This window comes from Convolutriloba macropyga, chromosome 1 (genome assembly GCF_964194025.1).
Source record: "Convolutriloba macropyga chromosome 1, txConMacr16.3, whole genome shotgun sequence".
NCBI lineage: Eukaryota > Metazoa > Xenacoelomorpha > Acoela > Convolutidae > Convolutriloba > Convolutriloba macropyga.
Window position 1 is genome coordinate 51,240,589 of NC_134468.1, and position 66,091 is coordinate 51,306,679.

At 35.2% G+C, this 66,091-nt stretch overlaps 2 protein-coding genes across 2 annotated transcripts in view; both read right to left on the reverse strand.

Moving 5' to 3' along the window:
- LOC142340208 (uncharacterized) overlaps window positions 1–7,424 on the reverse strand; it is a 99,242-nt gene extending 91,818 nt beyond the window's left edge. The window contains exon 1 of the mRNA XM_075390727.1: window positions 6,611–7,424. Within this exon, the coding sequence (XP_075246842.1) occupies window positions 6,611–6,648 (38 nt within the window). The 5' untranslated portion in view covers window positions 6,649–7,424. The remainder of the gene's footprint in view (window positions 1–6,610) is intronic.
- Window positions 7,425–42,333: 34,909 nt separating this feature from the next.
- LOC142349730 (beta-galactosidase-like) lies at window positions 42,334–60,657 on the reverse strand. Its single transcript, XM_075401475.1, has 3 exons — window positions 59,823–60,657; window positions 49,964–50,714; window positions 42,334–42,820 (listed from the first exon to the last, which is right to left on the reverse strand). Exons 1-3 carry the CDS (start codon window positions 60,640–60,642, stop codon window positions 42,445–42,447), a joined length of 1,947 nt encoding a protein of 648 aa, XP_075257590.1. The 5' UTR covers window positions 60,643–60,657; the 3' UTR covers window positions 42,334–42,444.
- Between the last annotated feature and the right edge of the window lie 5,434 nt (window positions 60,658–66,091).

Consider the following 66,091-nt stretch of genomic DNA (forward strand, 5'->3'; position numbering starts at 1 on the left):
CAATATCGTTCTGTTGAGATCTATAGGGCCTTTTTCGGTGGGTTATAAAAAGAGCTATTACTGTTGGGTCAGGTTGGTTTAGTTTAATAGCTACCAGGGATTCTCGAAGTGCCTGTGAAAGGTGGCGAATATCTTCTTCAGTAAAGCTGACGTTGTTTGATATTGCCATCGGACGTCCTCTGTGTTTAGGTTTTTTCATTTCTTGAGTTTCTATTAGCCCTAACTATAATATATTGAGATAGGAACAGTTCTGAGCTCTTGATGTCACGCTTGTAAGCCATTTTTCGGTTAGTAGTAACAAATCAACTGAGTGTTTCAATACAAAATCAACTAGGTTCAGGCGCTTTTGTAGACTAAGTAAAATTCTAACATTCAGTAGGAGCATCTTGAGCGAGCCTCATAAACAGAAGCCGTCTTTTGCAAATTCAGGCTGAGGTATGTGTTTTCTTTTTCTACGCTGAAGTTCAAGTCTTGAGGCAGGTGTCCTAATGAAATACATGTGGCGCTCAGAATTTTGGCCGTCCTTTTCGCGTGCTTCCGAAAGTTTCATTTTTATGAGTTTTCTCGTTTCTTTAGAGTAGTCACGAGAGACGCCTATTCCTCTGTATGAGGGATCTGCATTTTTTTTAATTTTTAAGAGATTTAAAGATTTCTTTCTCAGTTCTGTCTCTCAAGACAATTTTCAGAGGTCTATTTCTTCTGATTAGATCTCTTGGCGAGGGAGGTTCGCCCAACCTTATAGCTTTCTGTATTTCAGGCAAATTGCAGCTTAGACCGTTTGTACAATAAATTCGGAAAAAACTCAATGTCGTCTTTTTGTCTATTTTACGGACTATCTCTTGTTCTTTCTGGTACTCTAAACAGTACGATGTTTTGTTCCCGTTTTTCAATCTCAATTTTTCTTTCTCTTGCTGCTCTAGAGTTTCTCGCACTATACTTCGATAATTTGGAGTGTGGAAAGTTGGTTTAGGCCATGCTGGCTTTTTTTGTTTCTCAATTAGCTGATCTAATTTTATTTTTCCTGGAAGTTACACTGGAGAAGTTTTAATTGGCTCTCTTTCTCCTTTTCAATTGTTTTCGGCAGACCTTGTATTGTAGCACTATTTTCACTCATTTTTTCTCAATTTGCGTTACTTTGAATGAATATCAAAGTTTTGATCAATCCCTTTCAATTCGCTGTTTGCACTCTCTTGGCAATTTTTGCATAACAAAATTAAACCACTTTGCTTTGTTAGCCTACCTAAAATACAGGCAACTATAGCAGAACACGTTCCAGAATAATATTAAGTGCCACACGGAAAACACGAAAGACATGAGACCGTACATTCGCTTTTACATTCCCCGCATGAATACTTGCTAGATTGATTTCTAGAGCGTGTGCCTTCAGGCATTGTTGCAAGTACAAATTCTCAAAACTCGCGTCCCCCCCCAAAAAGGACCTAGAAGGCTCAGTATGAATACAGAGTACTTTCTTAAGATGCCTGTTGTTTCTTTTTTGTCGTTGTTTTCTTGAGGGCTTGTCCTTTTTGGGTTTCTGTCTGAGCTTCTTGAATTGCTTGGGACCAAAATTGTCTAGTTCAGCTCTTTCCTTCCAAAACACAAACAGCAAACAAGTTTTGGTTTTGACTGACAGATGGAGTTGACTTATATCGTTAGTTAACGTGGCGCTCTTTCTATTTTGGTATGATATGAGTTGCTTGAATGCTTCGATAACTACAATTCCAGTTAACCTCAGCTGGCTGAGAGCCCGAGAAGCTCCAAAACCTTGAATTTATACTTCGATACGGGTTTTGTACTTTTGGAGAACTGATAATAATTCTGATATGGGTTAGCCTTCTGTTTTCTTGTGAGGTGCTAGCATGTTATTGATAACGTCGTGCCAAATTGCTAACATTATCTTTCTTTCAAGAGCACCTCCTGCGTCTAGGTAGGATTGAAAAACTTTGTTTTTTATTGGGTTTCTTGTATTGAAGCTCAAACCACCAAGATGCTAGAAGCTTCCGAACAGTGGCCTCTTCTGTTGATATGGGAGTCCTTGAATCGTATTTCTCAGTGAACTTGCACCAATTATATAAACCCTTTCATAAACATACAATTCCGGCTACTAAAACCCTCTCTGATAAGAGGCTACCCAATTCCAGTTTTCCAGACTTTCAATCAATTCAATCTTTAATAGGTTTCACTATTAACTATTCACTATCTGTATATATATATATATATATATATATATATATATATATATATATATATATATATATATTCCTTCTTGAACAGCAAACGTTTTTCGATGAGTCTGAGCTGTCAGAACGGATTAAAGAGGTAAAAACCAGTAGCCGTTAGGTTGCATTGTAGTCACTATGCAGGCTTCAATTGCCCTAAATCTTGCTTGTCGGATAGCGTTGTAATTTTTAGATATTGTTGTCGTTTCTGCCTCTGCAGCTCTTGACGCCCACAAAATAAGTGTGTACATTGGTAGTTTGCGGCGGGTTTTCATGTTTTTTTTTTCAAAATGAAGAGGATTTAAGCTTAGATAAAGGACATTTTTAAGAGATTTTTTGGGACAATTTGCGATTGGAAAATCCGAGCTCAAATTTATAGAAACAAATGTAAATTAATTTAAGAATTTAATATAGTTGCAATTTAATGTCAAATTTAAAAATTTTTACAAATTAACGTGAGAATTTGCAAAAATGTCCTCCATTAATGTCAAATTTGCAATAACTGTTTTCAATTAGTTGCATTTATAATATTTTATTTTACAAAGCTTTAAAATCCATTTGAGAATTTTTGCAATTTTGACCTTACATATCATCTAGGGTAGTTTTACATAATTTTGGCGACTTTTCTGCACTTTAGACATAGTTTTTTTTTGTTTCTCTGGCCTAGTTTATTCTTTGCACCTCTTTTTATTATGTTTTTTAGTAGCCTTTCAACAAAGCAATAAAAATGAATAGTGTCAGTTTCAAAAAGGGAAATAGAAAAAAGGAAAATGATAAATCCGCACAGAATCTTTTAGATAATCGTAATTTGAACTTTGTTCTAATTGGTTTTAGGTACCAAGTTCCATGTTTATTGGTATTAGCACTACTCTTTCTATCCTCTGAGATTAAAGAGTGTGCCAAGCTAAAGATAGGAAAACTGATCAATATAGCACGAACTTTTGTCATATTTTCAAAAAACATCATTGATTTTCTCCTCTTGTTTCGATCCCAATCAGTGTCATGGGAATCAATGGCTGCTAATTTCAACTTATGGAAAGGATTTTCCAAATTGATTTACGTTCAAATTAGTCTCAATTGTTGCACAAAACTATAAAGATTTGAATTAATAATAAATTTCAAAGGGTTCTCTTTTTCGAATTTTTAATTTGATAATGAAGATGTAGATTCTAATGTTTTGCTTTTTGTCTGCATTGCAATTGGGTATTAAGTTACAACATAATTATTTTGAAAAATATTATAATGTTAAATAAGAACAAAAAGTTAATTTTTCTGCATAAAACCAAGAGTTAATAAAAAAAGGTTGAAAAGTTTTGCTTTTCCTCCTCAGACCATTGATTTTCTCTTGACGTGATTAGATTAGAGCTCGTTTTTTTCCTAGTTAAAAAGCAATTTGCGGTTTAGTAAATATATAATGCATCCACAGGAAGAAACAGCCACGCAGTATAGGTTTGATTTCTTAGAACACTGAAATCTTGGAAGTACAAACAATAAAACCATCATGATAATTTCGGAAAAGGAATTCACTTGTTGCACTATGTATTTGCGAGTAAAATTTCTTCCAAAAACTCTTCATTCACTAGCAAATCTGAGCAGGAGGAAAATTTCTTATGGATTGAAAGTACTGTCGTTCAATTTCCTACTAAAGAAGCAGTCACTCTGTCACTACAAGTTTCAGCTGAAGATTGTAGATGAACGCCTATAATATCATATTACGCTTAAACATAAGGTCATAAAAATTTGTAGAATTTTGTATTTCTGCCGTCAGAAGGCTTCTAGCTGGGGACTAACTAGCGCCCAAAAATCTACAAAAATTATGAAATATTGGTTGGTGGTCGCCTACTTGTTAGGAGTGTACCGTGTTGTACACTGCTTGAAAACTTCACTTCAGATAATTGAACTAATAATCCAGAATGCAATACCAGCAACCAATAATGTTATAGCTAGAAACAAACAATTTAAAAACTTCAAGAGTCCAAAATTATTTTTTCCATCGAAGCTATTTAATGGCCCACGCTAATTCGAACCAGTTCAACCAATCTATCCACAAGTATCCAAAACTTGATTAGGCTCTGCTTCCTAGTATCTAATTTACTGGTCAGATATCTATAACCTTTGCAGTCAACATATGTAATCACCTTTGCAGTCTCACTCACTGCCATTAAGAAAATAAGTTCTTGCACAAAAAACTAACTAAATAACTACAATTTTCTGTCACTGTTATCCAACTGCTCCATTCGAGCCTTCTCTCTCTCTCACACTCTCTCGCTCTCTCTGATCTGATGGTTTGTCTTTTGCTTGAGGGTACTCAAGCTTATCGGTTTTTATGAGTAATATATAACGTGTCGTTTCGTACTAGATCATTCCGGCCTAACGAATCCGTCCAATAGTGGTCGCAGAAGGTCAGTCCTGAGATGCAACTAATCTAATGTAATTGATTTCTCAAGTTGACCGGAATTCCGTAGTTTAATTGGTTTGCTGAAATCAAGATCCAGAAAAACTCATCCTTCATGTTCCACAATCCCTATGTGAGCATGCTAGTTTTTCTCCTTTTTGAGTTCTGGGTAATAATCTGATTCATCTTGTTGGTACCTTTCCTTCCCCCTAGGATGTAGTATTCTTTGCTTTTTAAACGTTTTTCAAAATCTCTCCAGATGACTACAATAAAAGAAAAAATCGGTGAAAACTTAGGTATTCATACTCCTTTACTTAAGAGATAAATCGCCAACGTTATAGCTTTGGAATTTCAAGATATTGCTTTTGAAGTCCTTACGTTTGAGTAAAAATTCTGACACGAACTACGGCCCTTGTAAAAGTGGTGCTTCTGTCATTAAATTACAAATTAAAATAGTAATCTTATTTTGTGTCATAAAACGGCAATACCAAGAAAAATCTTGGATATCAAAAAAACTGAGTGTTTGTCTCAATACGTCTGCAATTGCTCAAGTAGTCACCAGATAGAAATTGAGACCAGTTGGGTGTGAGGAAGTTGGTTTTTAACGAATTGGAGGGCATGGTGAATATGTGGACGCCCATATTTTCATCAAACTGGTTTCTCTCTTGTGAAATTTTTCTTAACAACTCGTGCGTTCTTCAGTACATTTCAATCTAGTCTCAGGATGACGGCTAACTAATAATTTAACCTGTTGCATACATCGAACTTACTTCGAAACTAATTATTTCCACTCTAATTTCGGCTCTGGAACATTTGGTTTTTAGAAAAGTAAACCATTATAATGCTAAATTCTTTTGAGACAAATGGTTTTGTCAAGTGTAGGACTACAAAAGCTCTATTGAAGTTGAATTTGTCTTGCTTAGGGTACAATTAGAAACTTTGACCTCTCCAATTTTTACCTGACATATTTGACCTGACATAAAATTAATATAAGAATTGCAACAATTGTTCCCATCATTTCCTAAGATTTATACCGGATTTCTTCTGCCATGACAAAATACTGCTGTAACATCACTCAATGTATTTTCTCAACAATTGTTTCCCGTTTTTTGATCCAAAACCACTACCATAAAAGCAAACAAACATCTTTTCCATTTAGTTTCTTTTTATATTCAGTTTTAATGCTTGTCTTCTTTTTTGTTCTATGAAATCGTTTATCATTAATATGTAACCCTTCGCGCTTGGTTGTTATACATAGGAGCCAAATTCTTGCAAAATTACACCGTTGAAGCAGCAGGTTTTAGTGAACATATGTAATTGTTCCCACAATGTGCAAACAAACAATCGGTAAATCCCTTTATACGTACAGTTTGCTTTTTTCTTGAGGCTGCAAGAGAAGTCTTCAGGTATTGTTTCTTATTGGTTGTTTTAAGAGGGAAATTAACAACTTTCCGTTGACGAAAAGAGCTCGGAGTTTTCTCATTGCGCACATAATTGTTCGGTGCACAGTCTGTGAGTTTCATGCAAATCGGACTTTAGGAGATATATCCTTTTTTGAGGGGGTAGGGTTGGAGTAACACATTATTTTCAGGCATTTGTATTTGAAACAAATCGGCTTTCCTCTGCCAAAATCCGTTCGTCTTTCTGACCACTTAATTACTTTGCAAAGTAAGTTTCGCGTTTGTTTACATCACAAATAGAGCTGTAAAAAAATTCACTTCAACTTACACTTCTCAAGTCAGTTCTCTTTGTTTATTTAGTAAATATGTTCAAGATTAGCGCCAAAACTTAGCAAAGTAATTAACATTTCAATAAGTTCAATGTGATGTTTCGACTCCAACAATTTCCACACATATTGCTGTCTCAGAAAAGAACCCTGCAACACAAATATTAGAGCTGGCTGTTTTCAATCTAGGCTTTTGCATTTCAAGTAAACGTGGAACTTGTGTCAAAACTATAATCATTCGAATGAGAAACTGAGTGATGATAAACTTACCCGTTCATTCGGAGGCTACTTTTAGAAGGAGAGCTCATCTTGGTAAATTATAACTTTAATCTACTAATAAGTTCTAAATAAATGGGCAACTAGGTTCTATTTAACCCGTCAAATTCATCAGCTCAGTGGCGGAGAATTTCACAGCAGAGCATGATGTAAGTAAAGTGCCGTGCTAAAAGAACAATTGAGTGTGAATTTTATGTTGTTTATGTTGAAATTATTTAGAAGACAATAAGCTTGCGTTAAAAAGCAATTAGAGTGTGGACAATTGAGGAATGGCGTCTTAGACACTAGACAAAGGCATTAAGTAAAGATTAAAAAGGAAGGGAGGGGATCCATTGTGATAATGGTGGTCACAAAGTCGTATCAACAGAAATATCATACCCTCTACCATATTTTGTTTGCCTGCTTTTTCAAGAACCACACAACACACACACTGAAAAACAAGAGCATAATAAGCGACCAAAGTAAACTGATGTTGGCCTTGCATTTGTTTTGAGGTAAATGGAGCATAAATTCAACAAAATTTACTAACAGCGTTGCAAGGAAACTGAGTATTATAAGGTAAAAACGGGTAATGTATATTATTTCCATTTTGAAAGCTCCCATGCTTTAAACTTTTGGGATACGGTTCAAAGGAAACGATCGTGTGAAATGTAATTTGGTCTAATACAGTGATGAAAAGAACATCGGCAGCGACACGAATTTAAAAAGGGGGTGAAACAAGGTGGCAACAACATAACTATAGATAGTTAGTTAGTTATGAGATAAGATGTGAAAAAGGGTGCCGCATACTTGGTAGAAAAAAGGTGAAAAATTGATGCCCTCAACCGAATGATTAGATTAAATTTAATTCTGCATGCTCTGCGGGGAACCCAGCTCAATTGATTATATAAAAAGGAAACAGGCGTTTTTCGTCACGTAGAAGGTTTAATTAATTGCTTTTGTTCCAATCGTACAAATACATTATTGCAAAAGAAGAAAAGAAGTACGTCTTGGTAGTTGCTTTAACAGCGTGCAAAATATACCCCACTCGGGCAGAAATTGAGCAACAAAAATCTATAATTTGATGCGTATGTTAATTTTATGCGTCCAAACATGTTGATTACTCTGTAATGGTGGTTCTAATTGGGCTAAAACGGGCTTTAACAACCTGAAATTTGTGATTCCTCAATTAAAAATTCAACCAAATTTTTGTAAGTATACCGACACTGGGGTGGTAAGAAGAACGTGCAGAAAAGAAGAAATCTAGTTTAAAAAAAGCTGCTACAGCTTAGAAATTTTGCTTCAGCATTTAAAGCCTTGTTATCCTAAGGGTGCTCCGTAAGGAAATGAGAAAAGATAGAAATCGAGAAAACAAGAGCAAATTGTGGGCGGGTCTATTCTTTCTTTTATTGTTTTGAGGTTGAAATAAAATTGAAACTATACATTTTAGATCAAACTAAAAACAGTGTTTTCAGCTAATCACTCTTTATGTACCTAAAATACGTTTTGAGGCAAATTTCAATCAGGTAATGATTAATTTCTTGAAACAAGTTTGAACACAACAATTTCCGTATTTCTGTTATAACAATTTTTTTCGAAAAATGGCGTATGAAAAATATCCAAAACTTGAAAGGGGGACACTTTAAGTTTAAAAATTTGAAAAAAAAATGAACCGGAAAACATCACACGGTGGGAGGGGGGTTGGGGTTGGGGGTTGACAGATCACGTTGAAACTTAAGAAAACAGACGGCGAAATTTGAAGTAAACTTGTTAGGTTAAATGGAGTTTCGATTGTCAGGGGTAATTATTTACCGTTTAGAGCACAAACGTAACTATTGTTAAACCATTTGACCGAAAACTTTGAAAAAAAAACAATTATTTTGTTAATTTTCTCAATTTTATTTGAAAGAACTTTATCCATCTCTCTGTTTCCTGCTGTTTACAAATTCTTGCATTTTGCTAATAACAAATGTTTCTCTGTATCCATTAGATTTTTCTGGAAAAAGACAACTTCAGGAAACTTAGAGCTCTCAAAAAAACTTTGAGAGTTGATTATTCAGTATTCTGAAAACCACGGAGACGTAAAAAGTTTTTTTCATGGAACCAACATCGAATCAACCCAATTCGTTACTGAAAATTAAAGATGGATTTTTTCTTTCAATTTTATTTTAATTCCTTGTATTAACAGGGCAGATCGCTCAAACTAACCTCCTCTAGCATAAAAAACATAGAAGAATTTGAGAGTTCGAGAGATCGCCAGTTTGAAAAACTTTCTTTGGAATTTAGAAGAAAATAGTTTTTCACTTCTGTTTTTTGGAATTGCTCTTCGTATTGATCTTTCCGAGTCTGTGCGAGTTTCTGTATAAAGAAAAACTAAGTTATTCATTGATTGCTAAATTCTTAAAATTAATGAACTTTTTTGAAAGCTGGATAAAATTGTTTCCTTTTTCAAAGAGATTGTTTCCTTTTTCACATTTTGCTGGTTCACATAAAAATCATAAAACTATTTTTTAAAGTATGCTCGGGCGAATGAAAAGCAATTCGTAAAATTTACCGAGAGTCAATGTACCTCAATGCTGTTAAACAATAGCCAATTTATGGACAGCCATAAACCAAATCTCCATAAAAATTTTTGAATAAGTTTGTTTTATATTTTAGTGTCAGTTTTGCAATTACCTACAAAATTGCCTCAAAAAAATCCACATCAAGTGTCTTACTAAAATAAACAAGAATTAAATGAACGGTGACGAACCATTGGAAAAGATTAGTTACTAAAAACATTTGTTTGGTGTTCATATTTGTGTTTGCATGTGTAGGTGTGTCTGTGTTAGAAAATATGTGTGTCTGTGTGTTTGTGTAATTGTTTCATTATTCTCAAGCAACAGCCACAATGACAAATTTTATTAACATTTTACCGCTCTAAAATTACAATTACCGATATAAACGCTTCAAAATGTCCACACAAGATATTTAAAAAAAATAAACAAATCAGACCTAAGTGATCGGTGGGGAACTTTGATTAAAAACCCGTTGCAGAAGAGAAAATTAATTTGAAATTTTTTTTTGTTACTAGGGTTTGTATTTTTGTGTTTGTTTGTGAAATGTGCTTGGTTTTTTTATGTGTTTGTCTGTGTTTGTCAAATTGTACTATACTTAACTTCCTAGAATGTGTTCAGGCGTTTTTGTTTTTGTCTGTCGAAAAAAATGGCATACTTTTTGATTCAAACAGCGAAAGTAATTTTTGCCAATGCATGTAAGTTGCTTTCGGATACTCGCGTTTTCTGTTTTCTTTAACAGAAAAAAAGGTCGTTTTGCAAGCTTGATATGTATACTGGAGCATACTGTGCTACGCGAGTAAAATATGACTTCCAGAAAGAACTATTTGAAAGACTTTATTATTTAAATAAATAAAGACTGAAAATACTCTTCCCTGATTGGATAAAAAGGGAATAATATCTTTTCCTTTTTATCCTTTAGATGTTTACCCATTTACCCCTCTTCTCAGAAGAGAAAGTTATTTAGTCAGTACCAGTTCACCACCTGATATAATAATAAAGTATATTTCTCTCTCTCACTACTCCGCTCTTGTTTTGTATTGAGATATACGTTAGGCTTTAGCATTGGGGCCCGTGCACTGTCTACTGAAGCTCAGATAGAAGAGTAACAGACTAGAGATATAGAACTTTAGTTAGTCAGGTAAGCCTTAAGAGTACACCTTATTCTTGAGACAACCATAAGACAGTTCCAGAAGTAGCCTAATAAAGGTAAGCTCAGAAAACGTCTTATCTGGTGCCACCAGTGCTGAACTAAATTGGGTAAACAAACAGAAAAAACATCGAAAAAATAACAAAAGTATTGTTGGTAAACATAACAAATAAAAGGTACATTAAAATGGCTTACAAATACAATGAACAAACATATACTAGCAATTTTTTAATTCCGTTTACATTTGCTAACGATTGTCCACAAGAAAATCGTGAAATTATCTACAGAATAATAATAAACTTGGATAACAATCTCTTTAAAGAAACAAAACATATACAACAGACTAACATACATAGAAACCATCTAGTACATTACCAACCAGTAATACTACTGGATAGAGATCAACATAACAAACATTATGCATTCACACTAACAGATGAAAAAGGAGATAAAAGGATATTTTTTAATTTCCAAAATGAAACATCACTATCGGATATGTTTAAAATATTCTTGAAAAGACATGAGGAATCACAAGATAAAACAAAATTAACAGCTATAACATCCACTACGTACGAAACACTAAGGAATACAGCCGAATACCTGAACGAATATCGTCAACAAATACAGTCAGTGAACGATAAATTAAGTTTCGATATAAAAAATTATAACAATTGGCTAACAAAAATAATTGAATTAAAATCAGATTTTGAAACAACAACATTAGAATTAATAAAAATAGTATCTGAATTCACATTCCTATTTTGGTTAGATAACTTCGAACACATTAATGAAAAACGAATCCAATTCGGAGAAACATTTCAAGAGGAAATTAGTCATTTATGTGACGAACTACAAAACATTTGGAATAGCAAACATTATTCAGAACATTTTGAAAGCACATTAAAAAGATGCTCCGATAGCATAAACTTCATCGAAGGATTACACAGTCATGTAAAAATCACGGATCAAAGTCAAATAGGATCTTCTTCATTTAACTTATCAGGAAGTCTAACATCGACATCAACACCTAAAGACATCCAAACAAATAATAACTTACAAACAAAACAAAAATCAACACTAAAACCTGATAAACAATTAACATCGAATTTATTCGGAAATCAACAAAATATAGACGAAGATATAGATATCTCGGATTCCGAAGAAAGGGAGATCAGATTTGAAACTAAATTACCACCATCAGTGAACCAAAATACTCGACGGAAATATCCAATGAGAGATAATAGAAACAATACCTATATTAGTTCTCTAAATGACAACCAAGAGTATTACGAACAATATTGGAGACAACAAACAAATAATTACATAGAACTAAAAAATAAAATAACAGCTACAGTAACAAATCACACAAATAAACTAATAGATGATCTGGAAATGAAATATCAACAGATGAATAAAAGAATGGAAAAAAGACAAGAAGAAGCACTAGAAATGGTATTCAACAGACTAGATAAAACTCTGGATAACATAAATAGACAAACAAACTTCAGAACAGAAAATGAACAGTTATTCAATAACAAAAATACAGACAATATTGCGAACGAAAGTATACAAATTAATAATAGACAATACAATCGACAACAAGAAAATCGGAATAGAAGAACCAATTCTATCTTAACAGAAGAAAAAGAAACAACCGCAGTAGAACTTCCTCTACCCTTTTATAAACAATTGACATCAATGAGTATAAACGAAGAACCTCAAATAGAACAAAGCATCAGCAGTGGTTCAGTACCAACAACAATAAGACCTTTCGATGGTACAGACCCAGCATATACTGTTGAAGAATACTTAAACAGTATAGTTGCAGCTATGATATTTAGCAGCGGAATAGAACCAGTAAACAAACCTGGACATCATCAATGGAAAGTAAAACGAGCAGCTTTAATACTACATACCCTACAAGGACCTGCACAAAAATGGTATTCAACACTTCCAAGTGAAACAAAATTAGATTGGGAAACATTTTGCAAAGAATTTTCAGATATGTTTGATTCTGAAAAGTCAAAACAACAAGCAAAAATAATATTGCAACAACTACAAAAGCACACAAACGAATTACTAAGATCATTAGCTTTGAGAATAGAATCCCTCGTAAAAACTGCATATTCATTATATACAGAAGACTACAGAAATAGCGTAATGAACCAAACATTCATTAGATGTTTAGATAACGAACTAAAAACAGCAGCATTAAAAAAGCATGCGAATCATAAACAAACGCCAAGAGAACCGGAAATGCCATTCAAAGCATTGGTAGAAAAAATAGACCAGATGGATCTAACAAGAACTACAACAAATAATCACAAACGACTATATGAAGTTAATCAAAGTACAAGTAATATCAATGACGATCTAAAACAGATGAACATAGCCTGTAACAATATCAACGAACTTAACCAAAACGATCTAGAACAATTTGAAGGAACAATATGTAACGTCCTTAACGGAATTAATAATACATATGACAAAAAGAACTTTAAAGGTAGACCAAAATTTGCATTGTTTTGTAGCTATTGCAGCTCACACGGACATACTAAAGGTAGATGCTTCAAAAGACCACGTCGAGAAAGCATAGCACGACCAAAAGAAAGATCAGTCTATGGTCATATGAGAAATAATCAAAATTTACCAAACAGAAAGATTGATTCAAATAACATTAACGGAAGACAATTACCACCAACGTCACCGATATATAACAATTCACGAAGTCGAACCCCATACAGATCCCAATCAAGAAACAATTATAATAACAACGTAAATCCTAGAGATAATAGGAATTATCAAGGATATCGGAAATCACATAATTACAATAACAGAAGCACAAGTTATAATAGAAACAATTACAGTAGAAGCAGAGGAAACAGCTACAACAGAAATAACAATCATAACAGAAACAATAGTAGATCAAGTTCAAGATATACGGACAGAAACAACTCAAGACAACAATCACCATATAACAGAAATAATAATTACAATAACAGACAAAGATATAACAGCAGAGATTCAAACAGAAACGACAGATTTAGACAACGTTCAAGTAGTAACAATAGAAATTACTCAAACAACAATAACAGAGACGACAGGAGAAACTCATCACAAAGAGAACAAAATCAAAGAAATTACTCTACAGAACGACGAAATGAAGGAAATAAATATAACAATAATAATAACAAAAACAGAATAAATAACATTAAGTCAGAAAAACAAAACGATGACCCACCAGGAATTGACGAATACGAGTACATATCAGAGTCATCAGACGAAGATCAAGAGATATTAGATAAATTCTATAACGCAAACGAAGATACATGCAATACATTAATAAATACATTAGAAAGTAATCCAACATGGATATTACCGATGTATCAATGTAATAAATTTGAACAAGATTTCACTAAACAAAAACCAATTTTAGAAATTGATTTTCTACTGGATTCAGGAGCAACAATAAATTTGCTCAATGAAGATACTTGGAATGAGATAAAATATAATAACCCAGAAATACAATTGGTAAAAGCAAACAAAACATTAACTGCAGCGAACAATACCACAATAGAAACATACGGAACAGTCAAATTACCTCTAACGCCAGATAGAATCTCGAATAACAGAAATAAACCTCAAAACAATTTTTACATTCATTTTTATGCAACTCAATGCAATCATAACATCCTAGGCACCCCCTTCTTTAAATAATATATCGAAACGATAAATGTAAACACAAAAAGACTAACCTTAAATACAAATACAATCCTAGATAAAGATATTATATTCTATATGAATAGTACAAAAGGTTACCCGTATTACTCTCGATTATACCCAATATTTAACAGAGAAACAATTTACATCGAACAGAACCAAAATAAAAGCATAACATTTCCAATACCTATATTTAAGCAAATGAAAAAATCAAACGAAAAAACAATTCATAAATCACACTTCTATTTTGAACCGATAAACAAATATCACAATATATCTTTTACAGATATAAAAGACTTCACAGCAGATGAAGAGTATTTCATAGACATATTACTAGTTAACAAAAATAGACATAGAATAACCATAAATACAGGGTTAATTGGTTTCATGAATAGAAATATTACATTTAAAAAACAAGATAACGAAACATATCAAACAAATTCAATTGACTTATTCACAGCATTGTATCACCTAACATACGAAAGTGAATACGATATTAATGAAATACTAAACATACAAGAAAACGAAACAATCAAACAAGTAGCAACATTTGAAAGAAAACCAAACTTTAAATGCAAATTCAATATTAACAAATATTCAGAACAAGAAAAAGAATTTATAGAAATGTTTGATTTTCAACATTCACACTTAACACAAGAAGAGTTCGAAAAAGTAGTAACAATCATATTACAATACAAACAAGTATATGCAACAACAAAATTTGACGTCGGAAAAACAAAAGTAAAATTGAACCTACCGATGAAAAAAGAAGCAATTTTCAAAAAACAACGAATAAGCAAAGTACCGATACACCTTCGAGAAAGAATACAAAAACTATTAGATATATTAAAAAAATACGACATCATTGCACCCGTTAACAAAGAACAACTATCAACAGGGAACACATTTACAAATCCAGTAATAATACTACGAAAAGGCGAATCTCTAAAAATCGTGCTAGATGCAAGATATTTAAACAGCATGATAGATGAATCCAAATGTAACTGGCCAATCGAACCAGTTGATGTAGCCCTAACAAGGATTAATGGAACAATATTCACAACAGCAGATCTAAATAGCGCATATAACCAAATACCACTAGACGAAGAATCAATGCGATATACACATTTTACAATCGGAAATGAACAATACTGTTTTAAACGCTTATTCTACGGAATATCAATTGGACCAGCAGCATTGGCATCAATACTAACACATTTTCTATATCCTTTAATTAGAAAAGGAACAGTCATTACATACGTAGATGACATATTTATCCAAACAAATTCATATGAACAAATGTTCGAAACATTGATAGAATATCACAGAAAACTACTTAAAGAAAACCTCAAAGCAGCACCCGACAAAACATATTTTATGTTAAAGAAAGTAAAATTTTTGGGACATATAATTGAAGATAAAAAAGTGAAACCACTTACATCACGGATTGATGGATTCCAAAAACTGGAACCACCAACGAGTATGAAAGCTTTACAACGATACTTAGGAACAATAAATTTCCTAGCGAAATACGTATATGGTATGCAACCAATACTAAAACCACTATATAATCTCTTACACAAAGAGAACGACTTTAAATGGACAAAATAACATCAAACAATTTTTGAACAAATGAAACGAACAATAACACATAAACTTGAATTAACAATGCCAGACACTAAAAAACCATTTTACATCATAACAGATGCATCCAACACAGGCATTGGAGCAGCATTATTACAACAGCATCCAACTGAAAAGAAGATGAGATTAATATCAGCAAACTCTAGACTTTTTACACCAATTGAAATGCGATTATCTACATTAATTAGAGAATGCTCAGCGATCATATTCGCCCTAACGGAATATGAATTCCTACTAACAGGTTCAAATCATCCAATTATTCTATTTACAGACCACAAACCAATAATCTATCTATTTACGCAAAAGAATAAACCGAATCACAGAGTTTGCAGATTTCAACCTATACTAATGAAATTTCCAAATTTACACATTATTTGGACAGAAGCGAAAAACCTAGCCCTACCCGATCTTCTTAGCAGAACAATAGATGAAGAACATTTTATTAAAACACGAGACATTACAGTAGAAATACCGGAAAACTTAAAATTCTTTTTTGCGAAAACACCATTTGCAAATAACCTAGAATGTAAATACAGCATATGTAATAACACAGATGAAGACAATAAAGAAAACACACACTATTCAGTTCTAGCTAACATACATAACAACTATTTCGAAATCAACATTGATAAGAATGAATATCACCCAATTTCATACGAAAAGTACAACACAGAGACAAAAACAAATTTAATACCGAAATACAAACCAAAAACAAAAAATTGGCAATCACCAATTGTAGAAAAAGACGATTTGATTATTGAGAAAAACCAAAAAGGACCATACACTGTTCACCATGACGATGACTACCTTAGACTAATTAACAATGTTAAACAAGAAAATAACTAAGATAACGCAAAAATAACAGACGTTTTCTATGATGAAAAAACGAAAATCACAGAAGATCTCATTAGAGAAACACAAATAATAGATCCAGTAATTCACAAAGTAAAAATGTTGAAAAATCATAACAATAAACCACATTCAGTAACAATGGACATACGCGGAAACAAAGGACTTTTCGCATACTATAGAAAGTTTAAATCAATAGTAATTGACGAAAAAACTGGAATATTTAAAATCATAATAAGAATTCATAAAAGCACAATCCAAAGATTATGCTTACCGTTAACATTACTACTATGTGTTTTTTACGAAAATCATTGCACAGACACAGTTGCCCATACAGGTCTTGAAAAAACAAAAAGAAACATAATGGAGAAATATTATTTTCCAAATTTAACAACCTAGATAAAAATCTTAATAGCAGATTGCATACAATGCCAAACAAACAAAGTATTTGCAAACACAAAAACAAAAAGTAGAAAAGAACAATTAGCACCGACAAAATCATATTTTAATGAGATGATAATGATAGATACAAAAGGACCCATCCACCCATCATCCGAAGGGAATAATTTTATCTTTGTAATAGTAGATGCATTTTCACACTATGTAACAATTATGTGTGCACCCAAAAATAATGCACATTATGCATTTACGGCATTATTTGAACATTGGTTTATGAAATTTGGATTACCAGAAGAAATTCGTTCCAATAACGGATCAGAATACATTAACACAGAATTAACACTTTTATGTAACTACTTTGAAATCAAGTTTAAACCAAGTACAACATATGCACCTTGGACAAACGGACTAGTAGAAGGGACAAAAAAAATAATCGGACAATTTATCAGAACATTACTAGACGAGAAATATCACAATTGGTCAAGGAAAGCAAAGTTCTTTCCATATGCATACAATACTCAATACCAAACACGATTAGGTATGTCACCATACGAAGTAGTTTTCAACCAAAAGCCAAGAAAACCGACAAAAATAAAACTTGGAACAACAACAGACGAAATGGGAAATTGCAACCCAACGGAAAAAAGTGCATGTAACACACAACTAGCACATACTCATATGGAAAAACAATTCAGCCATCCAAAGATAGCAAAGTTGCAAAAAGGAACATTTGCTAAATGGTTCCTTGATAAAGAAAAGCACTACAATGATACATATCGAACAATTACAAAAATACTTCAAAACCGCAAAAAGTTAACAGATGAGATGAATCTACGATTTCGCACAGCAAAATCACTTGAGAAAAATACCTTTGTATTAGTAACAAATCATCAACAAATTGACGGCGTATCTAACAAATTACTACCACTAAAAACGGGACCATATCTTATCACAGATAAACCTACAGAAACAACATACATATTGAAGAATAACAATAAAGAATACATAACAATACACAGAAATCATATAGTACCGTATTATCCAAAAGAAAAACATATTAAACTAGAATTACAAAACTATTTACTAACGAACGAAATTCCATTATTAAAACAACCTACTATACAAACATCACACAAAAAAGAAATAGCACAAGATAACATTCAACAAACTCATAGTTGCAATCTTCGCAAGAAGAAAATACTATTAGCATAAATACTATACTAGAACAATAATAAATAATATTAATAATAATAATAATAATAATAATAATAATAATAATAATAATAATAATAATAATAATAATAATAATAATAATAATCAATTTCACACTAAAAACTAATAATCCGTACTAAATAAATAACCCATATTAATACAACGATATTCAGTGTATTTGTAACAGCCAACATTAACGAATTCACACATACGTACCGTAAAATAACTCACTATGGATTGGAGTCTCAACTTTTATACTCTCACTCTAAAACTATCACCACTAGTAAATATCATATTACACGAATACTCGAAATTCTCTAACATTATAAAATATTCATTTCATTTGACCGACTATACCAAAAGTCATTTTATGATTATCCGTGCATACAGCTACCATTAGTAAAACTACTAAACAGATTCCGTAACCGTTTACTGCTCTAATACTACCTAATATAATCAATTTTCAAAAATTATCCTCATAGAGTATTCGGAATATCCTCTATGAACCGCGTAAAATCTATCACATTACAACAATAAATCTATCTCTATGTACACTCCTATGTACATTCCTATGTACATTCACTATTTTCACGGGGACACAGACCTAACCCGAACCTTGTGTGCAAAGCCAAATACATATATTAGAAAAGAAACGATAAATATATCTAAATTAATACAGAGCATACTACGAACATAAATACACATGAATGGAACTAATAATAAATGGTACTAAAAGGTGCTCTTATTCAACTAACCACTAACCAACTATAACACATTAGATCATACCCCGAGATATATCGCCATAATTTTCATCATAATTTTCCCGATATAAATCCCGATATTAAAATTTCATAAATATCTTTGGGAACAACCATTACCAAATATTTTAACACCTTTTAGTGGATACTTCATCTAATTCAACAAAATATAAAAACACAAAGGAGATCTAACTGTCTTGTAACACTGGAAGTTTAAACATACATCCTCTGATAAACCATCAGTTAGCAAACGCCAACCCAGACACACAGCCACCATTGCCATCGATAACCATTGTCATTGATCACCATCGTCATCAATCACCATTGTCATCAATCTTGGTCAACGATAAAAAACAAATAACAAAGATTCAAACAACAAAAAACAAATAAAACATATACATACATGATATTCTAACACAAATAGGTTTTGATAGTAGCCCTTGAAACCTCAACTATGATTGTCACAAAGGGTAATTTCTCATATAAACAAAAATTCAAAAACACAAAAATCAAAACACAAAAGGTATATTTTATTTGATGTTCAAAAGCTTAAAACTGGAATAGACGTTTCGAGATAATTGATATTAACAGTAAATAATAATCAAAAAACAAATATTCAAATAACAAGTAATCAAAGAACAAATAGGCAAATCCTTTTCTGAAAAGACTATCCGCAGGATCGAGGATCTACCCACCTCACGGAATGGAATAGATATTTTGGAGTTATCAACATTCACGAACATTAATAAATATAAAAAAGGAAAGTTTAGAAAACAACAAAGAACAACGATAGGAAAGAGTAAAAAATGACAACAAATAATTAATAACAGAATAAATGGTAAATACTAGTAATAGAAACGGAAGCTAAAAATAATGAGTACAAACTAATAAAAAGAAACACATCTAAAAATAGAGTAACGTATCGAGTAGACGAATAAGTCCACCTGAACAAAAGAATAATTTCTGTTCAGAATGTAATGAGAATAACAGAATGTAATTTAATAACAATCCCCATAATAACACGCAGTAACAGTCCATCCAGTAATCTCCAACAATAGGATCTAAAACACACGTTAACCGTCATACACGTTATCTTTGAATACATATATCCACATAAATGGATAATACACCCATTCACAATCTTAACATATACGTCCTACATCCATAATTATACATTCGGCTATCAGACATTCGGCCAAATAGAACTTGAACTAAAATAGAAACATTCGGCTAAATAGACCTTCGATAATATGCATAGTCAATCCGCAGTGCACCTTTTTGCACAGAACAATATACGTCATACCAAATAATACGGACGTCATACATCTCATTAGCGAAAATACGGACGTTATTGAAAAGCGGACGCTAACAACTAACGTCATACAACTAACGTCATACACATCATTAGTCCTCTTAATTAGAGATAACTCAAACTATAAATCATTAGTGATAAACACTAAAACCCAACAAAGACATCATAAATAACAGACATCATTAACGGAAGAAAACTCACAAATTGACAACATCCATAAGAAGATGACAGGGATGTTAAACAATTGACTGAGACACACTGTCTCTTTGCAAACGCAATTAGTAACAAAAAGCAAAATGTCAGACCAATTAATATTTACCAACACCATAAACAGATGGTGATTAACAAGATTGGTCTTACCAAGACCATTAGTAATTGAAAGAACATTTCAATTACGTCAATGCTTCTTAAACAAAGCATTTTGTACCATTGGTACCAACTACAAATTTACATTGCAAAGTTGCAAAATTGCAGAAGATTGCAACAACGTATCCAATTACCACTAATACCTTTTCAGTAATTAGACATTTTTGCACCAAATTCTTTGGTACAAACTGACGCCGCGAACCATACCAATGATCAAAGAAATTACTTCAAAACAAAAGGCAATGACAAAGTTGGCACCAACATCAGACTAATTACCATACCATACCATGATGGAAACACGCCAACTACCATCAAATATAATTAACTTCATACCAATACACCAATTTCAAAGAATAAACAACATCTTGAGAACAAAAAGAATTGAAAAATTTCAGAAGTAAATCCAATTCAAGAAATCGGAAACTAACATTCTAATTAGACCTAGTAATTATTAAAATTGACAACTTAACAACCCAAATATAAAAAACGGAAGATATGTAAATGTCAGAAACATTGTAGAGAACCAGAAACGAGAAAGTAAAAATCACAATTCTGATTTTGCTTCGTACAATCCACAACTGCAAAACTGACTTAAAAAATTTGAAAAATTTGTGAAAAATTTCAGCTAAGCTGAGAAACCGAAATTGTATACTCAAAACTCAAAAATTTTTTTCAACATTCAAAAAATTTTCTTTATCACATTTTCTCTCATTCAAACATTTCTATCTCAAAAGAATTCTTTCCTTGTTTCTATAATATCACATTAGGAAAAGAAGATAAACTATTTTTCAATCTCATCTTTCAGAATACAAGTTTATCAACAACACTCAATTGCACGACAACACAACTTAACAGGTAAACTGAATTACTTTAATTTCATTTCAGAACGGTTAATTCACCACTATACATATCACTGTGATGAAAAACCACCAATGTTAGCAGCATCAGAGTTTATGCACTCTTTAAACAGAAACCAGCTTTGTATAAAAATAAAAGTACAAAGAGACAATTTTACTCAGCTTAAAGTTCCTTTAAATAGTCATATACATTTTGATAACGACAGCATCACAACAACTGATTGTAAAATTTCAACTAAAAATTATTTATTCATAATTGAAGGAATAACAGAATCCGGACAAGAGGTAAAACTCTTTTGGGGAGAAAAACATTTCGAATTGTTAAAAGACATAACGCCCTGTAACGAAACTATTACAGAATTCCAAACATTAGAACAACAAATACAAACGGATACATGTGTTGATATCAACAAACTAAACACAGTTTTCACAGTAGTTTGTAAAAAAGACGCTATTGAACTTGTAGACGATAAACTGAAAGCCTAACAAATAATATGATACCAATTATTGTTATTGTAGTGTACCAGTAAATTTAAATTTCATACAATTAGTGCGACAAGTGTCAGTTACACAAGAAAATAACTGTCATTTTCAAGTGCAGCATTAAAAAATCTTTTCCAAATACCAACACTTGTTTATAAGTTTCAACAATTGATTTCTCAGAAACATTAGTAACACTCTATTTAATATTAAATAAAATAACATATTTCTTACTATATTCTTAGTACCTTGCATAGTCGTAATATCCACGTATCTAGCGATTGTAACAATACATGAAGTAATTAGAAATCGCAGAGTAGTATATGCAAGCCCACCAGTACAATAATTCAATGCACGAAATACATCCTGATATATACCATATATGTAAAACAAACATAGATATCGTCGAACTGGAAATATTTAAATTTATTAAAATTGCAATAGTTATATAATTCCTAGTACGCATGTGCTTAAGTTTAATAGAAACCTTTGTAAATCCATAAAAATTGATACAAACCCAGATATAGAAGAATCTATATATCACACATTACATTCACAAAAAATTTTTTATCTAGAAATTGGATTTCCTGCAGAATCACCATTTTACGGAAACGTTGTAATATACCAGTTAAATTTAAGAATACAACATAACGAAATTTGGATATCAAATATAGGAGCACAAACACACCAACCACAACAAGAACTAATACCAGTACTGATATTAACACCACCATATATGCAAGTCCCACCACACGGACCTGTTTCCGGAACTTAAATAATTAAAAATCAGCAAAAATTGCGTCATCAAATAATAATAGTAACCGTAACAATAATCAAGAACAACCACATCACAACGAAGTAACAGATTTGACAAATATACCAAAATCGCCTGAGATAGACGATACAGACCCTAGAAACGAAAACCCGTATACAGTACGGCGTGAGAGAACAGAAACTAGACACCTATTAAGAGGCAGACGTAGAGCATCACTCACATTTCCCACACAAGATTCTACATTAGTCTCATACGACTCTACTGATATAGAATCAAATACAATAAGACCAATAGAAGCCGGACAATCAGAACCACCAAGTCGAACCGGAACACCAACCGGAACACCAACCCGAACACCAACCCTCCATAATTCTAATATCAGTTCACCTAGCGACCATTTAAGTGTTAATACTATCCCAACACCTACATCATCTGAATTAAGAGCAAATCCATTTCTACCACCCACATTTCAACAAAGACAAGACTTCAATTTCGTACAAGACAATTTTCGTGTACAACCAATACACTCACCACATAGTTCAATTTGGTCAGCAACTTTACCCCAAAATACGATAAGTACGAACACTACACCAAATAGATCACAACAATCTTCATCCTCGAACACCTCAATGAGCGTACCACGAGTAGAAGTAACAAACTCTCTACAACCACCACGAAATACAATACTCTCACCCTCATCATTTATACCAGAATTAAGATTAGCATCAAGTCACCCCGGTAGAACTCGAGCAACACCAGTACTAAATCCAAACCCCCCTACTTTAAGTAGAACTAATGATCACACATATTTTTTTCCACTAGATCATAAGACCTGGAATCCACCTCCACCATTATACGGACCAACTAATCTTGGAGATACCCTCACAAATTGGTCAAGAATTAGACTTACGAATACCTTAAATCTAACACACTGCCAACGAAAGTCAGCACTTGAAGTTCTAGCAACACCATCTTTAGAACTAACATTTAATACAACGATTAAATACGATACGATATTCAATCATCCATTTCATGCAACAACACCCTCTATAGTAACAACAACAACACCAGCACCGTTTATTTGTATTGACTTTGTTTATAAGTTTGATAGATGCACTAAACAAACTTTAGGTTTTGCAACATTTTACAATCCTCATACAGGATTATCGTATACATGCCGTTTCAATTAAATTCCATAATACTAATATTAATAATAATAATAATAATAAAAATAATAATAATAATAATAATATTTACTTATATGAAAATAGACACACAAATACAATCGCAATATAGGATACAAAACAAACTAAAATAACATATTAAAGACCGTATCAACGAAAGAATGGTGAAACATATCAAAAACATAAAAAATAAAAATAAAATAAAAATACATACATCAAATACAATAGAACGCGAAAACTTCAACAAACTCTTGAAAAACGTATCTGACAATCAAACAGAAATAACAGCAGACTCAAACTCAATCAAAGACATTTATAACAACACAGCATTAGGGAATTTTAAAAACAGTTCAGACTATGAAGAAATGTGGAACATAGCTATTGATAAATGGACAAGAAACTGGAATTTCTATAGAGAACACCTCACAAACAGTATTCTAGAAAAATTCCAATTAAACAATAAAAGACAAAAACGTCAAACAAAGGAAGACTACATAGAATTAACAGGACAAAACATAAACGGCTCAGCAATCGGACCTCAAGATATTTTTATTGAACATTACGATTGCGACGCAGAGGAAATCACTAACGTAAAATACTACGAACTAAACAAAATTAGTACATGCAAATTTAAACCACTAGATTTAGATATGACAAAAACAGAAGTTCAATTGTTATCAAAAGCACAAGCAGTAGAGATTAGGGCATACGCAGTTGCAGGAACGATTAAAGAACGAGTCGAATGGTGTTCACAACACACCAACTACATTAGAGCAAACCGACCTAGCTATTATATATCAGACGCACAAAGAACAAAAATATTAGACCCGGACGAAGTTCGTAACGAACTCGCCAGACTTAACTTACTGAAAAACACAGAATATAAACCTACAAGATACAACATATCATTCAATTACATAGCTAACCCACCATTACAAAAGAGAATTGAAGACCTACAAGGCAGAATACAATTTCATTTAGATACCCCTATGGTACCACCATATGTCAGGATAGTGTATGATTACACAAACCCAACATGGATACCCTCCGCAATAAAAAACGCACAATCAAACTGTTTAACCGGAGTAAGAAAACAAAACAGAATAGACATACTAGATTGGACATTAGAAATCAGAGAAGTATCACTCATACTAAATCTTGATACGGAAGAAATCTCATACATGGGAACAAAGCTACCATGCGATCTCCACAAAGGAGAGTGTCAACCGACACCTTTTTCAAAAGCAACAATAGTTTGGGAACCCCAAACACATTGTCAACTATTTGAATTGATTAGATTTGATGCATGCATGGTAAAATACCAAGAACGATATTGGATAGAAACAAACGCAGAATGGACAACAGTACAAAAACCAGATATACAAGATAAATTAAAATTAAATAAAACAGCCTCAATAGCAACACGATTTGAAATATATCCAATAGTCGAACACGAATGCGGATCATTACAACCCCTACATAAAACAGAACACGATGATATTTACATAATATATGAATATGGCTTTGATATGCATACAGGACAGAAAACAACAAGAAAGAAAGATAAATTCGATGATGAAAAATTCATAAAAATAACACCAAAACAAATCATCTCAACGCACACACGCTATGAAGATGAAGATAACAACCAATTTTATTACGGTTTTATCAAGGAAAACACACACTTAAATATGAAAATGGACTTATATATGAGTAACATATACTCTAGAATCAGTTTAAAAGCAATAGAATTTTAATCACAAATTTGCGAACAAACCAGAAATCTACGACAATTAACACTAACACAAGTACAGAAGAACACACCACTTCTAGGATACATCCTTACAGGAGACAGATCGATCTTTGTAAAACAAGAAGGAGTAAACGTTATGAAAATGTACAAATGTGCAAAGAAATCATCACCACTCTATGTACCACAAACACGCGAATGCTATGACAAAATGCCAATTCTATACAAAAACAGAGTACAGTATGTACACCAACTAACACGCCAAACATACCTTTGGGCAAAAAAGGTACCATGTTCACACAGTAATTTTAATCAACTCATATCTATAGATACGGAAGGAGCATCTCGATACAGATTAACACCATATCCAGTTAAAGTTGAAACAATGCTAAACACTATATCACCTGAAGAAATAGTATTAGACAATATGTTTAGTAAAGCAAGTCTAATAGAAAGTGGAATCTACAGTAAAGAACAATTAGTACAAGAACGAAAAAGAGATCTATTACATGAATACATGAGAGACCGTGAAAAACCATTACAAGACGCACAGTCAGCTAATGCACTAAAACTTTTAGAGCTCGAACAATTAAGTTTATTACAAACATATAAAAATTACGAACAATCACTAAAATGGCTACGAGATTTGAATATCAATGGATATAACTTTCAGATTGATCAACCAAGCGTAAACTGGAAAGAAATTTTTGACGGCGAATGGCTCACAGATCAAATTCTAACCATCTTTGGTTGGCCATGGTACATATTAGAGAAAATGGCTATTATTTATGCTATGATTAGCATGATACTATTCATAACAAACCTTATTATTAAATTCTATAACGCTTTTGCTATTCACAAAGCAATCGGAAAGCAAGCAAGTATAACAAAAATACTACTAACCGGAATATTTGGAATATTTTCACAAACACTTACACAATTAGTAGCACAAATACAAGAAGAAAATCTACATGACGACAGTGACAATAACAATTCCCATTATGGAAACTCAAACAACAAAACGAGAAAAAGTAGACCTACCTTTCGTAGACATTCCGCAGAAGTAACAACGTCAAATCATAACAACAATGAAATACCAACAGAAATTTACGTTGATACAAATTATAAACATTACAACACAACAATCCGTAGAACAGAAAACGGACTACAATTACGAACTTTAGAACCAACGAAAAAGATACAGAAACCACCATTACCAGAAAGGAAATATAAACCAGAACCATTTAAATTAGAACCATTAAAAAAAATAAAAAAGAATAAACTACCATCAATATTACCACAACTAATGACACCACCCCCGGCATATCAATGCATCGGAAACAATTGATCAGCACCTATCCCTAGTGCACCAAAAGTTTAACAACATAATAGTTTATTCAACAATCATCCATATGAAACACCTATACCAATTCATCAACCAAAACCATATGAAATCCCAAATCCTTCATCAACAACTAACGAACAAAGGCACTTAATACCTACATCGAAACTACTAGATATGCAAAATCCCCCACCAATTGATTTTGAGCAACTAAAATTAACGGCTAACAAAATGCATAATCGCAGTCACAGCCTAGACGTACTCCAAAATGATCAACCACAAACAAATGAAGTCACATACTTTGATACTCATTCGGCTGATACATACGAAATTTAAAACAAAATGTACATTAAAGAACATCTAACAGTATACCCCCCACTACTATTAACTCATCAAAATTGCATATTCATAAAATTGTATATTCATAACAAAACACAAGAAACCTACAGTAAAAATGACAATATATTTTTCACATACAACAATATAACCACTAACGAGTGAGTTTTTAACATATCAAACTACAAACAGTTTCTATAACAGTCAACATAACAATTGAAACCATGTATTATTCCAATAGTAATAATCTATGAGTTTTAGCACAATGGCAACAGGCATGGAATACGAATCGCCATACAAATCCAATTCCCCATTCATCTACGAAGTTGAAAAAGGAGAACTGAGTTCCGGATCAGGAAGATCGAGTCCTGGCACAGTAAGAGACAACGCATCGGACTGTGGAACGCAAACAGACGATCAAATGGAGAATATTTCTGAAACAGTCACTACAATGAGAGTACATTTGGACAATACTCCACAGATTACTCAAACTCCACAAGAAATTGCACGTAAAATCAAGAATAAATTTGATAACCGACGGAACTTGGAATCCTTTAACACTAACAAAAACACTAATGAGCAAGGAACAAGTACCAATATGCATAGCTATGAACATAGCAGATTAGTTAATACTCAAAACCGTTCGACGACGGAGTCATATACATCACCCCCACTTCCAAACTACCCCCCACCAGTGCGACCACCACCACCCTCTGATTATATTACAGAACAACCGAGAACACAAAGTTATAATCAACACCAATTGTTTACAACTAATCGTAGACCGAATAATTTAAGATTTCCCTACGCGGTAACAACAAGATCAGCTAATACTAAATCATTCTTCCACCAATCAACAAACAAGCAGACACCCACAACAACAGTTATGGAAACAATTGGGTTTCAGGATAAAGATCCTAGAACATTAAACAGCCCACACAATAGTAATTACAACCCACTGTTATCATACAGAAATTGGGCAAATATGCCATTCGATTCACGCGAATATAACTTTTTCATGGCACCTCTTCATAACCTTAAAGATCGTGTGTCAGAGTATTTCCCACCTCTGCCACCAGAAAACACAAATACAGTCAAGCGTAGTACGAAAAACAGGGGGAGAGACAAACTCCACCAGACTATGTACCCAATACTCAAACAGTTTTATAGCCTAACTGAGAGATTTTTATATGATTATGACTACGAGTTTAAAATTCCAATAACATGTCATTTCGACCAACTTATAGCTAAAGCATCCCAAGACTTATCTGCTTACAGTATTTACGATCATCAGATATTCCAACTGAGTTTCAATTTGTTGCATCCTACACCGAAAGATGCGCAGAACAATAACTACAGAGTGCATGAAACTAAATTAATCCACAACCTTATATATTATACATTTCTACGTGACAAAAGCCATAACACATCAAAAAGTTACATACACATAAACGACCAACTTACGTCACCTTATTTCCTTAATTACGGATATCGTTTAAAATGGGAATATACATTGGGCACACTTAGAAACTTTGACCCAATCAAGAACTACTATATATTCCAACCGAAAGATTCACCGGAGCGGCCTCTCATGGTACCGCTCGAAGCTTTGGAACCTTGCGAGGAATACCACGTGTATCACCTCGAGGAAGCGTAACGAACCGCGCTTTCACAAATAGGATAAACTTCAATAATGAACGGACTAAAACTGAACTTGAGCACGAACTATGCAACACAGCGTAAGCATCAATTACAGATATTCCATTGAAAGATCTAACGAACTTACTTGCATATTTCCTTTCGAAAGACGACAACTTCGTAAAGGAATACCGACATTATAAAGAACGGACAAACTATCCAAAACAGACGGAGAAATTATAACAATGTTGTCATAGTAGCAAGTAACAACTCTCAATAGTAACAAATCTTGATAATTTCGACAAGTAACAATCAATAACTATGAAATTAATCAGTGCATATATGATTATTTATGTTTTCTGAAACCCGAAATTCACCCTTTCCTGATAAATGTATTTATATCAGTCCAATACTTTGTATTTACATACTTTGTAAACACTTATATTTGAGTTTTTTATCCAGATAAATATGCTCACAACGAGTAATCTATAGTTGTACTTTATATTTGCACAACCATTAATTACAAAAATAATTGTACCAATTGTTATATAGCTTTTCTGTTCAATAAACTTTAAAAATACAAAAATAATTTTTTAATTTTCCTATAAACCCTAACCTAATTTCTAAACTGTATATGTATATATGCAAAGATTTTTCCATAGTTAGTTATATGCAATTTTGTAAATAAATAACAAATTGAAATAAGGCACAGAACTGACGGGAATTAGAACACTTGCTAAGTAAACAAAGTGTGAATGTACAAACAGTGGGTCATAAAACAGATATATTAACTCTATGTATAATATGTAATAATAACTTTCAGACCTTGAGTCATGGACATGACATTTCAACATAACTCACTCTAGATTCTTATAGAACCCATTTGTTTATACAACATACAAAACTATAATATCAGTTTGAAATCATAATAACATAGCAAAGAATTATAAAGTTTTCCAAACAAACTGTAACAATATATCAACTTATAACATAGATCACAACATAAAATATTTGCAATTCGAAATTTTCACATGTAAAAACATGAATAAACAGATGACCAAATGCATGTAAAATATACTTTCATTTATCAAAGAACAAAACACATGTATGGATACATTACAATAATTCTTTAAGCTATAGTAACAACTAACAGCTTCACCTTTACCTAGTAACAACTAACATTGTAATACTCCAAATACTGAAAGAGTCTTTGGATTATTTGGAAGATTGTATAAGCGCGCAGACAGAGACTTTAACTTAATTTCTGAAGTTAAAAGAAATAGAAGTTGATTGAATACAGTAGTTGGACATTTTTGGATATATCTATTACAAACCCATAAGCGAGATCTATAAAACCTTTACAAAATACATAACACAACACGAATTTTAGAAGTATAACAATACGATTCGTAAGAATTGATTGCCTCAGAATAACTTCGGATTTCGCGCAGGAAACAGATTATTAATACATGTTCATATTCGGTAACAAAATCTGTATTAATCCAACATGTCTAAACAATCACATGTCACTTAAACATTTCTAGACCATGTCACACACCTTGTGGTGACCTAACCAGTACTACCCTCAATTGATCCGTCGAATTCCATAAACATATAACAAAATACACTTAACACAGATCAAATAAATCTTTATTTTCTTTCCAACCCGAAGGGATACTACGTATAACAGAACATTGAACCCCAACACAGGTTATAATAGAGAAAAACTCTTCTGAACCTCTAACACCTAACAACAAATCAATTCAGGTAAGTCAGGTAAGTCAAGTCACTGGACATCAGGATCGCCTCCAAGCATCAACACCGGACCTACCCGAAAGGATCTTCACCCACTGGACGTGGTTATGGAATAGATACTTTTGTGGTTGTTGATGTTCACTCTTTGCTCTTTGGGCAACCTATGTCTAGGAATCGACTTACAGACGAACCGATCTCAAGCAACACACTCCAAAAAGAAAGAAAATCCTTCAGAGAGAAAAAAGAGAAATTGACTTATTAGAATGTACAAGAGACTTTCAAAAAACTCGAAACCCCGGAAAGATGGAGTCAAATATGACTTCCAGAAAGAACTATTTGAAAGACTTTATTATTTAAATAAATAAAGACTGAAAATACTCTTCCCTGATTGGATAAAAAGGGAATAATATCTTTTCCTTTTTATCCTTTAGATGTTTACCCATTTACCCCTCTTCTCAGAAGAGAAAGTTATTTAGTCAGTACCAGTTCACCACCTGATATAATAATAAAGTATATTTCTCTCTCTCTCTACTCCGCTCTTGTTTTGTATTGAGATATACGTTAGGCTTTAGCATTGGGGCCCGTGCACTGTCTACTGAAGCTCAGATAGAAGAGTAACAGTCTAGAGATATAGAACTTTAGTTAGTCAGGTAAGCCTTAAGAGTACACCTTATTCTTGAGACAACCATAAGACAGTTCCAGAAGTAGCCTAATAAAGGTAAACTCAGAAAACGTCTTAATCTTTAAAAGTTATGAAATATATCCAGAAAATCTTAGTCTGGTGCAAATTAGGTTGCTTAATCAGATGCCCAAATAAGCAAATTACAGAGCTTTAGATCTCTTCTCTTCTTTGGATTCAATACGCAGAGGGTTATCACAAACAATAACGTAACTGTCGCTCGAGAAGAGTTTAAATAACTAGCGATTATTTAACAAACAGTGAATCATGCAAATTACAATTGAGTATTTCTTTGTTCCTGAAAAATGTGCAACGGTGTTTCACTGAAAAATGGAATGAAGTTTTTAAAAATTTCAAACAAAATGAGAGAGCTATCCAAAAAACTGTTCAAAGCAAAAGCTTTTAAGCGTCAATTTCCAAAATGAAATTAAGTAAAACGTCCAACACTCAAAATTATGAGATGTCTCACTTTAATTCACATTTCTCGATAATTCCGGAAGGCTTTATCCGAAAGTTAAGATGCTGAAGAGAAAAAGTCTGCATAGGATATTTTGAGCAGCCAAACCACCATTTCAATCTATTCGAGAAAATTTCAATGCACAAGAATAAAAAACAATAATTCGCTTTTTGATCTCAACGGTTGTAGATTGCAAACTTCTATTGCGAGCTGCATTTTCAACCATACATTTTTGAAATTCAACTAAACGCTTGAAACATCACAGCATCAAACCCTATTAAGATTTACTTTTTGTGTTTTCTGAATTAGGATCTTTCAGTGTGAAACACTTTAAAGCAATATTTTTGATGCAATGCGACTCTTAGTAGGCCCACACAAAAGAAATTGAAAGGACAAAAACTCAGTAAAAAATCCCGATTTTTTAAAGTAAAATATGAAATAAGAACTTCAAAAGCAAAACAACCAAAAGAGATCAAAAACTAATCAAAATCTTATACAATGAATGACAAGCAAGCGCCCCGGGTTGACCTTTCTTGGCAACCATATCCAAGAACCATATATGGTCCCATACAGGCCATACAAAATTTTCTTATATGATCTTGCTATGGTTGCCAAGATCTCCATATATGATTCTTATATGGCATCCAAGAATCCAATATGGTCATTTGTGCGTTCTTTCAACGCCCATACAAAGCTTATGCAGCAGTTCCAGCTTTTAACGCTTTACACGACTTATGGCATATTGGTACCATATATGGTTCTTACGTGGCCCATATATGGTTCTTATATGGTCCATATATGGTTCTTATATGGCCCATATATGGTTCTTATATGGTCCATATATGGTTCTTAAATGTTTCTTATATGGTTCCGGCATGTTTCTTACATGGTTATTACCTTGTCCACTCAAGGCCATTACAACAAAACCTTTGTGATTAGATATATGGTGGTTACATGATCCATATATGGTTCTTACATGTTTCTTTGATGGCTCATATATGGTTCCGACATGAGCCAAACATGGTCCATATCAAGTTATTCCAAAAAAACCTTTGTGATTAGTTACATGATTCTTACATGATCCACAAATGGTTCTTACAAGATTCATACATAGTTCTTTTATGGTCCTCTATGGCACCATAAATGTGTATGGTCTTGGATATGGTTCCCAAGACACCATGAACTTCATTTTTTTTCAAGTGTCTTGATGAGTTTCTCTCCACTCAGAGTGCATTGTATGGGTGTTTTAAGAGCTTTTTGAGCAATGTTGATTTTTTTGCATGGTCATCTATATGGTTGCCAAGTTACCATAAACTCCATATATGGCTTGGATATGGTTGCCAAGAAAGGTTTATGGTGGTCAACCCGGGGCAGAAAGATCAATTTTATTCAATTCGAAGACCAGGCAATATTATCTAGTGGGATAGCTAACCCCCAAAAAAGTTCTTTTAAACGCTTCAGGAAAAAAACTATGTTCTTCAGTTCTTCATGAGAATTAGTTTCGTTATGATCTGCAAGTTCTTGGAGTAGTAATATAGCGAGTCAAAAAGGACGGAAATTCTGGTAGGTGGAAAACTATAACTGAATTCTCAATCTTCTGTTGCTTCTCCGTATTTCAACTTGCAGCTAAGAGCCGGGAAAGTAACAAAAATTGAAAAAAGCCCCTTTCAACCAGATCAACAGCACAAGACAGGTTCAAAACACGCACAAAGAAATCGTCAATTAGACAAGCCAAAATATTCTCTCCAGAACTACAAAACTGGAGTCTCACTAAATTGTATAACAAAAAAATCGAAAAAGGAAAAAGAACCGCCAACAATTTTCGACATTAGCTTGAGTATGAGCAATATCTGACACTTTGTCTTAGAACAATTAGGTACATTCATACGCTTCATTAGCATTCTGAAAACTTTGGGAGCAGAACCGTAACTTCTGCACATCGACGCCAATTTCCATGTCCGAAATGACTGAAGCGAAGCCTGCTTTTCAGCTCCCAAATTTAATTACGGATGTCATATATTTTTGACAAATTTTTTTTGACAAATGCGGTTCAGAAGTCAAAATTACGAGTTGGACTGGAGTTTGTGTCACGAATGTATCTGTAATTAAAACAGCTTTAATCTCAATTTTTGGTTCCTTGCTGGCTCATACTTCATTTGTGTCATATCCAAAGTTTTTTTTTGGAAGCAATCTGCCTCTATTGTCTTAGTTTGTGGATGAATCCGAACCATGTGACGACGTTAAACTGCGTACGGAAGTTAGTAAATTATCGGAATTTTTGAATTTGGAGCTGATGGGTTGTCGAATGGATTTTCGCGCCCCCAAGTAGATTTTACAGGAGGAAGTGACGGAGTAGGAATTTCGACACGGTCTAGCGCAACGCAATCTAGTTTAGGATTTTGTTTGTATACACGCGTTTCTAATGCCCCAAAACCATTGCCTTTGTTCGAAATACATGTGCTGTTAAAGACAATAGGTTGCTCATTTGAAAATTTCTTTGGTATTTAAAGATCCTTGTCTCCATTTTTCTTTTTGTTCTCAATGAATTCTATGATATCTTTTCTATGAACTTCTAATTTTTGTTCGAACGTCCTTTTTTCTGATATGAGATGCGATTATTTGCATAGGCATGTGGACCTGTTTTGCGCTCCTCTCGAGCTCCGAATTTTGTGATATCAGAATTGTGCCCCATCCTGGGTTTCTTCCTGGCTCTTTTATTTGGCTGGTCGTTTGAATTGATTTGAGGACCATACTGTCAGGAGCCAATACTTCGCACAATCTGTTTAAGTTCCTTTTTGTCTTTCTCCTTGGTTCAATTTCCCGGCTGTTTTGATGTAGACTCTGCACTATGTATTGGGTATTCGGTGGGGGCAATTTGCAGTTCGCAATAGTCTATGCTCATCGTGTTTTGCGAGCCTCTCTCTCACTGTTGCTTTCAATCTCGCGTGGCACATGAGCCATTCTTTTTTGGCGTGACTACTGACGCCTGAATCCAAATTGTTCGGGAGATAAGTACATTCTCCCAAGAGTCAGATCTTCATTTAAATATTGATTAGTTATTTTGCCATAATAGCTGTTTACACATTTTTGTATTATTGTAATGACCAAGGTTTCTCTGCATCCAGTAGATTTTTCGGAAAAAAAGACAACTTCAGGAAGTTTAGAGCTCTCAAAAAAACAAAAATCAGCTTAGAAAATTCACAATTCAGTATTCTCAAAACAAAAGAGACGTAAAAGAAGTTTTATGGAACGAACATCGGATCAACCAAATTCACTATTGAAAAGTAAAGACTTTCTCTTTCTATTTCATCTGTATTACCAGGGCAGATCGCTAAAACTAAGTTCTTTAAAAACTTAAGCATAAGGAAACACAGAAAATTTTGAGAGTTAGAGAGATCGCCAAGTTGAAGAACTTTGGAATTTAGAAAAAAAAAGTTTTTCATATCTCTGTTTTTTGATACTGCCCTTCGTATTGATCTTTCCGAGTCTGTGAGAGCTTCTGTATAACGAAAAACTAAGTTAATCATTGATTGTTAAACTCCTCATATAAAAATGAAGTTTTTTGAAAGCTGGAAAAAAATTGTTGCTTTTTCAGTTCACATAAATGTTCTCAGCTCACATAAAACGTTCGCTTACATATTAGACTCAAATAGAAAATAATTTGAACAATTGCTACAAATTGCGGTTCTAGATATTTGCTTCATGTTTTGTGGTGTGTGAGTTTGTGTGTGTATGTGTGTGTATGTGTGGGTGTGTGTGTGTCTGTGTGTGTGCGTGTGTGTGTGTGCGTGTGTGTGTGTGTGTGTGTGTGTGTGTGTGTGTGTGTGTGTGTGTGTGTGTTCATTAGCTAAAACACATCTGCGAGGTTTTGAGTTGCCTGTTATGCTCTTGAAAAATCAAAATTCTCCAGTTTTTCGGAAAAATTTTTGAAAAAGTTTATTTCGAATTTTAGTATCAGTTTTGAAATTACCTACAAAACGATGACGAAGCATTGGAAAAGATCAGTTACCAAAAAAAAGTTGTTTGGTGTTCGCTTTTGTGTTTATGTGTGTGACTGTGTCTTTGTGGGTGTGTGTGTGTGTGTGTGTCTAGGTGTGTCGGTTCTAGAAACTAGGTGTGTCTGTGTTACAAACCAAGTGTTTTTCTGTGTTTGGGTAAAAGTTCCATTATGCTCAAGAAACATCAGAAAGTCAAGCGCCAAAATTACAATTAGCGATACAAATGCTTCAAAAAGTCCAAATTAAGATATTCAGAAAAAAATAAACAAAAAGACCTATGTGACCGGTGAGGAGCTTTGATTAAAAATCCGTTGCAGAAGAAAAAATTAGAAATATATTTTTTTGTTATTGGAGTTTGTATTTTTGTGTACTTTGTGAAATGTGCGTGGTTTTTGTGTGTGTTTGTCTGTGTTTGTCAAGTTTCATCTGTGACTTTTTCTTTCGAAATGTACGACACTTAACTAACTTTCTAGAATTTGTTCAAGCATTTTTGTTTTTGTCTGTCGAAAAAAGATGGCATACTTTTTGGTTCATACAGAAAAGGTAATTTTTGCCTATGCATGTAAGTTGCGTTCGGATACTCGCGTTTTCTGTTTTCTTTGACAGAAAAAAATGGTTGTTTTTGCAGCCTTGAGATGAATACTGGAACATACTGTGCTATGCACGAGCCACCTTGTTTAATCACTATATGAGGATATATATATTTATTTTTTTAATGTTTTTTATGTGTGTTACATGAATTAAATTCAGAAAATCTTAGTCTGGTGCCATTGAGGTTGCTTTCATGTGGGTGATTGTGTCATGGCGAATTGTTTTCTAATCTGCTATTAGTATTGCTGAAATTTATCATTCTGCAATTAGCATTCTGAAATTAATCACCTTTTAGACTTTCGCCTATTTTAATCTAATTGGCAGGTTCAATTGTTAAGTATTGTGGAAATTAGATACTGTAATCAAGGGTAAAGGCAACAGATGACGAGAGTTTGATCCAATCTCAACTGGTTTTGGCAACTGTCACTGTTGCCAGGGTTGAGAAAAAGCGACGTTTTTTGTCGAATTTAGTCGATTTCGTTGATTTTTTATGTAGGAAATGTTGACTATCGTCGTTTTCGTCGGTATTGTTGGTATTTGATAGAAGAAGTGTCGATTATCGTCGTTTTTTGTCGCTATTGTCAGTCTCAATTTGTTTTAAATACAAAAGAAGCAGATTAAAACTAAGTGACTGGTGGTGCAGTGGAGGAGAAGGTTGATAGCATATTAGGGTTCGAAGGCTCGAATCCTGTTAGGGACTGTCTTTTTTTTAAGAATTTTAGAACAGCAAAAACCGACGATTCCTACGTTTAAAAAACGAAGAAAAAAACGTAATGGGTTTGATCGGTTTTGGGGAAGTAAAACCAAGGAAAACCGACGATTCTTATGTTTGAATCCAACGAAATTCTCAACACGAGTGTTGGCAAACGCTTACAGCTTTAAGCTTAAAACATAGTCGTGAAGAACTCATATTCTCGCGTAATTATACTTGATAAAATGTACTATTTGCAACGTAATGTTTTTAAGTGACCAAATTCAAGATGCCACCATTAAAAGATGAAAATGAATGCATTTCGGCATACAATAAAGCTTTGTATTATTTGTCAGAAGTGCTCCGTTATACCAAGTTCTCAAAGTTTTGGTAGTCGCAAAGGTGCTATCGAGATTATTTCATGGGTGTGGAAACAAATCGAGACAAGAAGGCTTCGCAGCATAAAGAACCTTATTCGAATTCGTCGCCTCAAACGAGATAAATTTTGTAAGCAGTGAATGGAACCGTTTTTAAACACTCTAGATGTCAATAAGGAACGGCCAGAACAAAGCAAAAATGTACATGAGAGAAAGGGTCAACTTTCTAAAATGTATCAGCATATTTTGTAATCTATATAATGTAATGTCCCAAAAGCGTTTCAAATGCGCAATCGAGTGCAGAGCAGAAAAATTGGGGCAACCTGCGTGAAGGAATATGTTACTAAATATAACCCCAGTGTCAATCAAGACGTCTCGTTGCAGGCGGGCCATGTAACCACTTTTGACAATCGATACCTCTTCTTAATTTGCCCGTGGCTCAGGCAAGAACCCTATACGAAATGTGGTTGCTGAAGAGTTGTAAAAATTTGAACCCAAGGCTGACGCAGGCTGAATTAAGGCGAAGTAAAAATAAATACACTCCCATGCATTATAGCTAGCTCAAACGGACTGGTTTGACGTTTCAATCAATTGAGTGGCACTTTAAGTTGATACCAAATTCATTGTGAAAAGGAAATTAAAAAAGAGGGGGAAGGGAAAATTTTGAAATTTATAATATCTATTCAAAACTGGAGGCAATTTGTAAAAGTCAAACGGCAAGGCCTCTAATTTTCGTACTCTGTTTTGCAAATTGCCATAACCCCCACAGTAATATGCAATCGGGGAAAGAGAGAGAGAAAGAGAGAGAGAGAGAGAGAGAGAAGAAGGAAAAGGTGATTGGTTGCAATTGGAAATGTCAATCATTTGGGAAAGTATACTTAAAGTAGAGACAAACGGGAAACAGCATCATCTCTGAAACCATGACAAAGAGCAGACATACATAAAAACAGAAAACTCACACCTCAGACCTCTTTCACTTCACTTCCACGTCCACGTTCACAAACAAGTCCACGTACAAACAAAATATCTTATATACTAATTCAAAAAATATGTAATTTAGATAATAATAATATTGTAGTCAAATAATGCTTCGTTTCAGCCAACTTGTTCAGTCCTATGCTGTGCGCAGATTTAATGGAAATAAGCCGCCTCTAAAAGGCTATAGCTCATATTTTCTCCCTTCTTCTACCAAGGTCAGTTTCAGATACGTAAGATTTAATTTCATTAACTTTTTTTCAACTTAGTCTAGTTCAAATACAATTTTGTGAAATCTTGTCAAGTGGTCTCAAAGTGATCAGACAAAAGTTATGACGTAATTGTGTCAAAATTGTAGCAGACTAACATCACAGCCTGCAACCACCACGCAAAGTATGTACGAAATTACTTCATATCATACCCAAGTGTTATAAGCTTGTCGGCCAGCCAAAGACGTTGAGATAACCAAATTTTCCTCAAAAAGCTCAATATCCTCTGAATGAACAACATAACATCTTTTATGGCCCCGAAAGTCAGTAGATTGATGCACGCTTGGTTCACTTTGACAGGTAAGACAAAAAAGATCAGGTGCAGCCCTGTAAATCAATTGAAACTTTTGAATACGTAACAGGCATTACGCAGATGATTTTTAATCTAATCGTGGACAAATCGCTCTCTTCAGTATGACTCAACTGAGCAATGTTTCGGGAAAATTTTGGAAGATAAAAAAGCAAATTTTTTCTGCAGTACGAATCCGCTTACTTTCTCAAAGTTGAAGAGCAAAGAATTCGTCAAGGATTTTTTTTAATCAGAAAGTCAGTAGATTTATGCACGCATGGTTCACTTTGAAAGGTAAAGTCGAAAAAATCAGGTGCTGGCCTGTTTATCAAATGAAACTGTTGGCAATGCAATAAAATTATTTTTTTAATCTAATTGTGGACAACTCGTTCTCTTCAGTGTGCCTCAATTATGCAATGTTTCGGCAAAAATTTGGAAGAGGAAAGCAAAATTGTTTAGCAGTACGAATCCATTTGCTTTCCCATGAGGAAAAGCAAAGACTTCGTCAAGGAACTTTTTGTTCAGAAATCGGTAGATTTATACACGCATGGTTCAATTTGAAAGGAAAAAATGAAAAGATAAGGTGCAGCCCTGTAAACCAATTGAGTCCTTTAAAATATCTTTTTAAGAAAGCAAAATTTTGGAAGCAGTCCGAATCCGTTTACTTTCTCAAAGTAGAAGAGCAAAGATATCGTCAAGGAATTTGTTCAGAAAGTCAGTAGATTTACGCACGCATGGTTCGCTTTAAAGATAAAGTTAAAAGGATTAAGAGCTGCCCTGTGAATCATTCAAACTTTTCGCTAAGGAAAAGGTATTATTTAGATAATTTTTTAACCAAAATTTTGACAGATCACTTGCTCCAGTATGTGTATGCCTCTAATGAGCAATGTTTCGAAATACAGCTGATACCTAAAAACTTAAGCATGCATTTTTGCTGTTCGTTAAACATGGTGCCTTATAATGTCATACAAATAATAAATAGGAGGATGTAAAAATCAGAGAGGTGTTTAGATTATTAACGAATAGTGTATGCACATGTGGTGAAGAAACCGTGAAATCAGAACTCCAAATGTGTTTGCGATAAAGGAAAAGAAATTAAGTGTATGCGTACAAGGTATTGGTTGTCACAGAAAAATTCGGAAACTGATTTCAGCAGTTCAAAGTCCTTGTCTTTATGCCATATTTCAAACTCAATTAATTCCAACTATTTTAGGACTTATAGTTTACCCGCGGACTTTTCACTATCTTCTATCCTTAGTTTGCTGCGATTAACTCAAAAGTGATCACTGCGGAAAGTCTTGAAAAGCCCTATGAAGTTTTTTCAGTTGAGAATCAGTTTATAAATAAGGGAAGGAGAGCTAGCTCAAGTTGACAAGTATTTTTGTGGTGAGTTTTGAATTATGTAAATTTTCTCTTTTCAATGACGTCTTGTGTGTCAATTGAACATTACCAGAACTATATTAACAGAAAACATCCTCTTCTAAACTGAAGTCTTGAGATTTTCAGCTACTATGATTTTCCTGCTAGTCGATCAGATTTGTTGATTATTTGGTAACAGTTGTACAGGAGTGACATTGTTGATTATTTGAAATACATTATGCAAAGTCACTCCAGTAAAACTGTTACCAAATCATTTTTTATTTATAAAATTAATATCTGGCACTCCTTTTTATTCTAAAAACCGAATGACTAGTTACTAAGCATATGGAAACTGTACAACCATACTTCTTGAAAACTAAAGTATCATCCCTAGTGATCGGCGAATTGAAAAACTTGCGAGAATCTTGAAAGCTTTTTGATTCATTTTCAAGGTTCTTGAAGGCTTTCTGCTTCATTTTGCAAGATTACTTGCAAGATGAATCGAACAGCTTGCTAGAAAGTCGCAACTTTTCCGATTCGTGTGCTCGAGAAGGGGCCACCAGAGAAGGCCTGCCGGTTTTTGCAGCAGAAAATTTGTCTTAGTTTTTGCATGAACCTTTTTAGCTTCTTTGACGACGGTTTATAGGAAAAGCAACAGTCGGATGTTTTATTGATATTTTGCAAAGTATCACACCAAACTAATTGTATTACACAATCTGGCATCAAGAACTCCTGTTATAAAAAATTTTCGTGATTAGTAGCAGCAACAAGTTTCTATATGGCCTGGCAAAAAAGTTGATTTATATGCAAATCCGTTTATTTTTTAAAAACCGAAACTGCCAAATGTTAACATTTTATTTCGCCATGAAGCAATTTACTTTCATTTAGATGCTCATTTTTATAATTAACTTTTTCTTCTTGCAGCTGGGTCCACGGCGCAATAATCCCCGCCTAAAATTGGTGCATTATGAGCTCCATAAGGAGCGCAACTGACCTAGCCACCAGCGACAAAAAGACCCAAAATAGCTAAGACTGATGCGCGATCGGGTCACAAACGAGGGTGGGGTTTATCGCGCTGCATAAAGAAAGTTGTGAAGACAAAAAAATCAACTTTTTAACAATCCGTCTAAAAACTTGGTACTCGTGCCAATCGTGCAATTTTTTAGCAGACATTTTGAAGCCATTTTGTGTGGCACAATCAGTTTGGTGTTTTGGTGTGGTACTTATGGTCTGGCAAAATATCAATGACAAAAAATCCGACTGTTGGTTTCCCTATGAACATTTCGTTGGAACAAAATAAGTGAAAAAAAATGAAAACAATTGTTTTCGTCGTTTATTAGGTAAATTTGAGTTTAAATTAGAGGGATTTGAATGACTTGCAATGGTACTCGTTTTTCTCGGAAAAGTGTATTTGATTTTGCGTTCTTGCAGGAAACTTTCAGGATTCTTGCAAGAATTCATGTTCAAAAGGTATTTAGGAGAAAATTCAATAGAATCATTTCTGCTAACTGAAATTATTTAAGATTCAATTCATTTGGTTGTCAATTTGTTTTAGCTACCAAAAATACTAAAAAATCTCATAAAATACTCAAACAAAAATCGGAATTGGAAAAATTTTTGCCTCAAAGGTGTTTTCTAAAACAATATTACCGTGATTTATTTTTGCCTGGATAGATATCTAGAAAAATTATTGCAGGTATCTTGCAAGTTTTAATTTCACTCATAACTAGGGAAATTTTTAAAAAAAACTCGGAAACTGAACCCGACATTGAAAAGCAAGAAATATTTTTGTAGCGAGTACAATTATAGTGTTCAATTGATGCCGGTTATACTGCGATTTAGAAAACCACTATCAAAAGCTGCTTTGAAGTTTAAATCCCATCTAATGGATCTTGGGTCTTTCATTTGTTTTCTTTTCCTCCATTTCAAACAGTTATAACGCTTGCATTATTCATGAATTTACAAACTACAGAAAATACTCGAATGGTCAATTACAACCCCAGTCAAAAAATAATGGATAATTTATAAATATTTATAAATTAGTTCATAAACACACACAAGTGGTAGCTCAATATGTGTGCGTCAATATGCGTCCAGAATTGGGAAGTCAAGAAAATCAACCCTGGCATCTTCGCTCTGTTTTTCAAACTCCACCAGAGTGAGAGTGAACTGTTTGGAGTTACGAATAGCGGCAGGTACAAACAGTGTCTGTTGAGGCCCCATAACTGGCCAATAGCGACCCAGGATGAAGTCGTTCACGATTGCAACTCCTCGAGAGAAGGTCGTAGTGTTGAGGAAAGTGTCATGTAAGTCCAGAGTCACTGTTGTTTGGTAAACCAGGGGCAGAACAGTGGACAATTTAGCGTCACTTTCAAGTTGAATGGATCGTAATCCTTTCTTACATTTCTTATTCAGGTTCTCCAATTGTAGATGAGACATTTGCCAATCCTCCAAAACACTAAAAATGGATCAGATTGTCCAATTCATTCTTAAGTAAGGAAGAAATGGATTAAGAAATAATACACGCAATCGTGACTCCACTTCATCGCCCTTCCCTCAACTGAAAACAATTAAGGCAGACCCTTGTTTATTACGGTGTATAATTTACATAGCACTGGAGTCAAGGTGGGAGATATACGCATAGTGCAGCTGGCTTTTTTCTGTTATTGCCCCCCCCCCCCCCATGTAGCATGTTATAGTATATTGGTTGCATTTCATACAGTTACATATACGATTATATACAACGGCATTTACAATTTAATTATGCGGCGAAGTTTTGAAATTAAGACGTATACGGTAATTGAACTTTTGTTTATGTAAGCAGACAAAGAATAATGCGTATTTTTAAATATTTTTGGGCTGTTCTTTGACAGGAATAGCTTTATGGCACTAATTTTTTTGACAACCGGAAGCAAAAATTCACCCAATTTGTCTGCCGGTACCGGCAATTTATTATGACAAAAATAAGGGATCTCTCAGGACCAAAAAGTATAAATTTGGGGGGTGCAAACACACTGGCTATATAAGTTGAATGGATCGTAATCCTTTCAACTTATATAGCCATCACAGAAAAGAGCAATAACAGAAAAGAGCCGTGCAGCTATCTACTATACTACACTGACTGAAGTCAGACGTGCAAGCGCTATATAAAAGCGAATAGAGTCTTCTCAGTCTCTGATTATGGTAAAGGTGTACATGAGTATTACATCTTCTACACAATACGAGCTGGCGCCCATGCAAATAGATTTTAATTAATTTGAGGAATTGAGAGAAAAATTCATTGGCATAAGTTTTGTAATGTTTTACTATAGTATCAACAATCATAGTGTTTTCTTACAGTAATATTTAATTATATTTTTGGTTTAATAGTGTAAACCAGTTAGTATAATCGTTCCTTTTTCGCCTATCTCACACTATAAAGCCTATTTACATGTATTAAGATACGTTTTGTGGAATTAAAGAGGTAAAAATGGGCCAAATACTCTCCTTTTGTTAGGGGAGCTGACTGGCAATGATCTTTTCTTCGAGAAAACTCCAAAATATTATAAAGAATGTCCTGACATCTAGAGCACGGCATCAACCATAAAACGGAGCAAAATTTCAGGAAAGAAAAAATAATAGAACCAGTTTCGTGATTGGATTGTGATTAGATTATTTTGGATGAAATCATGACGACCACCATTAAAACGACCCTTATAGAAACTTGGAAACAATAGCAAGTTCATAGAACAGATTTTTCTGACGGACATTTATAGGAGATTATTGTGCGTTTTTGGTTGGCAAGTTTGAATACCCATAAAGATATGATGAAACATCTGCGGAGTGAGTTTGTTTCAATTTTGATTATTGTAATTAAATACGATGTCTTGATCAACTTGCCTTCTTATTCCAGAGCCAAGGTCAAAAATCTGCTATTAATAAATTGAGCTTAGTAAATGCGAGCTTATAATAAAAGCATCTGATTAAACGAACACATCTGTTAGAATTTCGATCAAACTATACTCTTAAACTTAGTGAGAATTAGAAAGAAAGTTTTGACTTACCAGATTAGAAAGACAAGCAATTTGATTTTGATCAAAGAAATTATAAATGAATCGTCAAGAAATGGTGCTGAGAATCAATATTCGGTTCAAATTGGTGAATCTAGATAACTATTATTAGAGTTAGATTAATTGATGTAAAATCTTCCCAGCATGTATTAAATGATGATGATATCTCCGGAAGTGTGAATGAATTCTCAGAAAAGTGCAAATGCATTCCATTTATGATTCCCTTTGCGACTGATTTGCAGAAGCAAACCATATTGGGTAACCTTTGCGACCCCCACTATAAATCACGGTGCTAAGATTAGTTTTGTATCTTGACTTTTTCACACTGATAATGGGTATATATACAGCTGATTTTTGAGTCTTTTTTCATCCCCAAATTCAAATCACCATCTTGATCTAATAATCAGATCTCTCCTGTAAATCTCTAAATTCTACTGTAAAATATCATTTTGTTATTCTCTCATTTAGGAGAAATTAATTCTTTTACTTAGTTAAAAACGCTTTTTATTCCGCTTGCGAAAGTCCATAACCCAACAGGTTATGGGCCCAGCAATTTTTTAAGTCATAAAATTAATTTCCAAAAAAAAACTAATTTGTTGTTGACAGTCATAATCCTTTTCTGCTTAGTACCTTTTCTTTTCACAACTGTTTTGCCTGCTCAAACTTCAATGGATCAACAGACAGTGAAGCTGCTGACCTACACAGGAAAGGCACAGGACTTTCCAATCTGGAGCACAAGATTTGTGGCGATGATGCAGACGAAGGGACTCTACAAATCACTACTGGGGACAGAGGAGCAACCCAATGAGCCTGCGCCACTGGCCAATGGGGCAACCAATGATGAAAAGAAGAACCACAAGGTGCTGAAGGATGCATATGAGAAGGAAGTTGCAGACATCAAGGAGAAACGGAACAATGTGTGGTGCCATCTGGCACTGACTCTAGATGCAACAACCCTCATGCTGATGAGACATGACTGTGTGGGAGATGATGGCATTGGAGATGGAGCAAAGGCTTGGAAGCTTTTGCAGGAGAGATTTCAGAGTGTGGAGACGCCGACAGTGGTGACTTTAGTGGCACAGCTTGCTCGACTGCAGCTCGAGGATTCTGAGGATTTGGACAGCTTCTTCATCAGAGGACAGGAGTTGCTCACAAGGCTACAAGAAGCAGGGGAAGCAGTCTCAGAGACCCTCTTCAACGCCTTGGTCCTCAGTGGTCTGCCAATGAGGTATGAAAGTTTTGTTATACAGGAAAGCTTCAACCCGGCAACGAACTTCACAGAGTTGAGGAAAAGGCTGCAGAACTTTCATGAGAGCACGGTGCAGAGACACAAGGGACAAAGTGGTTCAGTGGCACTGGCAGTGAAGCGTGACTTCAAGAAGGGACCCAAGAAAGGAAACTGCTTTGTGTGTGGGATCCCTGGACACTTTGCCAAGGACTGCAGGAAGAAGGAGACAGCACAATGCAGCAAGTGTGGTGAGAAGGGTCACCTAGACAGGGCATTCAAGAGACAAAGAGATGGAGGCAAACATGAGTCAGTGGCAATGGGTCCAACATTGGCTACACCAGACGAGGAATGCTGGGCAGCTCTTACCCAGTGGAAGACAGCAGGCATGCTAGTGGACAGTGGTTGTACAGATCACATAGTGACGAACATCGATGCGTTTCTGGACTTTGTGCCCATTCAATCAGTGGTCAGAAATCCCAACGGAGAGGCTTCCAGAGTGGTGGGCAGAGGCTGTGTGAGGATCAGCATACCCTCAAACAAAGGGGAATTCCAATGCGAACTCAAAAATGTTCTGTGTGTGCCGGACTATTCTTCAAACCTCCTATCAGTCTCAAGATGCACGGAGTGGGGACATAGCTTCACTTTCGAGAGAGGAAACAGCTGCATGAAACTCCAGAAGGGAACTCGGGTAAAACTAACACAAGAAAATAATTTGTTTTACTTACCCTGCAGCGTTCTAGAATTCAAGATGAGTTCCAACAGCGTGAAACTTGACAGTGCAAGGAAGTGGCACAGACGATTGGGTCATTTGAATCAAGCGGATGTGGTCAGGAATGCACCAGAGACAGTGGGGGAACTCGATGATGTATGCAATGTGTGTGCATTGGCCAAGATCACAAAGACTCCAGTACCAAGAGTGGCAGAGACCCAAGCAGAAGAGAAGCTGGAGAGGGTGTTCACAGACGTGATGGGACCTTTCAGAGTAGAGTCACTGTCAGGGTTCCGGTTCTGCATTGTGTTTGCAGACCAGTACACGAAGTTTGTGTTTGTGGACTTGCTTAAGGCAAAGAGTGAAGCACTGGCCAGCCTGAAGAAATTTGTTCTCAGTGTGGGGACGCCCAAGAAACTGAGGCAAGACAATGCGAAGGAGTTTCTCTCAGAGCAGTTCAAGACGTACTGCTTAGATGCAGGCATTCTACAGGAGAAGACCATACCAGAAACGCCACAACAGAATGGGTTAGCTGAGAGGTGCAACAGGACACTGCTGGAGATGGCAAGATGTTTGCTCATTGACTCAGGACTTCCCAAGATGATGTGGGGAGCAGCAATTCTTCACGCAGCAGGGATCAGAAACTTGGTTGTGAGACGAGGAGAAGAAAAATGCCCAGCAGAGCTGATGAGAGGTATAAAACCTAAGCTTTCAATTAGTAAATTATCTATTTTTGGTTGCACAGTCTTCATGAGGAAGAGGGACAGAGAAGTCAGCAAACTTGAACCCAAGGCACTGGAAGGAAAGTTTGTGGGTTACACTGAAGGAGAAAACGGATACCTGGTGTACATACCCAACACACGCAAGGTGATGGCAGTTCGAGATGTGATCATCAAGGAGTCTGAAGTGGGCTCAATCCCTGACAACAAAGAAACGGCGGACCTACTAGATGATGGGTCGGAACTGGGAATCTGCCACCCAGATGATGGTCATCAAGACGATGACAACAGAGAACGACAGGACACATCTACTGCAATAAAGGAGGAGTGGCATGACGCAGGGAGCGTGAATACTCAAGAAACAACACTGAGACAAGAGGCCTCGGATGTTGGAGAAACAGCACTAGATGAAGAATGTACTGCAACAAGAGGGAGTCACAGAGACTCAGATTCACTGGAAGACAGTGACACAGAAGACTTCTCACAGTTAGAGACAGTTGGCTTCAATGAAGATGCACTGGAACACGCGGACAGAGCGGAGCCCAGACGAGGGACACGAGCAAGGAATGTTCGGCAATTTTTTGGAGAAGTCAGGACCCATCTTGCTGTGACTGAGGGCGACTATGTGGAACCCAAAACAGTCTACGAAGCCAAGCAAGGTGACGATTGGGACCAGTGGCACCGGGCAATGAAGGACGAGGTCAAGGCACTCCAAGACAACGAGACTTGGAACCTAGTGAGACCACCCACAGACAGGGACGTCATACCGGGCAAATGGGTTTACAAAGTGAAATTGGGACCCAGTGGTCAAGTGGACAAATACAAAGCGCGCTATGTGGCGAAAGGCTTCAAACAAGTGGAAGGACTGGACTACTTTGAGAATTTTGCGCCTACCTGTAAGCCAGAGACATTCAGGATTCTACTTCAGCTATCAGCGAAGCAAGGCCATGTGATGCACCAATTTGATGTCAAGACTGCTTTCCTGCACTCACCAATCGAGGAAGAAGTGTATCTGGAACAGCCAGAGGAGTTTGTAAAACGCGGATCAGATGGGGAGAAGTTAGTATGTCGACTAAATAAATCAATTTATGGTTTGAAACAGGCTGCTAACAACTGGTACAAAGAGCTGGCAAACTTCCTACTGAGACAGGGGTTCACCAGAAGCAGGAACGATCACTGCTTGTTCGCAAGATCAGAAGCAGAGGATCACACCTTCATCTTGGTCTGGGTTGACGACATCATAGTAGCATCAAGAAGTATGACAGTGGTCTCTGATGTCAAGAAGGCACTAGAAGCAACCTTTCACATGGAAGACAGAGGGAGACTACACTGGTTTCTGGGTCTAAGAATCAGACGAGAAGAGGGCAAAGTCACAGTCGACCAAGAACGCTACATAGAAACAATGCTTGAGCGGTTTCAAATGGATCAATGCAAACCCTCAAGAACTCCAGCTGATTTGAATTTGAAACTTCAGACAGCACAGAACGGAGACGAAGAAGTGGACCAGAGGATCTACAGAAGCTTGGTTGGATCACTACTGTATCTGGCCAAACAGACGAGGCCAGACATCATGTTCACAGTCAACATTCTGTCCAGACACATGAATGCACCTACCAATCAACACTGGATGTGCGGAAAACGACTTCTGCGATATCTTCAAGGTTCAAAAGGTTTAAAACTTACTTACACAAAAGAGGCTAGTTATGATTTAGTGGGGGAAAGTGATGCAGACTGGTCTGGAGACGTGAACGACAGAAAATCAACAACGGGCTATTACTTCAAGCTCAACGGAAGTGGCGCAGCACTCAGCTGGGGTGTCAAGAAGCAGGCCACAGTTGCTCTTTCTTCATCAGAAGCAGAATATCAGGGCATGGCAGCAGCAGTTCAGGAAGCACTTTACCTGAAACAACTTCTAGAGGATTTTGGCATCCAACAGAAACGTCCAATAGCAATTGGAGAAGACAACCAAAGTTGTATCAGACTCTGCCAAAACCCAGTCATGCACAAAAGGAGCAAGCACATCGAAACAAAGTTTCACTTCATCCGGGACAAAACGGAGGATGGGACTATTTCAATTCATTACGTTCCTACAGACAAAATGGCAGCGGACATCTTCACAAAGTCCTTACCCGTTTCGAAAGTGGAAACATTCAGAGCAGTTTTGATGGGAACAGACTCTACGCAATCAGCTCAAGTCTGAGTGGGGGTGTTAGAATTTCGATCAAACTATACTCTTAAACTTAGTGATAATTAGAAAGAAAGTTTTGACTTACCAGATTAGAAAGACAAGCAATTTGATTTTGATCAAAGAAATTATAAATGAATCGTCAAGAAATGGTGCTGAGAATCAATATTCGGTTCAAATTGGTGAATCTAGATAACTATTATTAGAGTTAGATTAATTGATGTAAAATCTTCCCAGCATGTATTAAATGATGATGATATCTCCGGAAGTGTGAATGAATTCTCAGAAAAGTGCAAATGCATTCCATTTATGGTTCCCTTTGCGACTGATTTGCAGAAGCAAACCATATTGGGTAACCTTTGCGACCCCCACTATAAATCACGGTGCTAAGATTAGTTTTGTATCTTGACTTTTTCACACTGATAATGGGTATATATACAGCTGATTTTTGAGTCTTTTTTCATCCCCAAATTCAAATCACCATCTTGATCTAATAATCAGATCTCTCCTGTAAATCTCTAAATTCTACTGTAAAATATCATTTTGTTATTCTCTCATTTAGGAGAAATTAATTCTTTTTCTTAGTTAAAAACGCTTTTTATTCCGCTTGCGAAAGTCCATAACCCAACAACATCTGTATGCGATCAGTGAAAGACAGCGCAATATTTGAAACCTGAAACTAGCAAAATCAATTTTAATAAGGAAACTCACTTTCCGTTCAGAGTGACATTTTTCTTGATTCCTTTGTTTTGTGTGTTCATGTGTGGACCCCAGTTCACCCGCCCTCTGTTTTCTACAATGACCACCAGAAATGATCCTTCATTTATACTGAGACTATCGATGCTCAATTTGGGTGCTTCGAAGTGATTATTATCGACAGTTCCCAAAAAGACAGCTCCATCTGAAGTATTTCCTGTCTGGGCAAGAAGAATGGACGCTCGGTCGCCCAGGCCATCCACGCCAAAATTTATTTCCATTCTCCCAGACATATTTTCCTTAAGCTGGGTTCTGTACATAACAAAACCGTAATCAAAACCCAATCTCTCCATATTTTGGGGGTACTTTGACGTAATGAACCCGTTGTCTGAAATAATGATGTCCAGAAAATCGATGAGGGATCCACAGAGATCTAATTTAACGTCAGCTTTTGAGGTTTTGGTCGAATTCGCAGGCACATCTACTACAGGAACAGGAAAAAATTTTGCAATCGTATCTCGGATTACGTAATACTTCCACGTCGTGTCACCCGCCTCGCTTATTGGAGCATCATAGTCATAAGTTGTTAGATCATAGGAGTCGACAGGTCGAACGTAATTGGCACCCGACCAATAGGCGAAGTTGGTGCCACCAGTATACATGTAGAAGTTCACAGAGGCATTTAGAGCAAGAATCTTTTCGAGAGATTCTGCAAGATCTGTCGCTGATACTTTCTGGAATGGTTTCCCCCAGTGGTTCAACCATCCTGAAACATTATTCAGTCAATTTGATTCTGGACAACACATTTTACGCAAAACAAAAAGCATTTTGACAAAAGCAGATAATTATACACCAAAACTCGACTGACAGTTGTTGTCGATTCAAGTTGATACATCTGACTCTACTTTAAAAATACGAAAAAAACCGAGATTGTTATGAGAAGTGTTATCAGATATAGAAGTGTTATCAGATTTTTGCAGCCGATATCCAGGAATTCACGTTGGGTCAAAACTGACATTTGAAATAACTATAGAATATGAATATTTAGGGTGGAGGTTTTACCCTATTCACAATTCCACAATTGTTCCTAGAATCTATCTTTAGAGAAAACTACTGGACTGGATATTAACTTCACAAACCTTCTACTCTTAACTAGAGTAAAGGGTTATATCAGGCCCTCCGTTCAAGTCCTAAAGAAAGTATTTTCAGGCGCTATAGAACTGTAGTCAATTGCCAATAATAATGATGATATTAGAATATGTTTGTAATGCCTCTCTATGTTATATGATATTTTAGCTTCTAAGAAGTGTTTTACCAAATGAAATAAATTGGTGACTCTAAGATTGAGAATTATACCAGGTCAATTCACTTTCTAATTAATCGATCAACCAATATACTTAAAACAAATAGTAGATGACGTGAAGAGCTCGTCGGTGTTCACTCCACAACCCAACCAGACGAGTATTAACCAACTTGATAGAACGTTAAGACATTGCCCATGAGCTACTTCAGGTTACTGCAGACCTTTTTAATTGTCTACTTGGTTCACCACTCCATACTACATGAGTTAACTTAACTTGCCAAGTCTTCTACGAGCAGGCAGGCCTACCCTCAGAGTGGCTTCACTATGCGGTCTCCTAGAAGGAACTTGGCCGATTAATACTCTCAGAAATCAATCGTCTTGATGTTGTCCGGGATTCCATGGTGTCCTCCAGTTCGTTAACCTAACTTAACCTAATTATTGATTGGTTGATCACTACTTTACTAGTCACCGAACTAATTTAAATCCAATAAATTGAAGCTAGATTGAGTATGATTTCAGATCCTTAGAGATGTATTGTGAAGTTACTAAAGCTGTACAATTACGCTGTTGATTAACAGAAAACCGAAAGAAACGATTAAGTCTTACCCAGTCCTAATCATTACAGGCTATGGTTCTTTCAGAACAACTAGTTACAAATGTCTATGAGTGCCAAGTATCGAAGCGTTTAGCAAATACCTACTAGATAACAGTTTAAGCTCTACTAAGTTATAAGAAAATGTCTAAAAAGAGAAAGTAGTTGAAAATTTGCTAAGTTAATTTAACAAAAAGTATAGTTACCACAGTATACTAGTTCAAACGATTATTATAATTTTCAGTACCACGACAGAGATCTGTTAACTCACTCGTCTAAAAAAATTTACTCCGCAATTCGGATTATCACGACAATATAATTATTTTCAGACTGATTTAGGTTACAAAAATTGGCTAAAATTGAGCCGTATATATACTACTTATCTGTGTTTGGTTATGATAGTTTAGTCCTATTTTTACCAAATGTTCCGAATCTTTGTGTGAAAAATACTTTTTTGGGAAAAGTTTTCAGAAGGTCATTCATGACTTTGATAACCTAGGCCCTAATTTGGGTTTCTAACCCAATATTACGTGGGTGAGCATTTTGGTGTTCATTCTATTATATAATCTTTATCAGAGTCAATATTTATTTATTCAACCGTTCTCATCAGCTTAAATTTCTTCACCATTATTATCTTTGTACAATTTCAAATTTAGAATTCGCCTTGGTGTTGGGAATAATTCAAGGTCAGTATTGATTTAGGTCTTTTCCGAAAAACGCTTAAGTTTATCTTTCCATTCCTACAGTAACCCCAATTTTGTCTCCGCAACTAATGGATTTATAACACTACGATGCAACTGCAATGTTTAATCAAGACAATTTAATTACTCGATATTTTCAGAGCTATTCATGATCATGTTTTAAGATCAGAGCTGTTAGCGTGCGTGGACAATAGTGACAACAGCAGAACTAGTTTACTCGTCAATGTCATACAGGGTTAAAATATCTGATTCTACTTTTTTCATTCCGATTTTTAACCCCCTATAATTTAAACCCGTTCAAGAGTGCAGCATTGAACAACTTGCGTTTGTCTGAAATCGAAAAAATATTAGCGAGACGGCCTTTTTCATTGCAATGCCTTTGATCGAAAAAGAATTCTTGAAAAATCTGACCTCCTTAATGTTGCATTTTTGATTTGAATAAAAAAGGTTCAAAAACTGTCCAAGTCCAGAAGACGGAAGAACCGGTAGTTTTCAAATGAAATGATGAAAGCTAAATTTAAAAAATTTTAAAACCTAATTTCTGAGGAAATACTTTCTGAGGTATACTTTCTGATGCACAACTGAGGAAATCAAAACAATTTTTAAACAAGCGGTTAACAGAAATTGTCAATTGGGGATCCCTTCCTAGGGTTGAAGCCCGGGATCAAATTCGCGATATGAGGCTTTGACGTAACTCCGTGAGGACGCAAGGAGCTCAAAATTATAAAGATAGATTTCAAATTTGGATTAACACGAAAACAAATTATTAAAGACAAGAATAAGTTTCACTCAGGGCTTTGATATTTTTATAACTTTTCACATGGCCGGTTTTCCAACAGAATCAGTATAAAGGTGCACGCCGATTACGCGAATAAATTGGCCATCATGTGTATATGCGGAAACGCGGCAATTGTAGATTTGACATTTCGCGAAAAAGTTATTTATTCTTTTAACAGAAAACTCATGGCCTTCAACAACCAATATATCTTTGTTCTTGGAAGCAATGCTATACTCAAAGACGGCAGTTAAAATGCTGATTCAGAATGCAACGAAACAAGAAATGTTCCAGAGTTCAATCCACTTTTCAATTGCTTTTAGTTTCCCAACAGGGACAACTGAGATAACTAATTCGCTAATGGCTATAATTTTGCTTTTATCTATCGGGTTGTTAGCTTTATTTTTCTGACCATTATGAGCCATTATTTTACTGATTAAAATTGGGGTGAAATGGTGTTTTCGAAATAGTGTATTCACGGAGACAAGAAAAATTACCGAATTACAATTTACCCAATGCCGTTTTACTCAATGCCATTTTATCCGGACTGCCATCTTACCCAAGGCCATCTTACCCAACGCCAACCTACCCAAAGTTCGTTGATCTTTTTGCTTAATTACTCGACGTTCGGTTGTGATAGTTTCATATCAAGTCCCACGGGCTATTGGATTATATCGCTATTTGTAACCCCATGTTGAGTTGTGATAGTTTCATATCAAGTCCCACAGGCAGTTTAATTATGCCGTCGGCTAAACAGTTGTACTGATAATTTTAACAATTGGGTAAAATAAAGTTGGCATTGGTTAAAAAAGCAGGTTAGCTATAATGGATTTTGGTAAAATGGCATTGGTTTAATTTGAATTGTGTAAATTGTCCTGACACCATTCACACTTCTTTCATTTTGCCCTAATCTCTATTAATTAGACTAATGAGAATTGATTGTTCTCAACTACAGGGAGATTGAAATCGGAGTGGAACATCATAGGTATTAAATTGTTGAGGGGTTAAATGGTATAGGGGTTAAGAAATCGGGGTTGAAAATAGGTTGTTAAAAAAATAGGGGTGAAGGAACAGGACACCTTAAAATCTAGTTTCCACGATTGTTAACAATGTGTCATTTGGACTGAAAAGAAAAAGAAAGTGTAATATGCGATAAATTTGAGAAAGGTCTCTCGCAATACCAATTGTGAATTATGAAGACAATCACAAATGAAGACAATCCCCTGATTCGTTGCTTCTTCGATACAGAAACGTGTTCAACAGATCGGAAAATTACTGGAGAAACAGGAGTACATAAACAACCCACTGTGTGCTCTTGGTATTCTACGTAGTTGCCTGGGTGCACCAAATATGGTGTATTCACTGCGCTGCAATACACCATCAGAGGAAGCTGTAAATATTTTTGAGGAATTTAGCTCGCGTCAGAGGACAGCTTTCGAGAATATACTGAGAACAGTCCTGTCCAATGAGTCATGACATCAAGCATGCTTGCCTATCAGTAACTCTGGAATTGGAATCCGACGAGCGTCTGATCAGATAAAAGCAGCTTATATTGATTCGATATCGCAGTCTGCTAAATTAGTGGAGGTTATCACTGCCCAAAGTCCGACAACAGATCACACTATTGTCAAAATGATTGATGAAATAAATGGTTTGTCAACTTCGCAGCTTACTCAAATCAAAATACAGGAAGTCCTCGACGAAATTGCTCTCAATAATTTAATTGAAAATTAAACATCCGAAAGAAAAAATGCTCGTTTATTGCACACCCTCTCTTCCTCAATCAGGAGCATGGTTATCGGCAGCTCCTATACCGGCTCTCGGCCTCCATCTCATGCCAAACGAGTTTCGTGCAGCTGTGAAGTACAGACTGGGCGCTCCCATATATGAAAAAGAAAGGAAGTGTCCCTATTGATCTTTGGATACACTCGGTTATCATGCTTCTGAATGTCATGGGCGTGGCAATATGATTTTGCGACACGACCGCCTCAGGGACAATTTCTTTTCGCTTGCAGTGCTGCCAACCTGTCACCAGTTTGCGAGCAGAAAAATCCGATACTAGAAACAAATTCTCGACATGGAGATGGGTATTTACCTTTTTGGTCTGCTGGGCAACCGCCAGCTCTGGATATAATCATTACCTCCCCACTGCAACCCAGTATTATTATTGAAATCTGGTTTTGCCCTGAGAGCTGCGGAAGACAGGAAGTTGGAACCATATCGCCAGCAATGTGCCAACATAGGTGATCAAGTAATTCCCATGGCTTTTGAATCATTTGGTGGACTCTCTGAAATGGTCAGAAAAACTTTGAAGCGAATAGCTCGGCTCACTGACAACAGAACATTGTACTCAGCTGGTTCGTCATTCGCTTTCAGCAGGCTTGCTCAATCGGTTTTAGTCACACACATTAATGCGAGGAAACGCTTTTATGTTCATAGCAGGAAGCGCAGAACTGTGAGCCAGCTGCAAGCAAAAGAAGCCTCCTTAATGTCTCATGACCTTTGATTGTGTGTGTTTCAGTATCTCAATTGCAAAGAAAATGGTGTGGGTTCACTAGTCGTAGTTGATAATTCGATTGTGTGGGTTTTACTATTCCAACTGAAAACACTATTGATTTAATGAATTTAACTGATAATGAATATTTATTCTTACCTGACCAAAGTAGGGAGAATAGAAACGTATATTTCATATCTGGAAAACTGAAATAAATTGTTAAAAATAGATTTGTCAAACTGGTGATCTGCTGTTTTAGAAGCCTAGTCATGGTAACCCAGTTAATTATTAATTCAAAATCTTTACATAATAAAAAAATCACAAATTGTGCACCTACCAATAACATCGCTCACAAGTCGCAATGAATATGGACCGCAAGTAGTTAGTAACTGAATTTGAGCTAAAAGTCTTAAGTTAACTAAAAAAAATGTGAAGAACTAAATGCCCAATAAATTTTGTGGTTCTCGAGTCGAGGTGTCAACGCTAAAAACCGCTAGACATAGTAAGATTTGCGGTGAATGCGGTGAAAAGGTGTAAGAATTGCAATTTTAGCGTTGAATGCGTGAATGCGGTGAAAAAAAAAGAATTCAACGCTAAGAATTGCAAAATATGAAAACTCAGCGCTAAAAATTACTCTAAACTTTGCAGTAATTCTCGTAAGATTCGTGGCTTTTAGCTGTGAAATTTTTATTTTCAACGCTTCCCGTTAGTAGCGGTGAATTATTTTTGTTCGCCGACTATTCACAACAATTCTTCCATTATTTGTTGACAAAACCTCGACCCTGGTTAACTGGATGCTCAAAACAGTGGATATGAGTAAAAAAAGTTGATACCTTTTTGCCACTTGTCGATTGTTAACGTATCTATTTTTGATCATGGACAACCGGGATGTAATGTGCAAATATGTGATGAAGTATTGTCAGTGATTTCCACAAAAAACCCCAAATTATAAAAAATGCCATACTGATTGTCTAACAAAACATCAGACAGAGAACAAATTTTTTCAGATTAACTAGTTTTCAGAACTTTAATGCATTGTTGTTTTAATGAATTTTGTGTGCCATGAACTTACAATGACATAATCTGCCAATGAACTGGTGATTCAAAGTGAATCAAAAGCGATATATTATAATCACTATCGAGATTCTCCGATCAAATCTCAAGTTTGGTCACATTAGTTATTTCGAAATTCAGTTTGATAAAAACACTAGAACATGATAAATTAAAAACCTCATCATGCGTTTTAGGAAAGGAGTCAAGTGCATGCAAATAAAAAACAGGCAGCCAAAACAAACACGGCAAAAGACTTAATTAAGGCAGAACCTACTTGGGCTCCTTTTACAGCCTTAAAGTATAGATAGTTAGGGCTACCCATTTCTGCGCGCGAAGTAAAATTACCTATTTATCTCAGAGTAACAGACTCTGTAAAACACTGAAGATAAACTTCGATTTTAATGGTGGTAATATAATACAACATCGGAATAATTGGTACACACATAGTGCAACTATCTATTAGACTGACTAAATTCAGGCGTGCAAGCGCTATATGAAACAGATTAGAGTCCTCTCAGTCCTTGATTGCTTGAATTTGTACACTCAGTATTTCATCAGCTACATCCATCCGGGGTTGAGAGTTATTCGTCCAAATTTGTGGAATTTGCTGCTGAAATATAACGAATGTGCCATCCCTGTCGAGTGGTTGGGCCAGTGACTAGAGTCGTCATCTGAGGTCCCTCGCCAATGAATTGTCTGACAAGAGTCCCCAATAAGTGGTCCACATACTGTCGGTCTCGGGTACTAAGAGACCTCAACTCATCTCCCTTTCTCCACGACCTCCTTCAGATCGCTTTCACTAGCTTATCTTCTGGTTAGAATCCAACATTGACTACTGTGAGCTACTCAATACTTTAAAATTTTCTCTGTTTATTTCTTTCTGAGTAAATTCCAACCAGAGAAAAGAAGAGAAAATTGATCCTAATCTTCAGTCTGTGGACACAACAGTATTATGAAGGATTAGTTTTTTACATAGTAGCGATAAAGGAACAATAGAATCAAAAATAGGATTTTCTGGTGTTTTTGGGAGAACTGTGTCTGATTTTCGGACAACAACCAGGAGAGCTGGGACTGTGGGCCACTAGCAATGCCCATTTTCGAAGTCCATAGCTTGGTTGCAGGATCCAAAAGAATTAGAGAAATTCTTTGTCCCGTGTTAGACAATCAGCAAGAGCCTGATGGTAGAGGGCAGGACTACGGTGTGGCTGCATAGCAAGGAGATGACAAAATCTTTTCCTCTTGCGGTGGCTCGCTGTTTGCCAACTTGTCCCTGATTCAGTCATTGTATAGGAGGTTGAAGGTATCGCCGTGCACACACTTCGTGGTCCTTCCTTCAACACATTTAAGGTATGCAATAGGCACTGGGGTCGGCCTATGGGTCCTGGCGTACAGGGGAACAAAGAGGTAAAATTTCCGGATGTGGTCACAATTCCTCAGAGTTCCTTTGCAATACTTGGGGTCAAACTTGTGCAAGTATTTGAGATAGAACGATAGTGTTTTAGTGCTCAAGTACTGTGGACGGAAGATTACTTGCATCAAGGGATTAGTGTTATGAAAGTGGTTTGTTCTATTCTTTGTTCTATTCTTTGTTCTATTCTCTTAAGAAACTCAAAAGATGATTTTCGAAATTGGTCTCCTTTATCAGCAGTATATACTTCGTCGTGAACTCCTCTGAGATATTAAATTAGCGGATCCGATAGTGGGTAAAATAGTGTATTGCGGATAAAAAAATGTATTTATAAAAAATGTTGTGCTTTTTTGTTAATTCTTGGCCATAAATTACTATCAAGCAAGAAAGAAATGCTGTTCGAGCAACTTGTGAAATCATTTCTGGTAGAGAGAGAGAGAGAGAAATGGTTGTTGCTCTGCTAAAAATAATAATTTTTTAATTGTAAAGCGGTATTTAAAAGTATGTTTAGCTGTTCCGCATTGCGGATTTGTGTGATTTCAAAAATTATTATATCTTCTAACAGGAGTTCACTTTTTGTCTTAATGTAGACAACTGCCTGACTAATTTTGCGTAGTGAGCAGTGTTTCGCTGAGGTTGTGATTCATTATAATTCATTGTTAAAGTATCAAAAGACTTCTGAAGTTCAAAACTCTAAGTCTAAGTTTCTCTGTAAGGGTTGTTTTCGTCATTTTTACGGTTAGCGTTTGTTAACTCACTGGTCGCACTTTTTACAGCCTCAAAGTAAAAAAGCGTTAGGACTACTTATTTCTGCATGCGAAGTAGGCCTACCTAGTTCTCTCAGACTAACCGACTCTGTAAAACACTGAAGAAGTCAGACGTGCAAGCCCTATATACAAAACAGAGTCCTTTCAGTCTATGATTGGTTGAAGGGTAAATTCAGTATTTCAATTTCCACATAATTTAACGAAATCAAAAAAGAAAACAAATCAATTTGTTTTTCCTGTGAAATTTGCAACAAATTAGCTCAAATTTACACCATTAAGAAAACAATTACCACCACTGAAGTCCTAAATTTGCATATATTGACGAACATCAGCTAGCTTGAAGAATGACTGTCGGCTTGAATATATATGAAAAAATAAAGTTTTCTTGCTTAAATATCATAAGAGTATTTAATCAGGTGCCGTCTCTTTATGTGGCTAAATAGCAGCTCAAATGGAGTAATGTTCAAGCAAAGGCCAGTTGAGCTCTTAGCTACTTTATAATGTATGTGCATATGAACTGAAACAAAATTGCTCAATTTTTTTTTTAAATTTTGGAGACACAATGTGAAAAAACAATGAACTCATGATTGTTGAACTTAAAATCACAGAATTTAAATGAAGCAATTTAAATGAAGTCTTTCGATTCATCATTAATGATTAGGTTCTGATACTTAAGCTAACTGAGGTTTTATTCCTCTGATTTATTTACCTGTCATTAAAAACATTTTCGGCGTTTCTGGTTAAAAATTTCGTCTAATGCCAAGAAAGGAGTGCCTCCTACCTGTATAGAACTCGGAGTTGACAACAGGTCCATCCTGTTGGTAATGACGTAACACATCAAAGTAAAACTGGGGGTAGTTTGTCACCTTGAAATCCACAGTGGCTAGTTCCGTCTTTACCGACCCACACTTTAGTGCCCGTACGGTGTATGCTCGATCAGTCGTGAACAAAACAACATCGGATCCAAGATACTCTCGAATCTTATAGACAAGGTGTTGCAAGTAATCTTGATCACACCCAGGGAAGTAAGTTCCGTACTCGTTTTCATACTGTACTGTTATTATGGGTCCTCCGTTTTCATACAAAAAAGGTTCAAGTTTAGGCAAAATGGCATCGAACCAATCGTCAACATACGCCAGAAATTTTGGGTCGGAACGTCGGAGAATTATGTCTTGGTACCGCTTCAGATACCACGGGAACCCTCCAAACTCCCATTCAGCACATGCAAACGGGAACCCTCTCGCAATAACCAAGAGTCCAGTATCGTTGGCAAGTTTCAACAACTTTTCGATATCTCGATCGCCTGTAAAGTCATACTGGCCTTCAACTTGAGAATGGAAGTTCCACAGAAAGTACGTCTCGACTGCGTTCAAACCTCCGGTTTTCATCTTTTTCAGCCGGTCTTCCCAATATTGATTGGGAACTCTGGAGTAATGGAAACTTCCAGAAACGTATCGAAAGGGTTCTCCATCTTTCAGAAAAGTTTTACCCTCCCAATCGACGGTAAAAGTTCTCTCTGCTGATACGAACGAGGACAGATAAATTGAAGAAATCAGTGCTATTAGAGACAGCATTTCGTTTCCAACAAATGATGAGAACATACAAACGCGTTTCTGTTTGCTTAATCGAAACATTTTATTTGGCAGGGTGTGCGCATAGCAAACATTTGGGCATTGTTAATAAGTGATCAGACATTTGCAAGCATATAGTCATATGCAGTTTAGTTGAGAGACCTTCAAATATCATCCCGAGGATTAGAGAGCAGAAAACTTAGCTACCCCGTTAATGATGCTTTATTCGTTGGCGGCGGAAAGTCAAAAAGTCAGTTGACAGCAAGTAATGTGTATATGGGCTTACAGGCACAGGGGCGGGGACACATAATTTCTAAAATTGGAATTCCGTTTTTCCCCTTTTTCGTTTTCAGCGTTGCCTTCATTTTTGCGTTTAAATAATTTCTTAAATTAATTGGCTAAATCTTTTCGTTTTCTTCTGATGGTTCCAACTTACATAGGTGTCAATTGTGACTCTGCGTTGATTTCGTCAAGGTTGTGAGAGGCCTCAATCGAAAGCCTTGAAGAGTAAATTTCCCACGCAAGATTTTCAGAAATTTTAATTTTCAAGATATCAAAGTTTCAAAAATTGCGAATAATTCACAGTTTTTCAATCAAATTTCTGGAAAAGCGCTTTTCCGGTTATGTCGGAAAAATTTAAGGTTGTTTTTTCATCAATTCGATTAAAATTGTTAGCCATTATAGATCTCTCCTTATATTTCTCATTACACAATGGTCGCGAAGTCGTTTGGTGCCACATTTTAGCTTTTTTTGCAGATAACTACCATCAAAATGCTTATAGTATTTTTTTTCTAAAACTCATTTGGTTTTGTTATTAGCCCGTGTCAACCCCAAAAAAAATTACCCCCCGAAAAATTTAAGAATAGGGGGTAATCGGGGGAATTTTCAGCCAATTCCCTCTCAAAACACTTACATTTTGGGGGGTAATTCGATGCAAGAGTGGGGGGGGGGCGATAGGGTGGGGTGATTTTTTTTTGGGGGGGGGTAATGGGGGGGGGGTAAAATGGTGTAAGAGTAGGGGGTAATAGGGGATAAAATGATGGAAGGGGGTAATGGGTTGAAATTCCCAACTGTTCCTGTGTTTTGAATAGATGTATATTAAACTTGTGTGTCTCAAGTACTGAAAAAATTTAGTCTGCGGTGCCATTTGGTTTTATTGAAAATAGACAACAGAAAAAAAATGTGTTCTTAATAACAAAAACAGAAAGATCGAGAAAAAATTCTAGTCTAATACTAAAGATCAAATTAACATTGTACAGCTTAATGTTGTTGCATTAGAACCACCCACGCAATCGAATTTCAACTTTAGAAAACTGATCCTCAAGATAAGCGATTTTATTTCATGCATTGCTTTTTCTGTTGCGATTTTCTTTTATGTTAACAACGTTTTAATTTGACGTTTTAATCATTTCTGAAAAAAGTTGATCAAGAACCCTTACTTTTTTTAGAAAATTAATAAAAGAAAAGAAGGAGTCGCCGATGCCTGTGAAATTGACTAAATCGAAGTTGATTTTTATTTCCTTTACATTTTCTTGGACAATTTTAAACAAAACAAAAGAATAATCCGAGTCAGCAAAGGATTTGATTATGCAATCTTCTGTATAAAACAATTCGAGAACGCTGACTGCCTAAAAACAATCTTTTGATTTGTTAACAGAATTGCACGTCAGCAAGAACGAAGTTCTCTTCATTTTGAATTGTGTCCCAGAATTTATGGAGCAGCACATAGATCTACCTGAATGCACTTATATTCCAATTCCAAAACCAGTAACAATTACTTCATCGCTTTAAAGTGCGCTGTTCTCTCGTTATTACCAAATCTACAAAGCTGAGTGAGTAAGAGTAAGATTTGGAATACGACTTCCTATCCCTTATATACAAAAGATTAGTTCCAAATTTGAAACATTCTGCGAGATCGACTTGAGATTTAACTAAATGGAGAGAATTTATCGGAGAAACATTTTGTTGGCGAATTACGTTAACTCGTTCTCTCTGAGTTGTCCATTTGAGTTGTTTTTTAGGCTTCTTGGTTAAAACGTGTAAAAAATAGTTTTCTTGGTCACTATTCATTATTGGTCACAACAGAAAATAAATGTGTTCTTAATAACAAAAACAGAAAGATCGAGAAAAAATTCTAGTCTAATACTAAAGATCAAATTAACATTGTACAGCTTAATGTTGTTGCATTAGAACCACCCACGCAATCGAATTTCAACTTTAGAAAACTGATCCTCAAGATAAGCGATTTTATTTCATGCATTGCTTTTTCTGTTGCGATTTTCTTTTATGTTAACAACGTTTTAATTTGACGTTTTAATCATTTCTGAAAAAAGTTGATCAAGAACCCTTACTTTTTTAGAAAATTAATAAAAGAAAAGAAGGAGTCGCCGATGCCTGTGAAATTGACTAAATCGAAGTTGATTTTTATTTCCTTTACATTTTCTTGGACAATTTTAAACAAAACAAAAGAATAATCCGAGTCAGCAAAGGATATGATTATGCAATCTTCTGTATAAAACAATTCGAGAACGCTGACTGCCTAAAAACAATCTTTTGATTTGTTAACAGAATTGCACGTCAGCAAGTACGAAGTTCTCTTCATTTTGAATTGTGTCCCAGAATTTATGGAGCAGCACATAGATCTACCTGAATGCACTTATATTCCAATTCCAAAACCAGTAACAATTACTTCATCGCTTTAAAGTGCGCTGTTCTCTCGTTATTACCAAATCTACAAAGCTGAGTGAGTAAGAGTAAGATTTGGAATACGACTTCCTATCCCTTATATACAAAAGATTAGTTCCAAATTTGAAACATTCTGCGAGATCGACTTGAGATTTAACTAAATGGAGAGAATTTATCGGAGAAACATTTTGTTGGCGAATTACGTTAACTCGTTCTCTCTGAGTTGACCATTTGAGTTGTTTTTTAGGCTTCTTGGTTAAAACGTGTAAAAAATAGTTTTCTTGGTCACTATTCATTATTGAACTTCCTGTTTTTTATGGTAAAGTTTATTTTATTTTGAAATAATTCCTTATTTCGTTACTTTACAAGTATTTCTTCTCCCTTTCTGAAAAATAAGGTCACTTTTTCCACTAAAACTCCATTTTTTGGATACCTTGCTCTAATTGGCAGAGTATAGTATATATAGAGTTGGAAAAGTCAGACATCGTTTGTTCTTTCTTCCCTCAAAACAATATCACCTCTGTTCATCGCCTTCAACTAATTTTCGCTTCAATTCTCCTTCTCATCTCATCACATCGAGAAATGGAACTTTAAGAGCAGAATAACCTCCTTCCTTCAGAGAGTAAGACGCTCTGATAAACAATAGAGACTCGTCGAACGATTTCTGTGTCTATGCTGTAATCCTGACTGCTACACTTTGGCACTTCATAGAGGACAAGAGGCAGCAGTTCGAGATGTATCAGCTTGGAAGTCACGCAATGGGGCAGAAGTTGCTGTGATCAGTGGGCATCACTATCCTTCTTTTCGCTCTGTCCAATTTCTGTCCCAGCTACGTAGCAGGTAACATCGAATTTACTTTTCCATGGGAAGAAAGCCAGATTCGCAAGGCCTGCTTCAGTACACCAGAGACAAGCCCTATCTCGAGCCCCGAGCAGGACAACAAACTTCTCCAGATAATGGCAACCGCTGGCAGCAGTGAACACAGCGAATTCATTACCGACACTGGATCATCGTCGCTCAACGATTTGAAAAACGTCGATCCAGCTCAGTGTTATCGATCAACTGGGATGTCGACGACTCCCCCCACATCAGCTCTATCCATAGAGCAGCTGGAAACCAAAATTTTCTTGCAGATGAGGCTTCAAACACATTTCCTCCAGCAATCGTTGAAAGAGACAGCCATTCAGAAATCAGATTCAAATCCTACAGATCACGTTGTGAGAACTGTTATCGAGTAAAATTGATGTACAAGTTGTAATATGTATACTTGATTTCCTTTAAAGTAAATTGTGATGTATTTTACATTTCTTTTGCTTCCGTTTTTGAACTATATCATTTTTACGTGCAAGCTTTCGACGGGTAATTACTGCGTTAATTGCAGCTATCAACAACTAGTGGTAAATAATTCGATTTTTTGATATTGAGACAAATAATTGACTAATTAAAATACAAAACTAAACAAAAAATTTTTGGAATTTGATTTTTTTAAAAGATAAATCGTTTCAATTTTTGCGTTAAATCATACCGTAGAAAAAGATTTTTGAGTTCTAAGATGCATTTTAGGGAAATTTTAGTTATTAAAAAAAATTTTCCTGCATTGATATTTTATATTTCACTAAAAAATGTTTAAAAATTTTTGGATTTTCAAAAAAAGTTTTATTTTAATTATAATTAACTTATTTTAATTAACTTTAATTATTGTGAAAAGAAAATTTGAAATTTTGATTTTGACAAGACTTTAACTCAAAACTAAATATTCAAGTCAAGAGACATGGACAACAATTAAAAATATTTATTACTTTCTGTTTTCAAGATAAGCAAAAGGATTATCAATTATTCAATGATCATCTAAGAAACAGTCAACAATCTTTATTAGTTCGCTGGCATACTTTGAGTTTCTAAGAAATTGAATGCTATCTGAAAAACGACCCGGGGTTTTGGTACTCGCATTTTTTTGCTCAGCACAAAAAGTTGACCCTTGATTTTTTTTTTGTTTTTTTGAGATTCTGAGTAATTTTTTTCAAAAACCTCATCACCAAGTGCTGCTCCACAGCTCTGGTTAACTGGCTAAAGATATGTCCTCACTGTTTTCTACTGGAGCAAAAGAATTTATCTTTAAAGAGTGTGTACAAGCAATCTACTGTTTAATAAATATGAGAGGATTTCTTTTTTCTCTAGTACATCATTCATTGAGGTGGAATTTATAATGTAGTAGCGAAAATAATGTAAGTCCTTAATGGGCAAAAACCTTGTTATGAATTGCAACAGAGTTTTTGGAAGTTAATAGATATGGTTTGAACTCCTTAACTAATACAGAAATAAACAATGCTGTGTCGTTGTAAACTCTGCAAAAATGGGGTAAAACGACATTTTATTGCTGCCATAATGTAAAGAGAGAATAGAAATTGGGCTGGTAAAAGGAAACAAAAATTTTGCTGACGTAATTTTCAATATATTGAGTTAACAAAGTCAGAACTTAGTAAAACTCTAATAAATCAAATTTCGAAGAGAGATACAATTAAAGAAACAGCTCGCTAAAAGATTTCAATTTTTGTTTTTTTTTGAAATATTTAAGCACTATTTTCCTTAATGCAACACAATTATGCTACACCAGAATTCTTTTGAGGTTAGAAATTTTGCTAAACTCAAGATTTCTGTATAGGTTACCTTTTACGGAATTTTCTTATTGTAATGTCAATGACTTCTGTACTTTTCAAGGATATAAATGACATCATTACGTAAAAATGAGATCTTGTTGTTGAGAGGCACTTGCATTAGTGATAAATAATTTATA

Bases quoted from the DNA above. Each gene is read 5' to 3' on its own strand.
- LOC142349730 (XM_075401475.1), bottom strand. From the start codon at position 60,642: ATGTTCTCATCATTTGTTGGAAACGAAATGCTGTCTCTAATAGCACTG. The intron at 50,715-59,822 runs GTAGGAGGCACT...ATAATGTTTCAG, and splicing joins CAACTCCGAGTTCTATACAG to GATGGTTGAACCACTGGGGG. The intron at 42,821-49,963 runs GTGAGTTTCCTT...ATCCATTTTTAG, and splicing joins AATGTCACTCTGAACGGAAA to TGTTTTGGAGGATTGGCAAA.